The 72089-nt window shown below is 31.1% G+C and overlaps 4 protein-coding genes across 4 annotated transcripts; 2 read left to right on the top strand and 2 right to left on the bottom strand.

Moving 5' to 3' along the window:
- Positions 1-13790: 13790 nt before the first annotated feature.
- LOC137816040 (protein FAR1-RELATED SEQUENCE 6-like) lies at positions 13791-19579 on the bottom strand. Its single transcript, XM_068619142.1, has 9 exons — positions 19525-19579; positions 19304-19370; positions 17572-17744; positions 16417-16582; positions 15179-16269; positions 14692-14835; positions 14192-14418; positions 13925-14116; positions 13791-13844 (listed from the first exon to the last, which is right to left on the bottom strand). Exons 1-9 carry the CDS (start codon positions 19577-19579, stop codon positions 13791-13793), a joined length of 2169 nt encoding a protein of 722 aa, XP_068475243.1.
- A 4744-nt stretch (positions 19580-24323) lies between these two features.
- LOC137814237 (sulfate transporter 3.1) lies at positions 24324-32085 on the top strand. The gene is made up of 12 exons (XM_068616845.2): positions 24324-25290; positions 25820-26027; positions 26884-27055; positions 27731-27796; positions 28630-28743; positions 29310-29426; positions 30094-30220; positions 30526-30812; positions 31007-31197; positions 31288-31373; positions 31462-31538; positions 31633-32085. The coding sequence occupies exons 1-12, from the start codon at positions 24960-24962 to the stop codon at positions 31816-31818; spliced, it is 1962 nt and encodes a 653-aa protein (XP_068472946.1). The 5' UTR covers positions 24324-24959; the 3' UTR covers positions 31819-32085.
- Positions 32086-33938: 1853 nt separating this feature from the next.
- Positions 33939-35887, top strand: LOC137814236 (nuclease). Its single transcript, XM_068616844.2, has 2 exons — positions 33939-34344; positions 34673-35887. The coding sequence occupies exons 1-2, from the start codon at positions 34197-34199 to the stop codon at positions 35716-35718; spliced, it is 1194 nt and encodes a 397-aa protein (XP_068472945.1). The 5' UTR covers positions 33939-34196; the 3' UTR covers positions 35719-35887.
- Positions 35888-40309: 4422 nt separating this feature from the next.
- LOC137814235 (protein NETWORKED 1D) lies at positions 40310-48083 on the bottom strand. Its single transcript, XM_068616843.1, has 5 exons — positions 47439-48083; positions 47121-47189; positions 46749-46987; positions 41777-45987; positions 40310-41697 (listed from the first exon to the last, which is right to left on the bottom strand). The coding sequence occupies exons 3-5, from the start codon at positions 46849-46851 to the stop codon at positions 40513-40515; spliced, it is 5499 nt and encodes a 1832-aa protein (XP_068472944.1). The 5' UTR covers positions 46852-46987; positions 47121-47189; positions 47439-48083; the 3' UTR covers positions 40310-40512.
- Between the last annotated feature and the right edge of the window lie 24006 nt (positions 48084-72089).

Below are 72089 nucleotides of genomic sequence, written 5' to 3'. Positions count from 1 at the left end.
CTCATTTATTAAAAAACCCTATCATTCCATCCTAAACCATTTTTTCACTCATTAAGTAATAATTTAATTGAATTCGTTACCATAATTTTTATGATCATTTAGTTCAATACTCAGAGTATACAATAAATTTTATGGTACCTATTCATCATAAATAGTAAATCATATAACCTTTTTTTTCTAGTAAAAAGTAAATAAGTATATTAAATAGAGAACACAAATGTATGTCCCAAAAAAAATATCAAAAAACTGATTACACTTAAATAGGAATTTTAAAGAGACACGTGTGTTTTTGGATTGGAGAGGAGATTTGAGAGAGTAGATTAATGATTTGAGAATAAATTGAAGTTGTTTAGATTAGAGTAGGTTAGTTTAGATTTGTGAAAAAAGTTTATTAAAGTTTGTAAATAATGTGATGATTGTGTGAAAGTTTGTGAATGACTTGATAGATATAATAATTTTAAAATAATTATAATTTTTTTAAAATTAAAGTAAATTTAAAATTAATAAATAATAATAAAAATACATATTAATAATTAATTTTTTTATTTATTATTTTAATTATTCATTTTATTATAATATAACAATATATATTAAGCATTATATTTATATTAAAACATAACTTTTATATATAATTAATTTTTTAAAAAAATATCTTCACAAATCTCTTCACATCACCAAAGAAATTTTGAAAGAATGGAAATGAATTTTTTTGTGATTTTTTAACATTTTTTTTCTTATTTTTCCAACTTTTCCTTCAATACTTTCATTTATCCATTTCTTCTCCTAGAAACAAACAAACAAACCCTAATGTTTTGTTTGGATTGATGGTGAAAAGATAAGGGTGTGGAAAAGTGAAAGTGTGAAGATTTGATAAGAAAATGTGAAGAAAGTTGAGTGTGTTTGGATTTGAATATGTTAGAGTAAATGTGTGAGAAAAGTTTATTGAAATACGTGAGTGATGTGATATGTATTTTAAATTATTTTTAATAGTGTAAATTGTAAGATTACAATTTTACCTTTGTATATAAAAGAATAGAAAAATGAAATATTAATTAATTTAAAGCACATTTTAGTTAATTAAAATAATTTGTATTATATTATTTATTTTTTATTATATTACGTTATATATATATCAAGTATTTTATTCATATGCGATGATGATTTTTATTATTATTATTATGGGTAAGAAAATTTTTGTGTATGTTTAAAATTTAAGAATATTATGATATAGGAAAGGAATATTAATAATCAGTAACATCAAAATCTGAATATTAAATAACAATTTTAACAATGTTTAACATGAAAAAGGATATAGTATAAAAAATTAAAATGTTTATAACAACAAATATTTATAATTTTTAATTTTGAATCATTAAAATGGATTCTCATTGTTAAAAGATTCATAAAAAGTAATTACATATATATTTTTAATTTAAATCATATCTCAATTCAATAGTGTAATATAAAAAAAAATATAATTATTCTAAATTTTTAATATTAAAATGGATACTCATTAATAAAAAAATTAATAATTACATTAATAAATAAAAATATAGATTATTATAATATATAATTGAATTCTATTATTTATATTTTTAGAATTTAAATATTTAAATGGATTTTCTGTTCTTATTAATAAATCAAAATTTAGATTACTATAATATATAATTAAATTCTGAATAATATAATATGAATAAGATTAATAAAATAATAGTTATAATTTCAAATGTATTTTATTAATTATGATTAGTAAGAAAAAATATTTTTTTCATATTTATAAAAATAAATACAAACAGAATATTAAATTAGAATAAAAACAAAAAAAACACCTAAAAATTCAAAGGAAAAATCATATAAAACAAAAATTGGAAAATCTAGAAAAAAAGATGAACATAACCGATTATGCTTACCTTAAAAAACAACATAATCGATGTTTTTAAGAGCCTAATCGACTATGTCTTCTCTTAAAAAAAGAACCTAATCGATTATGCTGAATATCTGAATAGCATAATCGATTATGTCTATTTTAACACACACTACATAATCGATTATCCTCCTACAAATAGAGGTTAATTGATTATGTTCTATGCTTAATCGATTATCAACTATTTTTTAGGACATAATCGATTAAGTCCTATGTGTTTTTCATGCATAATCGATTAGGCACAGTGAAAAATCTTGAAATGGAATACCGTGTTGTTCTGCATGACATGCGTATATAGTGGTGCTCTTTGTTGAGTGTGAAGTCAGGACCAATTTGGTTGGGCTGACTAGACACCATGTTTTAGTAAGTGAGCTTAATTATTGTGTTCCCTTTATATTCTCTATTTAAGAGATCTTTGTATTTGTAATAAAATTGTAACAAACAGAAACCTAATTAGTTGCTTGTGGACGTAGGTTGCAGATTGGCTACTGAACCACGTTAAATCTTGTGTTGTTTATTTTTTGCAGTTGATTAGTGATTGTATGTTTTGCTTCCGCATGCGTTTTTCCCCATCAACTGGTATCAGAGTTTTGGCTCGTTTACACACCAGAGATCCGATCAGCAGAAACTAACCAGAAAAAGTTACCTGAGTTCTTGAAGAAGAACCGTGTGCAGCAGCAGGAGCCAGACAGAGAGTCGCTGCTGCCGGAGCACCGTCGTCGTTGCCGTGTCGCGCCCCAAGAGTAGAGACGGTTGTTAAACCGTCGTCGTCTGGTTAGGGTCCGTGAGCAGAGACGCCGCACGCCCTCCGTGCCTCAACAACCACCATCGCTCACGCACCAGATCCACACCACCGCCGCACCAGGTCACAAAAATTTGGTAGCAAAAACCTTGGTTGCTAATTAGATACCAATTTATAAACCATTTAACAATAATAGAAACTAATTTAGAAACCAAAAATATTTTTAGTCTCTAACTTAGTCACTATAACAACTAATTATTTTTTGTCTCTAAAATTGGTTTCTAATTCATGATTTTCTTGTAGTGCATGCTAACCACATCCCCTTACTATAACAAAGCTAGAATAGGCCCAAAATTAGAAAGAGACGCCTGAGCCATTCTTGAAAAACTTTAGTTTTGTATCATACATTAAATTGCTTTTTTTTACCGGCAAAAGACTAAATGAATAAAAAAGGGACACTTCAGGAGTGTCCCAACCTGTATATAAGTGTCAAGAAACCTTCACCATCTGTAAGTTTAAACTTATGAAGCATACCTTCCGGGCTTTCAAAACAAACAACACAACACTAACCCATTATAAGCCTTACTTGTTTCAAAGCAAATAACACAACACATACATTAAATTGCTAGATCATTCTCCTTTGTTACATTTCCATGGTTCAATCCTGATACGACCCAAATCTACAAGAAGATGACCAAGGATGCCAACTATGAAGGGTCATTTCAACAATCAAGGGAAGACCTCATCAGTAGGAGGAATGGACAAGGACCAGAGCACCTAAAGTTCTTCCTGCTAGTCTTCTTAAACAATTAGAAAAGGTTGTAAATAAGTTAGGCTCATTTGTAGGGGTCCAAATAGTAGAAATAAGCTAGAATAAAGTGTCTTTAGCATAGTAGGGGGTGTGGGTAACATTTTAGCTTGTTCCTAGCCCATTTGAAGGCATTTGGACCTAATTTCTATAAGGATAAGCCTAGAATACGGGATTGACTTAGTCAAACCCTATGGTTGTCCATTTTTTCCCTTTTCCCATCCTACTCCTGTAGCTTATTCTCCAAGGCTCCTTCACCTATAAATAGGAAGCCTACCTAATGTATTATATATGTTGAATGAAGAGTAAAGTTACTATACACAAATTGTGTTAGAATTGTGGGTGAGAGATTCTCCTCCTAAATTGGTCTTATCTTGTGAGCTCTCAAGTGGCAGCATCTACACTTATCTTGGATTCACCATCCAAGTGGCGTGCTCCTTTCACAATTCCATATCTCCTAAGTTTCCTTTCACTCATCCTTTTCCATTCCATTTCAATTCCAAAATATGTTGTGTTCTTGTTTTTGCTTCCTTTAATTCAATTCGGTCCATGTATTGCTCACCTTGTGTTTTCTTAAATTCCGCACCTATATTTGTCATTCATTCTCGCCATTAATTGTGTTTTTCCTTTGGCCTAATGGAAATGAACCTTCACACTTAACACTTGTTAAGTTAATGTCCAGTGGGAATTTTCCTTAGGCTTCTCACTTATATTTGTCCTAAAATCTAAATCTAAGTAAAGTGTCACTAATCAAATAAACAATCTTAAAATCAACTCACATCAAATCTCCTGTACTTTTTCCTTCACGTTTTGGATGCAAGTTATGATTTGTATCTTTAGATTAACCATCTACCTTTATGTGTATTGGTTTTCCAGCAAAATACCTTACAACAAGTCAATCCAGTACAAGAACATGTATACTAATATTCAGCAATGGATTTGGTTTCCCTATTCCAATTGGTCATGGTTTGTTTACCTCAATAACACCCCAACCACACATATATGTAAGCCATTTCCATTCCCCCAAACATATATACAACACTATGCCATTAGGAAAAGATTTTGTTGACACTTAAAAAGTAAAATACATATACTTGACAAACCATTATAATAATATAATAATGTTTTAAATTAAAAAAATAAGTTATATATAATTAAAATATTAATTTATTTGTTTGTCAAGTGCATGTTTATTATTGTGCAAGGTGTAAATATATCACCACTCATACAATTATTATGGGCAAGGTGTAGATTGCTAATGCTATCGTTGTCTACATCAATTCTCCTCCTAACCAAAGTTACCCCATAACAATGGTACCTCACTAGGTTTTAAGACATACCAAAAGAGGCAAACACCAGTCAAAATAAAAGTATTTAGTTTTAGAATTTTTATTTGTTATCCAACCCCAACACTTAAGTTGTTCAAATGTAAAGTAAATACCTTAATAGAATTTGACACACTATTTTAGAAAAGTATATTTTTTTTATGATTCCACAAGATCCAAATAACAACCATCCACATGTTCTTCGAGATCATCTTCTATTTAACAGATAATTGCACAATATTAAATTGCACAATATTAAATTGATTGACATATTGTTTTGTTTGGGAGTGCATAACAATCACTACAAGAAAATAACTTAATATAACCAAATTTATAGACTAAAAATAATTAGTCACTATATTGACTACATTAGATATTATTTTAGGGATTAAAAAATTATTAGTATCTAAAGTGGTTTATATTATTAATATAAATTTATAAAATGGTTTTTAGATTGGTATATCTAAAGTAGCTACCAAGATTTTAGATACTAATATTTTAGATTCTAAATTAGTCTTTAAAAGACTAATATAGACTGATTTAGAATATATAGTAGTAAGTAGCTAAAATCTTGGTAGCTAAAGGTTACATACCAATTTAGAAACTATTTTATAAATTTTTATTAATAATAGAAATTATTTTAAATACCAATATTTTTGTAGTTTTTAAGATGATATCTAACTATTTATTTGGTTAATTTCTCAATGATATAAATTTCTCCTCCACATAAACTCTAAACCCAAATGTCATTATTTCATTCCCCATCTCACTTACTAAAGTATTAATACTCATCATATTATTGTACAACCTCGGCTAGGTTCTCTTTTTCGGCCCATTTGTCATGCAAAAACTAATTTTGGCTCCATTTACCATTCTAAATTATTCTCAAATTAATCATCCTCACCTTCTTTATTAGCTATTTTTTTTTTATAAATGACTGTAAATATCACTTTATAAACTTATTTTACATTACAAAATTAAATTTAGACTTAAATTTTGTTTTTTTGATAATTACTTATATAAGTATTTTAACTTAACTAATATCAAATTTTGAGTAAAAAAAGATTTTTTATGGGTACAAATTAGTTAAATAATGCTACTTATTTGAATAAAAAAAAATGTAAAGCAACTCACACAAATATTTGTGTTGAAGATACTTTAAAGGATTGTACTATAGAGTTATCACAATGGAGGTCATAGTGTTAGGAGGAATTTTCTTTTTCGAAATATCGAAATGTGATTATTTAAATGTTCTTCCAATACCCCCAATTAACTAATGCATTTGGCACCCATTAGATGTGAGTTTCTAGACACCCACAAATTCCAGCTAAGTAAGCAATAGATCTGTGAATGATGCACTCGATCTGAGAGACTTCGTTCTTGTTACTAATTTTTAAAAAGAAAATTAAGTTTCAGATGTTTTTCTTGTTTTTAAATAGCAATAATATTAAATAATCAACAATTTTTGTTTTCATAGAGACATTGATTTGATTCAACCCTCTTATATTCCTCCCTATCCTTCCCTCTTTGTCGTAATGTTCGTCTTATCCAATACAATTATTTAAATATCCTGAGTGTACCGTAAACGCGTAATATACACTATATTCTAGGCTCCTGATTAATAATTATTAGTTTTTAAATAATGACATGATTCTAAGAAAAAATATATTAATTTTAATGTAGCATATAATTATTGTTTTGTTTGTCATATTAAAGCGTACATAGAATGATGTTTGGATAATGTAAAAAATTACTTTATATAATTTAAGAGAAATACAAAATACTAGATGAAATAATGTGATTAAAAATTAAATATTACAAGAAAAATTATAAGTATAATATTATTTTTAGTTATTTATTTATTTATTGTTGTTCCTTTATTATCAATTCATTTTTTTCATGTTCAATTCCACATATTTTCTTCAAGTCTTTCTACCATTAATGGTTAACCGACCATTCGACTATTCGGATAATTAGCCAGCCTCCCAGTCATTATTCATCAAACACTTGTTAAAGCTAACGACAAATTAGGGATAATTAAACATAGTCAGGAGGTCATTGGACTCACGCTAACCCTCGTGAAGCATAAAGCCCAACAGAATAGTATAAATAGAGGTAGACCCCATGACACATAGGAGAGATTTTTTGGAGGAAGAGAGAGGATTATTGAACACGAAACCCTTAGCAACTAATGTGAGCTTTGGTGTATACGGACAACAAAAGGATCTAGAAGTCAAGAGTCACAAGAGAAAAATACTCGTTAGGAGATATTCAGCCTCTTTATAGAAACAATTCCGAATTATATTTAAAATGAGTGTTTTTGTTTATGCGTCTTTAATCCTCATATATTTTTAATTGCATTCTTTCATTTACATTTTACAAGTAATGCTTCATCCAACCTTTTTATATCTTTTTTATACATAATCCTTCAAATTTTGTGCGCTTACAAATTGTTATCCATTTCACCCTATATTTTCTTTTTCTCTGTTATCTATCTCTATTGTATTTTGAATTTTTGTAATTTTCTTTATCACAAATTTTGGAGTTAGGAAGAAAGATAAAAAAGAATAAAAGAAGTACAGTAATAATTGATTCAATCAAGCAAACTCTATCTGCAAATGGAAATGTTAGGATTCTACCATTCAACATTCAAGTGCATTGATATCTTTTTTATATTTTGATTATATTATCCCTCATCCTCATTCTTCTTAAATTTTCTCTTATTGAAATGCCTCTATATGTTAAAGATATTGACATTTTTTTACAATTCAAAATGGCAGCATATCTATCTAAGAGAATATTATTCACCCCAACCTCCCTTAATTTGCTCTCAAAGATATTAACTTGTAATTTCTAAACATAGAACAAATTCCAACACTATGATATTTTGCAATTTTTCTTCACAAATAAATAAAATATCATCAATGTATAGGAGCATATTTATTTTTAAGAGTTAAATATGTTTTTTCTTTCTTTACTTACACAAAGAATTGATTTTCATTCATAATCAAAACTTTAAACCTCCTCATACTTGTAGTAAGAAAATTATTGAAATGTGTTGTTGTCAATTTTTTTACTTGACAAACAGATTCTCGATGTGAATTAAAATATTAAAATATTTCATGCCGATTCATTGCTAACTGCTAACGTGAATGTTATAATATAATACAGTCAATGCTTAAAATTTGTTTGTTATGATAAAAAATAATAATGATAATGACCCATTTCAATAGTTAATTAATTAAAAAAAATATAAAATTTGGATTAAAAATAAAAATCAACTTCTTTATAGTATAAAGAAAAAGAACATATTTAATCTTTATTTTTATATCTCTTTTCCCTATTTTTACTCCTTCTAATTTTCTGCACAATTAATTACGTATTAAAAATTATTATTTTTTTTATCAGTATGGACTGGTTGATAAGATCTGTAATTCAAGTCACGGGTCCAAGATGTACTGAAGTCAACTTGAAGCTTTAAATTGTCTCTTTTCAACAAGTAAAGATAGATAAATAAATAAAATTAGATCTGTCACCTTGTTAATATAACTTTTAATGTTAGATTATCAAATCTTAAGTAGAATCAATATTTAACATACTGAGATAAATAACTACTCTTGGTTTAGTTAAAAAAAGTGAAATTAAACTACTATTAATTACAATGCTATAGAAATCCGATCATATTGTACGTTACGAGATATAGAAATTTTAATCATAGATAATTAATTATATGTTACTTTTGTACTAGGGGAAAAAAGAGTAGATACTCGTGACATGACATTGTCACAGTGTGAATCACGGAATGTGTTGCGGCACGTATTCACATTGCCAACTCTAATTAAAAAAGTTATCATTATTTCATCAATTATTTTAATACTATTTTTTCAGTTTTTATTTTCCTTCATCGATCCATATAGGACTACGAAACTCAAATCACCAATTCCATCCAAATAACAACTTGTATAATTTTTTTCTCCAACTTGTTATGTTGGTCACGTGATCTTATTGTACTAGTTTTCTGATCAAAACTGGTACTGGAATTGTCTTACAATGCAACTAAATTCAATAGAAAGGAATATAAAGAGTACTTTCAATCCAAATACAAAAATAAACACAACAGTAACTGAAATGTGTATTTAACACACGCAATGGGTTAACAAACTAGTCACAAATAATTGTTTTGTTTAGTTTATATATTTACATAATTTTTATAAATACGGCTTTAAGATAAATATAAAAGGAAAATAATACAAAATAAACAATGTATTATCACAAATTATTATAGGATACGAATCCAAGGAAAGTAAAATAGTATATCACTCTCTTCAATAGATACGTAAAATATATTTATTTTTTTCCCTAATGAAAACTTTTATGAACCAATTGTCTACAAAAAAAAAATCCTGAAAAATATTAGATAGCTACCAATTTTCACATGAAGAAACGTTCTATATTTCTATATTATTATTCTTTTGAAAGTTAAAAAAATTTGGAAGAATATATTTTATTATATTTTTTTAAGATACCTTTATTTTAATTGACTAATACATGCAATATTAACAAATATTTTGTTTGTCAAATATGAGGAATTGACAAATAACTTGTATTGTCAAACTCATTAGATGTAATTTAAAACATGTGAGTAAAACAAGTCCATTTTCATATTACCCTTAAAATAATGAAATATATGTTTTATTGTAGTTCAATGTATCTTGTAGGTGAAGAACTATATATTTAAATCACTTGCACTGACATCTTAAATAAGGACATATAGTATGTCAAAATTACATATAGCAATGACATGTCGAAAAAACAAACAATTATCAATGTCATAATTAGTGTTACTTTGCTTCAAAAGGATTGACTTCTTCCTTTCCACCTAACTAACTTTTTTTTAATCTTATATATAATGGTTCCCAAGCCTAAATTTTCCCATTTCCACTACCGATAAACTAGAATACATGAATGAATGGTATTTTGATTATGCTACGATTAAAGATTTTGACTATCTCATTCAATGTTTGTCTCTATTCCTACTCCCTTTAACCTACTTTCAACAAAGTTAATTTGAAAGCTTGATCTCAGAATCTAAGAATGCTTTTCACCACCATTATGTTTTTTTATGTTGGAATCACATAGGGATAATATCATAGGCCTCATTCATGAGTGATATTAGTTTTTTTTTTTTTCTACCTTCCTTGACTAACCCACCTAAGTCCTTAACCATTACAAGAAATAGAAATGGAGTCAATGGATCCCTTCGCCTAATTCTTTTAAAAGGAAGAAATTCACTTGTTGGAATTTCATTCACTAAAATTGAGATTGATGAAGATTTCAAACATTCTTTAATCTATTTCACCCAGATACTACAAACTCCAAATTTTCTTCAACATATAATATAGAAATTTAATGTGTTGCTTTTTCTTTCTTTCCACTTTCCATTTAGTTTTTAATTATTTAAAAAAAAATTATCTAATAATTTTTTTGTACTGTAATTCCATAACCAAACATATCGATCATTCTGACTAAACTTGTCGCTGAACATATTATTAAGTCCCAAAAACTAACTTAAATATAACATTTTACATATTACAAAAAGAAATGAAGGTAGATGATAGTGCAGCCTTCACCTCAACAACGTAAGCCAAATTAGCTCCAATATCAACCAGTTAGCTCCTGATATCAACCAGTTAAATATGCAAATAATTGATTATTTTCAATTTAAGTCACAAATTACATTACTTCTTCTTAAATATAATTAATTTAAAGTAGAAAATATTGGTCTTGGGAACTACATTTGAATAAAAATTAAAATAATTATTAATTTGACTAAATTAGAGATTATTTTATAAACTAAAATAATTATTAATATCAAAATTTATTATTAATAAAATATATAAAATAAATTTTAAATTAATATCTAATATTTTTATTAATAAGAGAAACTATTTAAATATAAATAGTCACTAAAATAGTATCTAACTTAAATAATATAGAATGACTGATTATTTTTTATTTTTAAATTTAATTGTTACTTAATTCTTTTTAGTGATATCCAAACTAGAGTCATTACACTAAATCCACCTTGCATATGCAAGAATAATGATAAGGAAATTTATTGATAAAAGCGTATAGGACTATTCATATTTTTTTTTAAATTATTTTCTGACGGACTTAAAAGAGTACAATTTAATTTAATTTATTAATAATTTTCAAAACCTAATATTTTCGATTTATTTATGGATATAACTAGTTTAGTATTTTATTCAATATTTTAAATAAAATGGTAATTTCTTCCAAAGCGGTTTTAGAAAACTTAAAAAGGTTAGAAATTGAGATAGTTCAAATTAAAATAAGATCTTTTGAATTAATTATGAATTTTAAAATTTTAATATATCACTACTACAAGAAAATTATTAAATAAAAACTAATTTTAGAGATTAAAATAATTATTTACTATTTTATTAAATTAGACACCATTATATATATATATATAACTATTGGTTATCTAAAGTAGTTTTTATAATTAATAAAAATTTATAAAATTGCTTATAAATTGGTATCTAATCCTTAACTATCAAGTTTAGTTACTTACTACATTATATTCTAAATTAGTTTTTATTATTTTTTTAAAGACTAATTTATAATCTAAAATATTAGTCACTAAAACTTAAGTAGCTAATTTAAATACAAATTTAGAAATCATTTATAATTGTTTATTAATAATAAAATCACTCTAGATATGAATAATTTTTCAGTATTTAAATTAGTATATAATTTAATTAATATAATGACTAATTATTTTTTGTCTCTAAATTTGGTTACTATTTAATGATTTTCTTGTAATGTATTTTAATCAATGACAGTATTTATGTAATTATGAATTTATTTTAGATTAAAATTTAAAATAGTAATTCAGATATGGAAATTATGACATAAATATTTAATTTAAATTATTTAAGTTTTACAAGTGAAATGTAATTAAAAATTCCTTCAAAACATATTTATAAAAGCCTATCAAAATGTTGAACATCAAGTGCAAACCGTTGATAGAAAATTCTAAAAAAACTTATATAGTGATTTTGATGTAAGTTGATTATAAGATGATTATAATCTTAGTTAAGACCTAGTGGAGGGTCCTATGTGTCATTGCAGAGTTGTTGGTAAGGATGATAATGTGGGACGGGTCATGCGGGTCGGTCCATGCGGGTTGACCCATAGTCCATTACCAAAAAGCGTGAGACAGACTTACTAATCTAGTTCTCTAACTCGTTTAAGCGTATATCGCATAACCTATTGCCTGTGCAGGTCAACAGTGAGCGGATTGACCCGTTGACCCGCATAAATAAAAAATAATTATTTAATTTTTTTCTGTAAAAAATAATCATACCCCACTCATCCATTATTGCAGTGTGATTTTTATATTATTTTATTTTAAAAATATTGAACTTAATGTACTAAACAAATAAATATTTTATTTTAATCATCTAAAGAAGTTAATATTAAAAGTGAGAATAGATTTAGTTTTAAATAAAGTCTTATATATTAAATTTGTAAATAAAAAAATAATATAAAGAAATATGATACTCGTTAAAAAATTAATCATCCTCATTAAAATATTTTGTAGTAAAACTTTGATAAGATACTCTGATACATTTACATACATATATAGGGAAAATAGAAAATAGATGCAAAAAAACTTTAATTATTGGCAGATTCTTCTGCACCATATCATTTTAAACTACACCCAATATATATAAAGAAAAAGACTAAAATACCCTTAATGAAATGAAAATTAGGATTTTTTTAAATGTGCTCCCAACCCACATCCAATTCACCCAACCCAACATCATTGCACCATTTTTTCTGTTATCACAACTACAACTAATTTTTGCAAGCAAAATAGTAATGAACAACATAGATTATATCATGTGCTTATCTAATAATCTAAAAGTGATTTGAAAGCTAAAGTAACTAGTATGTATATGTGCGCTGCACCCAGGTTTGCTTCAGCTTCACTAGTGCTTCAGTTCAAAATCCTATATTTGTACATGCTATATACACTTTTGGTTCGACTTTTTTCTTTTCCAGATCTTAAAAAAGTTATCTTCATATGATTTTGTAGGAAACAAGCTCCTCCGAAATTTTTTGAAAGCATGAAAAATAAGCACACATTTTTGTTTAGAAGCAATTTATTCCACATTAAACACTGAAGTCTTAAAAAGGGTTCATTTTATTTGAGATGAAATCTTAGACTAAGTTTTTTATGAAGATGAATGTCTATTTAAGTATGGATATCACAAATCACATTTTTAAGATCAAAACTTAAATTGACAAGTGTTATGCAATCTTTATTTTTTATTGTTAGTTTTATTTTATTTTATTTTGGAATGAAGCTTCTATATTTTAAATATTTGATATATATAAAATAAAATAAAAATAATAATTAATAATATTTGATATATATAAAATAAAATAAATAATAATAATTAATTAATTTAATTTATGTTCATTATTATTATTATTATTTAATTAATATTATTATTTTATAAATTAATTTTAAAGATTATTGTTATTCTAATATTTAAATATTCATATTCATATTATTAATATTAATATATTTTTTATTATAATATATATATATATATATATATTTACAATATTATTAATTTTTTGCCATCCCTAGGCATAATTATGTGTTCCAGGTTTTGCCATCCCTAATGTGTTCCAAATTTTGGCATTTGTAGACACCATTGTGTGTGATGGATTGTGTCATCCGTAATTGTATATGATAGTTCCATAAGCGCGTATATGCAATAGAAATGTAGTGAATACATGTATTAAAAGAAACTAAACATACTAAAACATAAACATTAAATATGTATTACAAATGTTAATATTAGAAATATCGTCTAATGGACATTATTTGTGTATAAACTTGTATCGACTAGTGTAGTATGTTGACCAAGATTGGGCCGTAGGATAACGATGTCATGCCCACAGTATATCTGTTGGTGGAATTGGACAACCATCTTTCAGCTTCACCTATAAAAGTTATAAATATAAGTTACATAACTTTTAAGTTAACACTATGACTTACTTTTTTTTATTCGTTTAGGGTATACCTGAACAAAATGATTTTCGTGGACGTGCCCAATTGCAATTATTCGGTGATGAGTGAAGTTACTTGGTGCTTGGGTTCTTAAAGGAAAAATACTCAATGATTGTATCATGGACAATGAAACGAAAATGACATTATACCGATTAGCAATAACGTATCCCATGTCTAGAATTGTCATCCACTTATCTGCTCCTGCCTGCAAGTACAAATGGCGAAGTGAGTTAAATGAAGAAATGCAAAGTACAAATGAAATGGTGTTAGTGGTTGATACCATAGACATGTGGTCAACTAGAAGTGACTTCTTCAAGTATTCATATCGTTCATCACCACCAAATAGTTCAACATATTCTTGTCTCCATTCACTTAGTTCTTTTAACAAATTCATTCGAACAACAACCCATGACTCCTCTCCCATGCCCAATTTGGCAACAACAACACGGTACTCACAATGGCCATCAACCTTAACGTCGACAACATCAACAATGTATGGATGATATCCTACAGGGAACTAATCAAGCAAAGGAATGGATTGTGCTGGTAGAATTTGTAGTAAGTGTCCTTTAGTAGATTTTTTACTCGAACAACTATCATGTTGTGAGTGTAAGAAATCCACATGTTCAAAATAAAAAGGGATTCGCTTAGTTGATCTCATGAATTTGGTAGGACGAACCATCTTCACAACACCTTTTGTTTTGACCTTATCAGGTGCGTAAATAGATGTCTTCTCTGGAAAGGCAATCTCTTGCAATTTAGTTTTGATGTTAACCTTACCTGCAACGTCCAACTCTTTGAACCGCTTCGCGATCACCTCAAACTCTTTGTCAATTGACAACTCATATGAACATTGTTCTGCTGCAATATCATCAAAGCTTAATCGAGTCCACATGACATGTACTGATTTAAGTGGTATGCTACCTGCACCAAACGAAGCCAATTGACACGCACAAGGAAGACCATGAGTACATGTAAGAGTACATCCACCACATCTATTTTTTATCAAATCCCATAGATTTAACCCTATCAAGTTCTTTAGCAATCAGGTTCAAAGCATATTTAGATACAAAGCCCAACAATTTTTTGTAAGTTGTAACCTTAAACCGATGTTCGACCACATGCAGACTCTTTTGGAATGAAGCTTTGATTGCATTATGTTGTAAAATAATCATCTTGTTGATCGAATCCCAGCAGAAACATAAATCCCCCATGGAATTTTGAAGAACTCTCTTTAGGCTCCAATGTGTCGCCTCAACCCTATTACTTGTCGTGTTTCCTAAGTGCATCACCTTATCTGTCCATGCCTTAACAAATTTTACTTTATGTGGACGTAACCATGTAGCCATCACATAATCAACAAATATAGGCCATGGAGAACACACAACTTGAAATGCATTGACACGATCTTCAAAGGCCTCAACAATATCACAATCCACAATAGATCTCCAAGACTGCATTACTTGATCCCATGCCTCTCTTGGATGCACCAACATTTTACATTTTGCTTTCACATTTTTATCAATGTGAAATCGGCAAAGCTTATAAGCTTCAGGAAAAACGATTTTGATTGCATTCATTAAGGCAATATCTCTATCACATACCACCACCCTAGGATATGAATTAACTCTCAAAAACAACCCTTTAAGTCTGTCAAGGGCCCACAAAAAAATATTTTCCTTTTCTGCTGCTAGTAAACAAAATGCAACGGAAAAAGTCAAACCAGTTGATGTAATCCCAACAACTTCAAGTAACGGCATCCTATACTTGTTCGTTTTGTACGTACTATCCATCAATATGACAATGTTAAACAAGTTCACTAGCTTTACTGAATCTGTGTGTGTCCAAAATATATCTTGCACAACATTCGACACCTCTTCACACCTACACCTATGCACATACATGTCTCGCTCTAGTAACAACATGAATTGTTGCATTTCTTTTTTATGACCTCGTTGTGATCTTCGGTGACCACTCATTGCATTATAAACTTGCTTTATTGTCGTGACATTCTTCTCATTTCTCTCTTTCATGGTTAGTAAAATATTTCTTGGCTTCACTAAATTTTTAATCATATCCTCAACCATAGCCTTTTCCTCAACACTTAACCTTCCGGCATACGGATGACCTACCAATGTCTCTGCCAAATCATGATTGTGATAACCACAAATTAATTCAACCATCCACCCTTGACCACCTTTGACTGGTTTGCCTCGCAATCTGAAAGGACAATCACACTTCCTACTTCCCGTTCGACTGATATCTACGTCTTTTTTATACTTTCTGTATTTACCTCCTCTCTCACAACCTAATAATATGTATGTCATCCTTCCTCGTTGCCTTGTCCATGTATCTGACCTTAATATAACAATAACAAACCCATAATAATAGTCAACACTTCTCGCCCACTCTAACAACTCATCTCAATTACGAAATACCTACAATAATAGATGCCAAAATTTAAAATAATTCATAAACAATAAGGTTCACACGCCTAACATTTACCTTACCTTATTTGTAGTAAACGCCTCATTACACTCATGTGCTCTATGTTCATTATCTAACGCGTTATACGTTATTGACTGCTCCAGATCAACATCATCTAATCCATCCCACACATCAATCTTCCCTGAAATTCCCATGTATGAGTCAGTTGTATCCATTGGCAATGCTGAAAAAAAAACATAAAGTTAGCTTTCAAATATACAAATCCGTAAGTTTCACAATATCCTTCCACAATTTGAAATCTGGAACACATAAAATCATTTTGGATATTCATATCTAGAATACAAAATATACTTATGGATAAGTTTATCCAAAAACTCATATTTGCTTGGTTATATATATATATATATATAATAACAACAAGAATTATTATTATTGTTAAAATAATTAATTATAATAATATAATTTAATTATATAATATAATAATAATAAATAATAATATTGTAAATATATTTATATATATATATATATATATTATAATAATAAAAAATATATTAATATTAATAATATGAATATTTAAATATTAGAATATTAGAATAACAATCATATTTAGAATTAATTTATAAAATAATAATATTAATTAAAAAATAATAATAATAATGAATATAAATTAAATTAATTAATTATTATTATTTATTTTTATAAATATATCAATTATTATTTTTATTATTTTTATTATTAATTATTATTTTTATTTTATTTTATATATATCAAATATTTAATAACATTATTAAAATATAGAAGCTTCATTCCAAAAAAATAAATAAAATAAAAAATAAAGATTGCATAACCCTTATTAATTTACAAGAAGGTTTGATCTTAATATGCATACTTAAATAGACATCCATTTTCATAAAAAAAAAACCCTAGTATGAGATTTCATTTCAAATAAAATGAACCATTTTAAGGCTTCAGTGTTTAATGTAATGTGGAATAAATTGCTTATAAGCAAAAGTGTGTGTTTATTTTTCATGCTTTCATAATTTTCCGGAGCTTGTTTCCTACAAAATCATATGAAAATAATTTTTTAAGATCTGAAACAAAACAAAAAGAGTTGAACCAAAAGTGTATATAGCATGGTGAAGCTGAAGCATGCAAAGTCTCTTTCAAAGATCAGTATCACACATGACTAGTGGTTTTCTCTGATTCATTTACATCTGTATATAACACCCTCCAAAGTGCAAAGATGAAGTTTATCCTTCATAAACTTCGCATCTAGGGCACCAGAAAGACCTGGAAGTTTGATTGAACTTGAATCTAAGACAAAAAAAATTGTTTTACAGCATAACTTCTTGCTCCTACACATCCAAAGCTCCTGAGACTGCATTCTGTTAAGCAAGTGAGGGATATATTACTAAAGCAAATATGGATTGGATGCAGCGCAAAGATACATACTAGTCACAAATCAATTTTACCTTCCAAATCATTTTTAGTTTATTAGATAAGTACAGGATATGATATATGTTATTCATTACTATTTTGCTTGCAAAAACTAGTTGTAGTTGTGATAATGGTTCCAATATTAATTTTACACCACCAATGAAAATTGGGCAAAAGTTGCATATTTATTCATATTGGTTGCAGACTTACCTATATGTCACATAACCTTTTTACCAACTACCTCTGGTGGCTTCAATCCTTCTTCGGCGACTTCAATCCTTCTCCGGTGGCTTCGTCTTCTTCTCCGGCGGCTTCAATCCTTCTCCGACGGCTTCAATGCTTCTCCAGTGACTTCGTCTCCTTCTCGGCGCGCTGCCTCACAATCTTCTCCGTGCGCTGCCTCCTCACAGTGATCATAGAAAAAAAAGGGTGCAATGCTGTTGGGTTGGGTGAATTGGATGTGGGTTGGGTGCACATTTTAAAAAACCCTAATTTTCATTTCATTAAGGGTATTTTAGTCTTTTTCTTTATGTATATTGGGTGTAGTTTAAAATGATCTGGTGCAGGAAGAATTTGCCTTAATTATTTTTAATCAAACCTTCTAACAACCATCATACTTAATTCATATTTTTATTTTAATTGAATGAATTAAAATAATAAAATTTTAATTTTTCAACAATAGAAATAGGTTTTTTATTATTAATGAAATTTTAATTTTTTTCTAAAAAAATATTTTCATTATGCGGGTTACCTCATATGTGAGGTGGACCAATGAAGTGAGTTTGCACTACTTGCGCGAGGCGAGCCAACCCGATCTGCATTTTGCGGGCCAAACACGGGGCTGGCCTGTGCGGGGCGGATCAACCTGCATTGTCATCCCTAATTGTTGGGTTATAACTTGAGCCCTAAGGGTGAAAGATTTTTAATTTTTTTAATTTTTTATGGTTATGAATGAATATATGGTCTTTTTTTTATCAGCAATGAATAAATTAAATTAAAGGGCTACTTCAGGGATAACCCAACCCATATACACAACCACAAGGTTACACCCCCTTGTGGTATAGAGCAAAATCACATGTTCAGAGACTTTAAACGCCAAAACCTACAACTTAATAGACCCCAAACTGGTGTACAAAAATGTAATGAATTTTGCACCAGCTTTACCTAAAACTATTGTCAAAACCACCATCCATAAAAATGTAGCAGTAGCTCAAAACCCGTGTTAAGAGATAAACAACATATGTATTTGGCTACTTCAACATTCTGTGCAGCAAGACTTCCCTTGACAACACCAAATCCCCACACCAGATTACACCAAGAACCGAAAATATGACAGCAATAATGCCTTAGTCCAACTGTGGCTTTAGCACCTCCACAAGCTTGCATCATCCATATGTATTCTTTCAAATTATCCATAGTCAACATATAGGCTTCCTCGTGCTAGTGGTAGTTACCCAAAAAACTGGTTTGCTATCTTCTTTACCTGCTCCTTAGTATTAACACACACCTTCCAGCACAACAAATTACCCTGAGTTTCCATTCTGCACCACTCTGTCCACGCAAATCAGGATACCCTGTTCCAAACAGAAAAGACCTTTCCTAGCATTTAGCTAAGTTATTAGAAATTCTATTTGATAAAAGAAAAAGATGTACAACTCTTAGAACTAGTTCTACACCACACACCACCCGTCTCTCCTACATAACCCCTCGTACCCTGCCAACACTAACCTGTCTCCCTTTCACCTCTATTCAAGTATCGACCACTTCCTTGCACACATTCCATCTAATAGCAGCTTTTAATGCACAAGATAGGATTTAAAAGCCAGTAAGAGAAAGAATAACTAAAAGACTTCATTCTATACCTCAACCATAATCAAGTTTTAAGTTGAGCCATATGAAATATTTCCTCCGTATCAACTCTATCTTGCTTAAAGATGGATCTGTTTCTTTGATCCCAAATACTCGATACTATAGCTGCCCATACACCTTTCCACACAAGATTTTGTTTATAATTTACTTGAACCAAACAGAAGCTCTCGAAATGATCTCTAGGGATCTTATGTTGTACAAACATAATTCCAATCCATCTAAAACACCAGTTCCATACTTGTAGTGCAACCTCACACTCCAAGAACAGGTGCTGAGCAGATTCATACCACTTTTGACAAAGGGCACAAAAAGATGTATTTACCCCTACACCTCTCCTAGAAAGATTTAGCCTTGTCGGTAGCCTATCCAATAAGACCCTCCATGCTGTAATTTGGACATTTGGAAACGCTCTAGACATCCATAGTTGTTCAAAAATTATACTCTTATTACAAGAGTCAATTTTTGTAACACATTCATATGCAGATTTAACAAAGAAGTCTTCACCTTTCCATGTCATACAATCCTTCCTCTCCCTATCTAGCTTAGCACCAGCCAAGGATCTTGACAATTCTTCCTGTAGAGCAACTTCCCATTCAAATCCAGGACGTCTCCATCTTAGTTCCCATTTGAATGAATATATGGTCTTAGATGTAACAAAATTTTCCTCCAGTTCGATAGCTTCTCCTCACTTCATATCAACCATGAAAATTTGGTTTTAACTTTTTAAAATGATCTTAGATAAAGTATAATCTCACATTTTTAAATAATTATACTCATATGTCTCTTTTTCAGTCGTAACACTTCTATTTTTTTTTTCAGCCACTGTGTTTAAAAGAACAGTTTCATCATTTGAACGTGTGAGAGAGAGTTGGCGAGAAGATTTGTTGTATTTGATGTTTATAGTGTGGATGCTTTTTTATAGTTTTTATACTCCATTTTTGCGCCTTGCTAGTTTTTTTAAAGATTTTGTAGCTTTCAAAAAACTAAAAAAATAAGCGGACAAAAATACAACCATCACTAGTAAAAACACTACAAAACTTACATGAACCACCAACGTTTATCATCAACCACTACTTGAAAATAAAGAAGAAGAAATCACACTCTCAACCATACTCAAAAGGGTATTATTGAAATTAAAAATAAATTATGAAGATGCAAATGGAAAGTATGAAGGTGCAGGGAGAATTTGTCTCTATACATTTGTATACATTTATATAAAGTGGTTTATTGCTTTTTATCAGCAAAATAAATAAATAAATATGAACCACTTAAGAGGTGATCCAACCCATATACATTCCAACTTCTCTACACAAAAGAAAGATCCAATAACCTTGTCAAAACCAGGCAACTCAAAACCAATGAAAACATCTAAACATACACACAACCAAAACTAAGCAGAAACAAAATAAGAAATGATCCAAGACCAAACCTTTAATTGAGTCAAAAAAAATATTTCAAAATATCAATCGCTCCGCCCTTAAAAATGTGATTATTCATGTTCCTCCAAATCTCGCTATAAAGTGGTTTATTGCTGATGATTACATATGGTGGTTTTAGAGAGTTACAATTAAGATGGTGAACTTCTAGAAGATTTTTTTTTAAAATTAAATTATTTTTGTAATTATTTAGTAATTATGTTTGTTATAACGTGATTACAAAATCTCACCCAAATGTTTTTTCTTGAAGAGTTAATGAGCCAATGACCATTTATAAGTATAAATATTCTGGTTACTTTAAAATAATTTTTTGAAAAACAATAATTTAAAATATTCTTAATACATATTACATTTAAAATAATTCTTTGTAATTTTTTTAAAAATAAAAACTAAGACTAAAATTTGGAAATACTCTTGTGGATGCAGAGTATATGATTATATATTTTTAGCATATAAGGGGGAGAGTGGGGAGGGTATAAAAATTCTATTTGGAGCTAATTTTTTTTTAATAATAATTTTTATATAAAAAATTATTGAAAAGTATTACATATAATAAAAATATTTTAAAATTATTAAATATCAAATATAATATTTAATAATAGAAATAAGTTAGGTGGAGAGGTTAGGTTTATGTGGGAAGTGGGTTGGATGGTAAAGGCTTGTCTTAAGTCTTCATCGGTGTCCGTGTTAGTAAATGGGAGTCCTACTCAGGAATTCAAGCCAAGGAATGGGTTGAGACAAGGAGATCTTCTAGCACCGTTTCTTATCCTCATTGTGGCAGAAGGTTTAGCTAGGGTTGTAAGGAAGGCGGAAGAGAAAGAATTATTAGAAAGTGTGGAGATCAGAGGCAGATCCATTTATATGCTTCAATAAGCGGATAATACGTTGTTTTTTTTGCAAAGCGAAAGTACAAAGTGTGTTTGTAATTAAGACTATTCTAAATTACTTCGAATTACTTTCCGGTTTAAAGGTTAATTTTCATAAGAGTAGTGTCGAAGGGGTAGGATGCAGCTATCCTTTGTTTCAACATTTTGCGGCTATTTTGAATTGTGAAACGATGAAGACTCCGTTTAAATATTTGGGTATGCCTATAGGTGGTTGTCATAAAAGAAGTAAGTTATGGGAAAAGGTGGTGGAAAGAGTGAGGAAAAGATTAAGCTGATGGAAATGCAAATTTATCTCTATGGCATGTAGACTTTGCTTGATTAAATCGATGTTATCCGCTCTTCCTCTATTTTTCTTGTCTTTTTATAAAATGTCAGCTATGGTGGTGAAGGAAATAGTGAGGTTGTAGAGGAACTTTTTGTGGGGATGCGACTCGGCTGACAGGAAAATTTTGTAGGCTTCGTGGAAAAAGGTTTGTGATCCAAAAGAAGCGAGAGGGCTAGGAATGATTGACATAAGGCGGTTTAATATTGCTTTGTTAGGAAAATGGATATGACGCTTAGGTTACGAAAAATTAGGTTTGTGGAAAGAAGTGTTGGATTCTAAATATGGAGGTTGGAGGGATCTACGGAGTCAAAGAAATAATAGTTTAGATTCTCTTTGGTGGAGGGATTTGAAGGAAGTTTGGTCTCTCGAGGGTTGGAAAGATAAGTTCGAGGATAATTTTTCATGGGAGGTTGGGAATGGAAGGGAGATAAGGTTGTGGGAGGATAAATAGGTGGACAACACGAATCTCAGGGAATTCTTTCTGAGACTTTTCACCATTTGTTTTATACTCTTCTATATGGCATGCAAAGGAGAGGTCAGAAAATTCAGAGTGAACTTGGAAGATCGAATGGAGAAGGAACTTGTTTGAATGGGAACCGAATCAGGAACAACAGCTGATGCAATTTCCGGGGGAGCAAAGGGTAAGGATAGATAAGGAGGACTCTTGGGTTTGGAAAGACAGAGAGACAACATTGTTCATGGTCAAATCTGCATACAAAATTCTTAAAGAATATGCTTAGGGGGCTAAGAGGGATTTGTTTGTGGGTTTTTGTAGGTTAAAGGCACAACCATCTTCACATCTCACAGCATGGAGGGCTATGGAAGACAAAATAGTGTCTAAAGCAAATCTAGTAAGAAGGGGGATATGTATGACTACAAATATTTGTTGTATGTGTGGGGAAGAAGAGGAAACTATATCTCGTCTTTTTTGTACGTGTAGAGTTTTCTGACTTGTGTGATCTAAGTACTATGAGTGGATGCAGATGACATCAACGGATCATAGGGAGCCAAAAAAATATTTTTTAAGTTTTAGGATGAGTGGTTTTAAAGAAAGTGTTAATCAGATTTGAGAATGTGTGTGGATAGCAGTCGTAGGAGAATTGTAAAAACATAGGAATAAGAGGACTTTCAGAAGTGGCAAGATAGATCATATTGAAATCTTTACTTTGGTGTAGTTGAAGGTTTGGTCTTGGATAAAGTCCAAAGCGCTTGACATATGTTTTTCGTATTCGGATTGGTGTCTTGAACCAATGGTTTGCATGATGTTTATCAATTTTTCTAGGAAATCTATATCATGAGTAAAAGGTGTTTGTATCACTTGTAAGGATCAAGGTACTTTAGTTTTTATAAAGAGTTTAGAGGAAAAGAGCTTCAAGTAGATTTTTTATATAAAGGTTGAAGTATCTCTGAAATACCTCTTATTTATTCATTCCTTTTTTTATATATAAAAAACAAAAATTGATATAAAAAAACAACTTATTTATATATTTTTATAAATACTATAATAATTCCCATGCGGAAATCTATTGTTTATAAGAGACGTGGTTTCCTTTCCTTTTAATTTGTAATTGTCTACGTAATATTATGTTTATGTATATTGCGAAACGGTTAAACAGTTTGTTGTATTTTTTTTTATGACCAAAAGAATTTGGAGTGTGTGGTATAAAATACTTTGTTCCGAGTGATATATGTGTGTGTGTGGATGCGACGAAGTTTCACGCTTTAAGCTCTGCCAAGAAAAACTTGAGTATATATTTAACTAAAAAATAATAAGACATGCTTTGATCTTTATCATCAGCAAAAAGCAACAAAATGTAGGGTAGCTGAAGCTATAAGAAGTAAAAAAGAAAAAAAAGATAATGATATTGGTAACACGATCCTCGTCACAAGGAAAAAGTTGGAATCAATATCTTAGTGTCGAGAGTATCTGAAGGTGAGATAGGGAGTGAAGTCATAAGTCATTACACATTGCCATAACCTTATTAAGAAGAAGATGCGTCTCAGTTTTCTGCCTTTCTCCTCTAATATGTGTCGGGCAAAAACCACTACCCTAGGTGGTCAGCTTCAGACTCACATAACATTAATTAATATTTTTATCACACCTTAATTCAACACCCTCAAACCTTAAAAAAAGACAGAAAATGTTACATTAAATTACCGTGGAGAGAGTTAACTAGATAGAGAGGATCTGCAGAGAAAAATGGCAATCAGAAGATTTTTTCTTTTTTTCTTTTATAACACACCAGTAGAGTTAACTACTGTACTATAGATTTTCCTATGTAGTAACATAAGATTAAGATCTGTGGTAGAGATAGCTGTGATTAGAAAAAAGAAGAAAAAGTATAAACATTAGAAGTGAAAGAACAATCATACCACGTACACCTCAGCATTCCATCCTCCGACCACACACATGACCAACATAACTGACCTTAACTCACTTTATATAAACCCATATCATTTACAACACCCTCCTCACTTCTACCACCAAACCTCACCCTTACGTCTTCTTCCTGCATATCCTTCATTCTTATCCCCTCCTCAACAACTTTCTAGTGTTAGCATATATAGTCCTAGCTAGCTAAATCAGTTCAAGTTAAGTTACTCTAGCTTAATACCATCACATAACTATTTGGTGTTGTGTTAGAGATGGGTAACGCAGACTATGAATACCCGAACGCTGACTGCGTGCACCGAGTGGCAATTCCACCCCCTCAACCCTTCTTCAAGTCTCTCAAGTACTCCTTGAAAGAAACCTTTTTCCCAGATGACCCGTTTAGGAAGTTCAAGAACCAAACACCCTCTATCAAGTTCGTCCTTGGACTTCAGTACTTCTTCCCCATCTTTGAGTGGGCACCCAAATACACCCTCCAATTCTTGAAATCAGACCTCATCTCTGGCATCACCATTGCCAGTTTGGCCATTCCTCAAGGCATCAGCTACGCCAAGCTCGCCAACCTCCCTCCAATTCTTGGACTTTGTCAGTAATTGTTTCACTCCCTCCTTCATCATCCACTTCATCTCCTCATTTTATTATTTTTTGTTGTGTTCACAAAATCTTTGCAATACATTAACACTCAAAGTTAGACATGTGTAGTCAGTAGAACATGTCTTTGTAAGCAGAAAAAGATACCAACCTTTTTCTATAACACGCTATTCTTACCAAATATTAACTGGTATCAGATATACCATGCTTTCTATAGATGATTAATATCAATCAAATAACTTCACTGCAGTCTTTCCTATTAATCACGTTTTTCATTTCACAGGTGATGTATAAACTTTTTTAATATACATCAGTGTTTCATAAAATTGGCCCTCAATTCTGGTGAGCAATACCGAGTTCACCCAAAAATATACTCAAGTTTAGACCTACTTAAAAACATGAAATCAAAAGTGTTTAGACTGTAGCAGTTGAGCCATATATACATTTGTTCAGTTTGGTAGATTTATTCCATGGTATCTTGTTTTGTTATAATGAGGGGACACATATAAATGAATGAGTGCAGATTCCAGCTTTATACCGCCTTTGATTTATGCTATGATGGGAAGCTCAAGGGACTTGGCAGTGGGAACTGTGGCTGTTGGATCACTTCTGATGGCTTCCATGTTGGGTCGAGTGGTGAATTACATCGAGAATCCAAACCTTTATCTCCACCTAGCTTTCACTGCTACATTCTTTGCTGGAGTTTTGCAGGCATCTCTGGGCCTCTTCAGGTAATTCATTATACTACAGTTCTACTTGTCCTATGTTTGAAAACATGCTGAAAAAATCATGTTTGAAAAGTAAAACACATATTATGGTGTAATTAACATAATAGTCCAGTAGTAGCCGTAATAATTTATTTATTAAATAAATACTTTAAGCTAGATGTAAGATGAAAAGAAAAGAAAATGAAAGTGTTCCCAGCATGTTCTTGTCACTTGTCAGTGAGTAAGTAGTAGTATCTTTTATCTTTAAAAATCTTAATATAGAAGTAGAAAACTTGCAGTATTCAAAAGGAAAAATCGAATGAAAATATTGTGGGGACTGTTTATGGGCTGGAGTTTTTTGTCTTTTGGCCATGATTTGTCTCGTGAAACTATTTGTATTTTGCAATTATGAGATTCAACACCCACCCCAATTCCCTAAAGCATATACATATACATATTATTATATATTATAATAAAATGTTGAATTCTGGAATCAGCTTGGGCAGTGCGATTGGCCTATTGGCTACTGCATTCCCTTTCATGAATACTCATTTGTATTGGATGGAGCATTTCTGCATCCATAATGTAAACTTTTTTTATTCATTTTTATACTTAATATACCACCCATGCTTATAAATTCTTATCATATAAAATTGTAACCAAGTACCCATTGGATTTGAATAATTGTACTATTCCAAACTACAATTTTCATTTCTTAAAATAATAATAATAGAAATCTGAGTTGATACACATGATTTGTTCTGTAATTTAAGGTGAGGACAACTGATTGATTATACAAGAACTGGATTTTTGCCTTAAAATATTATTATTTGTGGATTTTGTTGTTGTTGTAAGCAAGTGGAATGGTTGAGGAGTGCAGGTTAGGGTTTATCGTGGATTTTCTGTCACATGCAACCATAGTAGGGTTCATGGGGGGAGCAGCAACAGTGGTTTGTCTGCAACAGCTAAAATCAATTCTTGGCCTTGAACATTTTACTCACGAGGCTGATCTAGTCTCAGTGATGCGTTCTGTTTTCAGTCAAACTCATGAGGTAACTAGTACAACTTCAACTCTTTCTCTTCTTTTCTTCTATTTTCATATCTCTTTTTATATCTCTTGATTTTTTTTTGAAAAATGATAGTGTGACAACTATGTGATAGGTTTAGAAATAAATATATATAGTAAAGGATAAATTTATAATTAAATAATATAAAAAAGTTTTAAAATAATAGTATTGAGAGTTGTAATGTAGTTGTATAAAAAAAATGAGGTTGTCCATATATATTTCTGTTTTTTTATCCACCTTCTATTTTCACATCTCTTGCTTATTTTTTTTATCCACCGACAACACTAGCACACCATGTATACACCTCCATAACTATTTATTCTCAAAACAAGTACTACATAATGTTACCATTGCTCCATTTTTTTTTTTATTTAATTAAATCCAAATCCAAATTTTACTTAAAAATGTGCTTTTCAATTGTTCAAATATAAGTTATTTATCTAATAAATAGTCCACATATTTTTTGTTAGGCATAACTCGAGTGATTATTAGCGAAATTTACCAGTTTAGAAATATAGTAGACCAACACTACCAAAGCTGTTCGTGGAAGATTGTCTGAAATTAAAAAAGAAAAAAAGAATCTTCTCTTTCTCCCTTGAAGTTATTATTGGTTGATGTTAGCTTATTTTGTTTTTTTCTTATTTGTTTATGTATATGCAGTGGAGGTGGGAAAGCGCTGTGTTGGGTTGTTGCTTTATTTTCTTCCTCCTTGTCACAAGATACTTTGTAAGTGATACCTAACCCTTACCTTAATTATTCTTCACATATGCTACATTCCACGTTTCACATATTGTGTTGCATTATTTGGTAGGTAATGTTACATTTAATCCTTCATTTTCTTTTGTTTTTTTATTCCTCAAGTAAGGTTGTAAAGTAACCAAACAAAGAAAAACAAAAAATACCCACATGTTATTATACTAAGAGCCATGACTTTAACTGTGAAGTGTCAAAGGAAGACATAATATCCCTGCTCTTTTTTTTCTAGGATTGGGATTCTAAAATGATCAACTTATTCTTTCGATAAACAATATTTTCAATCCTAACCTACCTCCCCTTTGATCCCTTATTGAAAGTAGATAACAAGTTTTTCAGAGGCAATTGACTTATAATCATTTTTTTATTTGTATTTCTAACTACAGCATGGTCGACTTACATATTATACCATAGACAATAGTAAATAATATTCGTTTTTCTATTAAGCTTTTAGTTTTATAACACTACTGTAGTCAAAAAATTGTTTCCATTCGATTCCCTTTTCTCAGCTAATATTCCATGGTCCTGAAGGAAAAGGACATCAATTTCCTTCATCATTCTATTCTAATATATGATACAATGTTTAAGGATAATGCACAGTAAACATTTGGGCGTGTTTGTTTTATTTACCTTTAATAACTACATGTTTAGATATCACTGGAGAAAGTTTGAAAGTACTTTTACCTTTAAAACAATAAACTATTCTTTCTTTATTTTGTACTTCAGAATTTGGAAATATGTATTGAAATTCCGAAAAACACGTTATCAACTTTTATCCAAACATAACCTTTGGATCATGATGACAGAGCAAACGACAACCAAAGTTCTTCTGGGTGTCAGCAATGGCACCATTGGCGTCCGTCATACTGGGAAGTCTGCTGGTTTATCTCACACACGCTGAGAAGCATGGTGTTCAAGTGGTGAGTTTTTTTATCTCCAAGTGACGGATATTTAGAAATTTTATAGATATGATTTTTTTGGAAATACCAAATATATAAAATATAATGAAATTTTAAAAAATATTATTAATTTATATATATATATGTAAAAAAATTGGAGTACTAAGACTACCCTCACACACCACTAAGCCACTGTCTCCAAGTTCCATACAACAATAACACTCCATTTTGTGACGCACTAGTATTGACCTTGGCACTCAACCAAACACGGCACTAGTAGGTGCCTGATAGGAATAGGACAGACACTGAGGCTCACATGTATTAAGGCCTTTTGGGTTCTTATCAATGGCCCAATCCCAAATTATTGTCCTACCCTACCACACAACCACCACTTGTAGGACCCTCTAGCAGACCTTCACTATGGGGCCCCATTCACTTTAAACATTGGCCTGTTTAGTGAATAGGGGTTTCTTGTTACTACACGATCATTATTCAAATTATCTGATTAAGAAAATTGGGAGCTATATGTGATGTGAAGTGATAGTAATGGAAGTTGTTATTTAATATTTATTGAAATGTTGTTTCAGATAGGAAAATTGAAGAAGGGGCTGAATCCACCTTCCGTGACGAATTTGGTGTTGGTGTCACCTTACATGGGCACTGCCATAAAAACTGGACTTGTCACTGGCATTATAGCACTTGCGGTTAAGTATCTCTCACTCTCTTTTCCTTTGCCAGAGGGTAACCTTGAAGAGGGTCCATCACTTAATGCCTGATTTGACAAATCTCAACTCTAATAAATCACAGCCTAACTAATAAATGTTATGAAAAAATTGTTTTGGCTTCTGCCAAGAAAAACTTGTATCATGTTTCCTTGAGCATGTATAAATAGAGATAGTTTAGTTAAATATTTGTTCAATGAATTTTATGAAATGAAAAAAAAAAGCAAGCAATCAATCACATTGTCCTTGTTTCCTAATTTGATGAAACCATGTTTGGTCTTTGAAAAGCACTGTTCTTGGCCAAGCACAATAATATACAGTCACATCAGATCACTTTCTTCTTTTCTTGCTGTCTATCTTTGGTCTCTGCTTTCATCGATTGTCCTGATTTCTATGATCATGTTCCAGATGCCTTTTTTACTAAAATAATGTACTTCAACTAGGGTGCTTCAAGCAGGTGTTTTAATTTATTTTTTAATGGTACTATATAGCATATAGCATTTGGCAAATAGATTAAAACTGGACAGAACATAACATTTGAGATCTGTTTCATTAGGTTTATTTTGAAAGCAAACGAACAACATAATTGAACAAACAATTTTAGTCCAGTTTATTAATGGTCTTGAGAATATGATTGATGATTGTGCAGGAAGGAATAGCAGTAGGTAGAAGCTTTTCAATGTTCAAAAATTATCATATTGATGGGAACAAAGAGATGATAGCTATTGGAACCATGAATATTTTTGGTTCCTTCACCTCTTGCTATCTCACCACAGGTAATTGTTCCATTCCACTATTAAAAGTTAGTCTAAAATGCCTACAGTGTGTTTCAATAAACATTAGTAATTTATTCTCCAATAAACTTTCTAAAATTTATTAGAAATCATAAAAAATGTGCAAGTTTACTTTTTCATGTAATGTTCATTTTATAGGTTAGTATAATTTTGTGTTATATTATTATTATGCTCGTGTGGTTGTGTGGGGTCTATTAAAACTCTTCATCCAGCAGAAAAACCACAGACTAGTGAAACAATTTTCTGCATATTGCTAACAACATGGTATAAAACGAATGTTGTTTCAGGACCTTTTTCACGTTCAGCTGTGAACTATAACGCGGGGTGCAAGACTGCTGCATCGAACATTGTGATGGCAATAGCAGTGATGTTAACATTGTTATTCTTAACACCTTTGTTCCATTTCACCCCCCTGGTGGTGTTATCGGCCATAATTGTGTCAGCAATGCTCGGGCTCATTGATTATCAGGCAGCCATTCATTTGTGGAAAATCGACAAATTTGATTTCTTAGTGTGCTTCAGTGCTTATGTTGGTGTAGTCTTTGGCAGTGTTGAAATTGGCCTAGTCATAGCAGTATGTATCATCCAGCTCCTAACTATTATTGTTTGGACAAAATTTCCCAGAAAAGAAAATAAGATAACATGAAATTTGTCATTGTTTTCTTCTCTTGTAAATGCTTAAGAAGGTTTTTCCAAACAAGATCTTAACCATTGTTGAGTGATGAAATAAGGGCCAAGGAAGTTAATGAGTTTTCTGTGAATATTCAGGTTGCAGTATCTCTACTTCGAGTACTTCTATTTATTGCAAGGCCAAGAACATTTCTCTTAGGCAACATTCCAAATTCTGCAGTATACAGAAATGTGGAACAGTATCCAAATGCAAATCATGTTCCTGGAATCCTGATTCTAGAAATTGATGCTCCCATTTACTTTGCCAATGCAAGCTATTTAAGAGAAAGGTAAGCCACCAGTGAGTTTGTTCTTATTTGAATGGAAAAAAATACTACCTCCAATGAAATTGTAAATTCACCACAAAATTTGATTCTTAGGATCACAAGGTGGATGGATGAAGAGGAAGATAGGATAAAAGCTTCAGGGCAAACCAGTTTACAGTATGTTATAATGAATATGACTAGTAAGTATTTGATTTAAGAAATGAAGTAAATTTGACAATGGGATTAAAAAGATCATTAATCTAACTTGCAATGTGATTCTATTGGCAGCTGTTGCAAACATTGATACTAGCGGAATAAGCATGCTTGAAGAATGCAAGAAAAGTGTTGACAGAAGAGGGTTACAAGTAATTATTTCTTTCTCCTCTTTGTATGTCTTATTTCTACCTAGCCCACTCTTTATATGTATATATTTTTAATCATTGATTTGTATGTGTTTAGCTTGTTTTGGTAAATCCTGGAAGCGAGGTGATGAAGAAGCTGAACAAATCCAAGTTCCTTGATGAACTAGGGCATAAATGGGTGTATCTGACAGTTGAAGAAGCTGTTAGTGCATGCAATTTCATGCTCAACTCATACAAACCAAACCCCATGAAGGATGATTCAGAAGGTTGGAACAATGCCTAATAAAAGCAATGTTTAGATTAATCTTACATTATGTGGCATGAGAATCACGCTGCACAAGATTTAGAGTGAGTCATAGTTGCATGGCTACTTAAATTTCTCAGCAAAATTAGTTGGAAGAAAATTTCCAACATAGGCTGTTCAATCTTTGTATGCTTAATTAATCATCTATCAAATAGAAAGTGGCTACAATGGAATTGAGGTTCCTTGGAAATGTTATAGAGCTTATCAGTGACCACTACAAATTATAAATAAATTTTTAATTTCGTTCTATCTCTATCATTTACATATTTTATTCTAATTTTATACGTTGATATGGTTGAAATTAATTTTTATTATTTTATGCTCATAAACCCAATCAATTATTGTCTCTCTTTAGATTAAAAAAAATATAAATGAAAATAGAAAGTCCCATATACTATTTCATGAAATATATCTAAAAATCATGCAAAATTCAATCAACAAAATAATCAGTTAAATTTTTTATGATGTTGAATACCAAATTTTTATTATTTTATTATTTTAAAATCTCAATTGAATACTAAAACGATTTTGTTATCTCTAATTTTTCTTAATAGTTTTAATTAAATAACAACAAGATTGTTTATGATGTTTAGAAAATTTGAATACCATAAGACTTTTATTTTAAAAAAGCCTTTAAAAAAATTTAAAATCCTAATTGAATATACCCGAATTAATAATGAAGAAAACAATCCATACCAAGAAACGCTCTCTATTTTTGGCGACACAAATTTTACACTCCAATGTGTGACTAAAAGAGAGGGATACAACATTGTTCATCACTTTTTCCCTATATTCTTCTACATACAACTTTGCTATATAAAATTTCTACACGTGTCCATAACATTGAAGTCCTTGTAATTGTCCTAGTTTTGTTAATTTGTATTGACACTAATAATAGGATTTTAAATAAACAAAATACATAGTAACATTCACAATAAAGATTTAACAAAATTCAATAGTGTGTCTATGTCCTCTAGAGCATAACAATTACCTTCTATTATTGAGTAGAAATAATGTTACATTCAATATTTATATAGTATAATATCACTATTGTGTTTGTAACACATTGGAGTTGTTTATTTCTTCCCACACCTTATTAAAATTCTGCATGCATCTTATCAATTTTTGAAAAGATGGTTTTGTGTTTTTTTTTAAATGACTTCTGGATTTTTTTTATATGATTGATGTCATTCGATTTTTATTTTTTAATATCTTTTAAATTGAACAAATAAAGAATTATTGTTTTATAACTTTTTAATTACAATATCTAAATAGTAATAAAGCTTCAGATAGAGTGGAATGACCTCATGGTCCCTTTGGGCCTTGAGCCCACTTGTTTGTTACATTACGGCAAAAATGGATTGGGAATTGCACCCCATCAAAGTTTTTCCGCCACCCATCAAACATAGCAAATGTGAAATGATGGAAATATTTTATTTTATTCGCTTTTATTCTAAAAATACCTTTTCAGAATACATTTTGAAAAAGTTATTCTGAAAAAAAAAAAACATTACAGAACATATTATATATGTTTCAGAAAGTTTATGCCAAAAATATTTTCTGAAAATTTTGTTTATTTTCTAGAATACAAACAAATGTTATGATACATATAATTCTTGAAAACTTCAACCTTATAAGCCGGTTTTATGGGGTTGAGTTAGACTTAAAGTTTCTCTTAGTAATAATCTATATAATTCTTGAAAGACATGACTCTAACATTTTTTACACCAATTTTATTTTGTTTTTCATTTATATCAGACTCGATCTAATTTTGTTGTGATAAGATCCAAAAACAAATTATGTTTGGTACCCTCACTTGTTACTAAAGATCTTGTCATTTATTTTGTATCTAGTGGTTTATCGGTCAACAAACATGAATTCCTTCTATGTGTTTGAGAAAATAATTCTTTATATTATGATTAGTCAGAATATCCCCTTTTTTTTTGGATTCCTTTATAAACTAAGTAAAAAAAAGCTTTTTTTTACTATAAAAATACCTTGGTCATGGGCATGGTTAAAACTTAGTATGACAAGTGTGTATTATTTTTTATTCATAGAAAAAGTATGAAATGTGCTTGTTCGTAATGGAAAGGAAATTTAGAAAGAAGTTTTCTAATTAATTTGCTCAAATTTTAAAAGGGTTTTTTGTTCTGGGTAGACTAGAGAAGCCCAAAGTTTGGATTTTGGAGAAATATAAAATCCTGAAATTGGACAAGAGAAAGGAGCGAAGAGAAAGATGGCGTGTTCGGACTTCCGAGTAACTTTCAGTTTCACTTCACTCTCTGTGCTCTTCACTTCTAAGTAAGGTCCTCCTGTCACTTAAAACAGTGAATTATTGGTCCTGTTGTTAATGTTCAATGGCACCCTTCCAGAAAAAATCCAAGACCAAAAAGAAGACTAAGAAGTTCAAAAAACACAAACAGGTGAGTCTGGTCCCTGTTGAGCCCAGAACCAGCGAGACCGATTGGTGGGACTCTTTCTGGCACAAGAATTCTACTACCCCAGGTATCTTCTCCGTTTTCTTAATTTCATTCCCCTTCAAAGTTTCGAACTTTAATGATTTACCATTGGTGCTGTTCTGGAATGAAACCCTGCAGTCATGCTTATGTTTCTCCAGTGTTATCACTGGATCAATTGTCAACAATTTTGTTGTTTATGTGTTGTTGGTAAAGAAATAAGGGGGTTTCCACTCGTGGGTTTTTTTCCCACATCCCATTTTTTTGAGGCGGTTATATCATTCAAACTATTTAGCTATTTTGGGTGGTGTTATGGATATGTTTGATTTGATTTGAAAATTATGATTTGAATGGGTATGATTGATGCAAACCTGCAGGATACTCTGTACCGGGTGATGAGGCAGAAGGGTTTAAGTATTTCTTCAGGGTGTCAAAGACTTCTTTTGAATACATATGTTCCCTTGTGAGGGAGGATCTCATATCAAGGCCTCCATCAGGGCTCATCAACATAGAGGGAAGGCTTCTTAGTGTTGAGAAGCAGGTTGCAATTGCCCTTAGAAGGTTGGCATCTGGTGAGTCTCAAGTCTCAGTTGGAGCTGCCTTTGGGGTTGGGCAGTCAACAGTGTCTCAGGTGACTTGGAGATTCATAGAGGCACTGGAGGAACGTGCTAAACACCATCTCAATTGGCCAGATTTCAATAGAATACATGAAATCAAGCGTGGTTTTGAAGCATCCTATGGGTTGCCTAATTGCTGTGGAGCCATCGATGCAACACACATCATGATGACACTTCCAGCTGTCCAAACCTCAGATGACTGGTGTGATCAAGAAAAGAACTACAGCATGTTGTTGCAGGGAATTGTGGATCATGAAATGAGATTTATTGACATTATGACAGGCTTGCCTGGTGGCATGTCATTTTCCAGATTGTTGAAGTGTTCAGCATTTTTCAAGCTATCAGAGAATGGTGAGCGTTTGAACGGAAGTGTGAAAGCTTTAGCTGGAGGTTTTGTAAGAGAATACGTGGTTGGTGGGTGCAGTTATCCTCTTCTTCAATGGCTTATGACTCCTTATGAAACTAATGGAGCTAATGCCATATCAGTTTCACAGTCTACATTCAATCAGAAACATGGAGCTGGAAAGCTACTTGCTGTGAGGGCATTCTCATTGTTAAAGGGAAGTTGGAGAATCCTGAGTAAGGTTATGTGGAGACCTGATAAGAGGAAATTGCCCAGCATTATCTTGACATGCTGTTTGCTCCATAACATAATCATTGACTGTGGAGACTCTTTTCAACCAGATGTTGCCTTGTCTGGTCATCATGATTCTGGATATCAAGAACAATATTGCAAGCAAGTTGATCCTTTGGGAAGGACCATGCGAGATAATGTGGCCAAGCATTTACAACAGGGATGTACTTAAATGTTCATGATAGTTCTGATGTTACCTTTGTACATCTGATCTAGAATTTGACTTTTGTCTGCGGCATTCTGTCTTACTGAGTTTTCTCCCCCTTTTGGTTGAGAATTGTGATTTATCCGCATGATTTTGGTTAATGTTAATTATTAAATGTTACTGAATAGTTAGGTAATTAGCCTTAGTCTTGTAGGATATATCCATGAGCAACTAGTAATGAGTCTTGTTCTGGTGTAACAACCGATGTTTCACACCACAATGAAAGTTGATGAACATACTTTTACTCACACTTAATAACTTTATTTATAGATTTTTGGACTGTAATCATCAATAAATTTACTGTTTTAAATAAGATTCATCTAACTGAGTTTATCTTGATCATAATTTTTGTATATGCTAATTTGGTGTTTTAATCGCAGCAGATGGTCTAATATTTTTTAGAGTAGATGGTTTGTCTAGATAGTATGGTAGAAACGTTTAACTAGACGGTATGATAGAAATGTCTAATTAGACGGTCTGAATGAAGTGTCTATCATTGTGAGTGAGTTGAGTTATGTGAAAGAAGTTGCTTCTCTAAATCAAAACGAGAAGCAAAATCTTAATAGAAGAATTATATAATAAAACTTACAATATCTTAAAAAACATAATTGAAAACAAATTATTTAAAAAAATACGAAGAAAAGAATCACGATAAAATTGAAAATAAAGTTTAAAAATTTTAGAAACTTTGAAACTCAAAAATTGTGAACAATATTTGAGGAACAATATATTTACAAGATCCTTAAAGTAGCAAAATCTATAAAATGAAACAAGATTTAGGAAAAAAGGATGAAGCTTCACAACAATGCTTTTTCTTTATTTTCTTATTTTCTTCTTTGTTTTCTTATTTTCTTTATAATTCTTTTTTTTTGGTCTCCGCATGGAAGGCTAAACTCTTTTGAATTGATTCTCTTGTAATTTCACAATGAATTCCGAGGTTTCTGTTTAATAAGGTTTTATCCTTAAATTCTCTGTAGTAGTTTATGTTATACGATTTGATCTTTTTGAATTTTGGTTTTTGTTAAGAAATTGTTTTTGAATGTTTGTTGAGAATTCAATTCTATTCTTTAATTAGAGTTCTTATTTAATTCGCTTAGTTTTAATCAATCTTTTGTTCGCTCAGTTCATGGGGTAAAAGATAAACATCTTACTAGTAGATATTTGGAGACAAGTGATATACTAAATATGTTAGTAGATGCTTGATTTGTTGATAAGATGTTGTTGAATTTAATTGATGCTTATTTGGTTAAGTTCAACTCTGTGTGAGAATTGAAAGAGTGAAAATTTTAAGATAATCAGTGACAAATTGACTATTGAATGAACTTGAGAATTAACATGCTTTTTTTATTATTTTACATTGTCTATTTTAATTTTTTGCATAAGAATCTCAATGCCCCTTTTATCTTATTGTTATTTCTAACCCTTATCGCTTGCAGATAAGTTTTGAACACTGATTGACTAAATTTATTATTGAACTCGATGGGAGAAAACTTGGGATCATTTGACCTTATCTATATTATCACCTCTTTGGTGTTAAATGGTTTCCACTAAAATTCTTTTAATTTTACTCTAAAGTCAGTTATCAAATTTGGCATTGTTGTCGAGAAATCCAATTTGAATTTGGTTATCAACTATCTTCTTTATCTACATATTTTTTTCTACATTTTCTTATGTATTTGCATAATTTTTTATTTATTTTGTATATCTAACTTTGTTTTTTCATTCTATTTGTATGGTTTTCAATTTTTAAACTGATCACATTATTACATAAGAAAAACATATTTTAGAATAGACGATCTAATGATAGAACGTCTCATTATTTTTCACCTTTTGCTTTTAATTTTGATTATGAAATTGATGTGGATTTAGCTTTTATGTTAAACCAACTTCAACATGATCAACAAAATTATATGCATTATGAGTCTTACTTTCAGTAATATTGTCACTCTTATGAGTCGTATTTCAAATAATCTTATGATCCATACTTTCAACAACCTTGTGAGTCATTTCAGTTCTTTTACATTGAGGATAATATGTGATTTAAGTGTAGAGGTGGAGAATCATAGTGTATGATTTATCTTTTGATGATTTGTTTGATTTGTTGAATTTTTTTTCCTTCTCTTAAAATAAAAATAAATATAAATCAGTTTTTTAGGATTGTCTAGTAGGTGGTAGTTTCATTATTTTTAAAAATCTGAGTTTCTAAATTTGTGTTGTGCGGATTTCCTTAAAAAATTGATAAATAAGTTGATTGTGAAAAATTATGGCTTAAATATTTTGTGATAGATTGTCTCTGGTGATTTTTTTAGCCTTGTTGAAAGACTGTCTAACGAACTATCTAATGGTTTGTCTAACGAAGTTGTATAATGATCTTTTTTAGGTGTTTCCACTCATGTTTTCTTATATATTCTAGAACGTAGTTTGATTTTTTGTTTTGTAATTGTGTTTTATGTGCATGAACTAATATGATTGAAGCATTTTTTTTTTAATTTACACCACTAGCCATATTAGTCTAGCTTTCATGATAATCCACTTGTTAGCTCTTTTGATTATATATCATTTTTCTTGGTTTTAACCCTCATTATAATCCTTAAAATAGAAAAGACATGACTATCCCTACCTTAAAAGATAAAGGAGATTTGAAATTAGTTTGAGAGTAAATTCTTTAATAAGTTTAGGAGTGTCACTGCCCGTAAGCTTACCTCTTTGGTATTGTAAAAAATAGAAAAATAAAGAAAGAAAGGAATATAACAAAAAAAAGAATAAAACAAAAAAAAAGAAAAAAAAAACACAAGTGTAGACCATCTGCTACATGAAAAAGCAATAAAAATAATGATGTCTTGACATAAAAAAAGGAGTTGAATAGTAAAGCTATTTACATTAGTTTTTGGATTCATTTTCCTATGTTCCTTTATTTTTCTATGGTTTTAAGTCTCTTTTCTTCCATTTTACCTACCTTTACATTGACCCCATTAAAACCTTATGAAGTCCTCTTTGTCTTTACATCCACGTTTTTTCAATTATTGTAAATATTATAGTCTTGCTAAGTCTGTGGTAATGTTTGCTTGCTTAAATGCTTTAAGCAAAAATACAAACTTAAGCACTTCAGAGTTGAAGAGCGTCTAGTGAAAGTTCTCTCATTTTTTATTTACCCTTTTGAATTCATTTACTTGTTTGTGTGTTAAAACATAGGAATTTCCATTATCTTGATTCTTATATTTCTTGAAATTGTATCATGTTAGCCATTATGCATTCTTAAGATATGTTGTCAATTTTGTCATTCGCTTATATTTTGTTCCTTTAAGTTGTTGTGAATCTATAGACTATTTTGCCCACGAGTGAAAAAAGATAAGTGTGGGGGTATTTGATGAGCATAATTTTACTCATACTTAATAACCCTAATCATAGATTCTTGGAATGTAATCATGACTCATCTAATTGAGTTTATATGAGTCTTATTTGTTATTTATGTTAATATGGTGTTTTAGTCATAATAGACGGTCTAATATTTCTCATAGTAGATCTGATTAGACAATATAAAATAAGTGTTTGTTGAACAGTCTGAATGAAACATTAACTACTGAGTGAGTCGAATCATACAAAAGTTCACCTTGCTTCTTTGAATCAATACGAGACACAAAATTTGAGTAGAAGAATTAAAGAATAAAATCTATAATATCTTAAAAACAGAATTGGAAGCAAATCATCTAAAAAAATATGAAGAAACATAATTGTGATAAAGTTGGAAACAAAATTAGAAAATTCTACGAAAGTTTTAAACCGAGATGTTTTGAACAATATCTAAGACACAATATATTTTTTATATCCTTGGAGTAGAAAAACCTATAAAAAGATACAAGTTTCAAGGAGAAAGGATGAAGCTTAACACTGACATTTGAAAAATAATAGAGTTTTAGCGTTTTCTTATTTTCTTTTTTATAATTCTTTCATTTTGTCTCCACATGGAAGACTAAACTTTTTGAGTTGATTCTCTTGTGATTTTGCAATGAATTCTAAGGATTTTTGTTCAATAAAGTTTTATTCTTAGATTCTCTACAACATTTTTTGTTAGACGATCTGATCTTTTTTATTTCTGGTTTTTGTTAAGGGATTTTTTTTGAACATTTGTTGAGAATTCAATTTTCTTCTTTAATTAGAATTCTTATTTAGTTTGTTTAATTCTAATTAATTTCTTGTCCACTTAGCTCAAGGGGTAAAAAATAAACATCTCACAATAAGACGTTACGTCTCACAAGGAGGGAGATGAGTAAGATATTGAATATGTCGGTAGATTGTTCTGTTAATAAGATTATGTTGAATTTGATTGATATTTGTTTTGTTAAGTTCAACTCTGTATGAGAATTGAAAAAGTGAAAATCTTAAGATAATTAATAACGAATCTAACCTCATCTCTATCATGTTTTGGTGTTAGACAATTTGTGTGGTCTCTATTGAAATTATTTTAATTTAATTATTAAACCTATACCATGAGTAATAGTGAAAGTAATAGCTAGTAAAGAATGGCATGTCTAACCAAGAAGGAAATAAGACTGAGGAATTATTCAGAAAATAAAATGGCGAAAATTCCATCCTAGCTTCTTGTGAGAGAACATTACATAAAATGTACAGCAGGATCTCTACGCTACAAGAACCGTAGATCCTCTATATTGGAAAACAAGTACGGTCTTGAACCATTTCTAGATTATAAAGAAAGAAGTAAACGTCTAATGTAATTTAAACTACGTTAAAAATCCTGCCGACTTAATCTCCCTTAGTGGGAGGCTGCATGCATGCACAAAAGTGTGCTTTCTTCTTCTTTTTCTGGTAGTTTCTTCTCGTCCCATCATAGAGATAATCTCGCAGAAGAACTTTTGAATTTCGTTCATCTATCATTGCCTTTCCTTTGCCTTCTTTTTCATCATTCAACTTTAGAAGTAAAAATTGCAGTCTTTGCACCTCCAACTGCAGCCGTCCTATCTTTTCAGACCCTCTCCGAGCCTGTTCTGAAACTCTCCTGCTACCACTTCCACTCTCATTTGATTCTGCTGTATACTTCCCTGCAAAGGATGAAGTACCCTCTTCTACATTCTTCTTCAACTTGTTGTTAGCATCAAACAACTTTGTGATGGCTTCCTGAGTAGCTTCAAGCTGCCCTTTCACCGTATCGAACTCAATACCTTTTCCCTTTGTGCTCTCAGTAATTTCTACCCTGCTCATCAAATCTTGCACGGTAATTTCAAGGTTTGTCAACTTTTGAGCATCAGAATCAAGTCTTTCTAAAATCTTCCTCCTGTTGCCTTCTTCATGTGAATGTGACTGTGTCAATCTTCTTGAGATCTCTAATTTGTCCACACTCAACTCCTTCTCAATCAAGGACTCTACTGACGGATATTTGTTTCTGAGCTCCCTGGTTGCTCTCTTTTGATGGTATCCAGTAGGCACAATGGCTGTCTTCTGTGCCTTTCCAACTGTGAGCCCAATTACGCCATCTTTATTAGCAGTTTCCCACAATTCGAGCATCTGATCATCAGTCTCAAGAGTTCCTCTCCTACCTATCCCATATGAACATTCAGACGTTTGATCAAGCATGATGTCTTTTGGCAGAACTTCAATTTCTGCTACAGGGACATCTGACACTGATCTTTTTGACTTCAGTTCATCAGAAGCTCCACCTCGATGCCCCCTCGATTCATGCATTTCAGTAACATACTTACTTGCTTGAATATTTCCTTGGCGCCGGCTGAATCCAGATTTTAACACTTGAATCTCTCTCATTTCATCCTTAGTTTTGAAACTTTCATTCATCTGTTTAACAGCCGTTTCAATTGCATTGACTCTTTTCTGCATGCCTTGGAAATCTGGAAGTGCATCTATTGCCGCAGCATTCTGATCTTCACCTGTTTGTGGACCACCTTCATTGTATTTGTGATATGCGAAATCTTTAACCTGGAAACAATTTTTAAAAACATCGTTTTGTCAATGTAACCAACGCAATAGTAACTGGTTCCCAGTTTATGTAAATTACCTTTGATGCTTTGTCATCATGTGGTTTTGCATGCCCAAGTGTTTGCATCTCCAAGGATGTTATGCAGTCATTCAAAGCACTGGCAGCCGGGACATAAGCAGCCAACTGAACCCGAAGCTTCCCGTTGTCACCTTCCAACTTGCAAACTCTTTCTTTCAGCATTTCACTTTCCATGTCTTTAAAGTTGCTTCTGCGTTCAAGATCTTCACATGCATCAGCTAGCTCACGGACCTTCTCTTCATATAATGTCTCATTGACGGCAGAAGTTTGCAGTCTGGTATAGAGTGTGGCAGCCTGAGTTTCCCATTGTTTAATCTCATTTGTTCCCTTAAGTAGTTCATGACTTAGCTTCTCTTCCCTCAGTTTAATTTCTCCAATTTCTTGGTGCAGGTGCCTCATTTCCTCCTCCAACTTCTGATTCACTTCACCGAGGCATCCAAGCTCATTATTTTGTTGATCCTTTTCGGAGGACAATTTTAAAATTTGACTAGCTTGGTCTTCAAGTATCACCTTGGCTTCATCATACTTGCTCTTCAGAACCTCCACCAATCTTTGCAATTCTGTTTTCTTATCATGTAAAGCGCTAAACATCTCTGCTGCTTCCAAAATCTCATTTTCCTTTTGAGACAACAATTGCTTTCCATTCCTAATCTGACAATTTAATTGATCATTGACGGATTGAATTAATTTTAGTTCGATGCTTGACACTGCAAAGGACTCTTTAAGATCGGAATTTTCCATTTGCACATCTTCTATTTTGCCCATGAGTATTTTTAGTTTCTCCTCAAGGTCGGTATTTACTGAACAAAGTCTATCGAAATCGTTGCTTAGCCCTTTAAGTGCCAGGAGTTTTTCGAATACAATGTTCTGGTAGACCAGCGAGAGATTAGATTGTGTTATTGTCTCATCAATCATAATGCAGATTTCATCTTCCAACTTACTTTTCTCTTCACCCAGGTCCAGAAATCTTCCCATCAAGGAATTTTTCTCTTCAAAAGTTTTGCAATTTTCTTCCTTTATGTTTTGGAGATCCTCTTTCAAGTCTAACAGCTGTTTGCATAAATTCTCTACTTCAGTAGCCATTAGTTCCATTTTATCTTCTCCTTTCCTTATTGTCGACTTCAATTCCTGATTCTTCTCCAATATCTTTTGTACCTCTGCCTGCAATGCCAAAAACTGTGTAGACTGGGTTCTCAACTCCTTATCTAGGGAATTTCTTTCCGTCAAAAGATTTTCAGCCTTTAATTTCAACTGGTCAAGGAATGTAACAAGAACTGAATTCTCAATGGCCACTTGCTGGCTTTCGTTGAAAATTGTGACAAAAGAACTTTGTGTCTCCTGAAGTTTACCATGTATATGGTTCAAAAGCTCCTGGTCCATTTCAATCATATTTTCACACCAAGGCTCGCTGTTAATATCAAGAGTCTTCAACACCTGAAGCAGTCCGATCCTGAGTATTTTAATTTTCTCAGACAATGAGTTAACATCAACTTGCTTCTGAGTGTTGTCATTCTCCAATTTAGATATCAATCTATCAGACAGTTTAGAAGCCTCCAAGAGTCTCTGACACTCAACTAGAAGGGAGAAGTTCTTTTGCTCCAAATCCTGGATACTTCTCTGCAAAATGAAAATGTCCATTTGAGCATGTACAGATCTGTCCATTTCCTCTTCATATTCCTTTTTCTGGTAATCTGCATCTTCTTGGAGAACAAAAATTTGCAATTCCTTCTCAGCCAAGTGACATTCATTCAATTGCACAATTCTGGAATGTTCTTCCCTCTCAGCATATAAGGAAACAAGTAGCTCTTCCAACTTATGAAATGCAGATTCCCTTTCTGCTTTCAGTTCAGAATGCTTCAGTTCCAATTCACTGTGTTGTTTCTCAAGATCTTTCAGAGTTTGATGAGTGATGTTGAATTGTGAAACTAAGGTTTCTTTCTCAGAGTTGATACTGGACCTCTCGTGGTCTAGCAACAGACAAGAGTCTTCTAAGATCTTTGACTTTATCCTTAATCCTTCAAGCTCAGCATTCACATCACATAGTGAACTTTCTAAAAGGTTGTTTTTCTCTGAGAGCTTCTCCAGCTGCTTAGCTGTGGTTTGTAACTGAGAAAACAAGGTCGCTTTTTCATCAGCGAGAGTGGATTTCTCCCGAAGAAAAGATTCGCAAGTTTCTTCCAATACATTTACCTTTCCTCTGGCCTTCTCGAGCTCAACAGTCAAATCTGAAAGAGACCTCTCTAAAACAGCATTCTTCTCCAAAAGCTTCTCCAAGATCTCCACTTTTTCCTTTAGAGCTGCTTTCTCATCTTTGTAGGTTTCACATCTTTCCTTCAGCTTTGAATTCTCATCTTGCAAGTTCTTCACAGAAAAAGCAAAGCACTGTGGATCTAAGTCAGTTGATCTGACATCCTCCATCATGGATTCATGTCTTTTATTCACATCATTAAGCTCCTCTTTAAGATAGTAAATTTCTTGCTGGAGAGCATTTCTTTCATCTACCTGCAGTCCAACCTCCAGTTCAAGTTTCTTTATTATCTCCCTCAGATTTAATATCTCATCCTTCATTTTTTTTATAGACAAAGATGAAGATAATTTGAGCTCATTTAGAGTTTTGTTTTCTTCTTTGGCCTTGTGTGCTTCTTCCTCTAAAGCCTGCTTATGGAATTCCATATTCTCCAGAATTTCAGCCTTACCATGAAGCTCGGTGGCAAGAGATTTTAGTTCTTCTTGAGATTGAGAATGCAAATTCTGAAGAGTTTGGAAAGCAGCTTCAGCCTCGATGAATCGCAGTCTCTCCTCTTGTATACAAGTCCAGAGTCTACCCATTTCTTTCTGCTTCTCACTAAGTTCTTCACTCTGAAATCCCAACTTCTGTGCCAAAGACTGCAATTCAGATTGCAAAGTCTGATTAGATGTTTCCAGGAGAAAACACTTCTGTTCAGAACTATGTAACTTTTCAACCCCATCATTTATCTTGCAATTTAGCTTATGCACCTCCTCTTGGGCACAAGAGAGTTTATGCTCCAAACTGGAAATTATCTCTAAGCATTGTTGATAACAGTGAGCTGCATCTTCCTTCTCTTCAGTAAGTTTAGCAATTTCTAACTTCATGCTCTCAATTTCAGTGTTTGCATCATTAGCTTGTTCTTTAATTCTTGTTGCGTTCTCTTCAGCTTGTACGAGCCTCTCCTCTACTTTTGACAACAACTCCAAGGACTGGTTATATTGAGCAAGGGCAGCTTCCTTTTGAGCTTCTACTCTAGCAAGGTCTTCCTTTAAGGATTCAGCTTTAATTTCAGCTCTAGTAGCTCGTTCATTGACTTCTCCTACATCCTTTTGAGCAGAGCAAATATTTTTCTCCAGATTATATATTTTCTCCAAGCATTGCTGGTACTGATGAAGACTAACTTCTCTTTCAGCCTGTAAATCATCAATGGCTTCCTTCAAGGTTTGAACTTCAGCTTCAGCTTTGTTTGCTCGTTCATTAAGTCCGTGAGAATTCTCTCTTGCACGAGACATTTCTGATTCCAGATTAGACAATCTCTCCAAACTCTGCTGATACTGAAGCAAGCCAGCCTCCTTTTCACTTTCTAAGTTAGACAGGGCTTTCTTTAAGGCCAAAATTTCAGTCTCAGCTTTGGTTATCCGTTCAGACTCTGATAATACTTCAGTCCTACTATCTTGGCTTCCATTGTCTTGCCCATTAATCTCTTCTACGTCAAGAAAATTGAGCCCCCGTCGAACACGCCCACTTACTGGATCTCCTGACATAAATAGATCATTGAGCTGTTTCAGACCCTTTCTGCTTATACCACAATCAGTTTCATCAGTATAAGATCCATTTCTTTTGATGGTATGGAAATGAGTTGAAGCATTCTTTTGCAATTCATCTGAATCAAGAAATGAACGGGAGAAGCCGAGTGTCTCTGGTGTATGTGGCTCAGTCTCCAAGTAAGAAACACCGGATGAATCATCTGCTGCAGGAGGCACTTGATTAGGAAATGCTTCAGCCATGGTACGATGGGCCTGACGAATCACTCCAGTTGCATGATCATATCTCTCAGCCAATGCCCGGTATGCACGATAAAACTCTTCAACTAATTTCATAAGCTCTGGCCGTTTCTTATAATACATTTCTGCCCTCCTAGCAAAGGAATCTGCATCTTCTTCAATAACCTTGATCATTTGCTTCACCTTGGAATCCATATCTGTTCATGAGAATGTATAGATGAGATAAATTAATGTGTTTCAGGGTATTTACAAGAAAGCTAACAGCAAAATTTCAGTTTTCAAGTAAGGAAATAGAAGTGTGAGTGAAAGGAAATGTAATACAGAAACTAGATATGGCTTATTATCATACACAGACTTCCATATAATTACCTGTAACATCTATTTCCATACAAGACAGAACTGGTACTTCTGAGTTTTAGATAGAAATGTAATTTTAATTTTAATGAAGACACCAACAAAGAAGATTCTGAAAGATATATCAAAATACAATACAGTAGTTTCATTAAATGCTTCCTCGCATTGCAAAGTTTCCACTAGAGTGCATCATGACTGTAAGTAAATTTGGAAGTAAAACCGGAAACTGGTTTAAACCAGAATAAATCTTTTTGCCATACATTCCCAAAGGATGAATATACATTGACAATTACAAATGATAAACCAGAGCATTTTGTAACCAGTCCAATAATTTGAAAGCCCAAATTTTACAAGGTCTTACATCAGCATCAGCAATTATCTGTTACCAAACAAATAATATAACTAGAATTAAAAAGAAAGAAGAAGAAGAAGAAGAATCGTGTTCAATTAAATTTTGTTTCAAGTTTAACAGAAGCATTCCTTTCTCCTACACATGAGAGAACAAGAGATGGGTGCAATTTAATCTCTAACCATCAAGGTGTCAGGTAATGAATAGCAACTATGTTAACATCTCAAACAGAATGGCTTCCAAAACCAGACTTACCTGTCAGATTCTCTTGGAGCCATTTCGAGTTCTTGGGGCTAATGTGACTGTCCCACCACCATGAATACATTCTTCTAGAATCAGCATGGGACAGAGCCGCCATCACTCCAGCCAAGTAAACCAACACCAACACTGTGTCTTTTGGTGTTGAAAAAACTTAATCCACAAATGTTCAATGAAGTGTAACCAGGACCACGCTAACACTGATTACAGTCTCTCTTGCTGCTACCATATAGTCACTGGAATAAACAAAAAAAAACAAAGTAATGCAAATGTTTCAGTTTCAGAAAAACCATAGACACGCCTTTTTTCTCATCAAAGCAAAAGTAAATGTTCAGAAACAGCACTAAAAAAAAAGGAAAAAGAAAATACCAGTTCAGTTAAACTCTGAAGTTCCAAGAGTGAATGAATCAATAAGCATCTGAAAGACCAGAACTAGTCCTGATCAAACACAAAATTTCAATTAGAACCACAGGGAAAAAAAGGTAACAGAATTTGGCTTGTAAACAGAAACATAAATTATGTCAGAAAATACAAAAAAATTTCTCCATGAAAATCATTCATGAACATGAGATTTCTACACCATGTAATTCAAAACAAGACCGGTCAAGAAGGTTGCACTCATAGTTAAGAGATCAAGGCTCAAAACCTGCAACATAAAGCTCATAATTCAGGTAACAAGTTACTCACCAAAACAAAAAACAAAATTCATACGTAGGACATTCGGTTTCAATTAACAGCAACGGCAATGAACAACTTCAACTGCTTTTCTTCACTTTTTCTTTTTTATTCCATTTTTCAGAGTCACCCCATGTTGCTTAGATCTCTATTTTTGCGGACAATGTTGTTTGTGTTCTATGCTTGTTTTTCTCTCTCTCTCTCTCACTTTCTTTCTCAGCTTTGCTTTTTATGCAGTATAGGTTGGTGGTACTGTCTCCCAGGGTCTCAGAACTGTTAAAGTGGAAAAGAAAACAAAATCATAACAAGTTGGCAAAGAAAGAAAAAAAAAAAGGAAACATGGGTATTAAGAAAGAAAACAAAACAAAAGTTAGCATAATCAAATTACATTTATGAGTACTAATTTAGAACCTGAAGCTGACATTGATTACATTAATTTGGAATATTGAAAATGAAAACAAACAGGAGATTGTGGGATAAGTAACCGCAATTGAATTTGATTCCGTTACTAACAATAATCATATGATCATACTAAAATAAAAATAGAAAATATGCAATTATTTGTTATATTAAAACATTAAAAAAAGTATCTAAGTACTCCTTAAGCACTCATGTGTCAAAATTCTGATAAAAGTAGTATGAAACTTAGTTGCGTGTATTTTACGAGGAGATGTATAATTTGTTTTTGTTAGCGTTACAAAAAATTTCAAATATGTCAGCGGACATTAGGGTGAATTTATTCCTATTATATATAATGTAATGTAATAATAGCATTTTGTTGCCGTTGCAGAATGGTGCATCACTGTGTCAACTATGAAAATGTGGAAAAAGTAACACTATTATTATTATGATTACTACTGTGTGCCAAAAAGTAATGGTTGTACCAAACCAAAGTCATACGCTCCCACATTTAAAATCCAAAAAAAAAAAAAACGTAGTTACTTGCTTTTTCTCTTTTTATTTCCTGAATCCCATAAATATTTTTTATATTAATCAAAATTATTCATTATGCAAGAGATCTAGAATAATCAATAATCCTCTACTTGTCTTCATGAAGATATGGTCATGAGTAACTGCGAAGAGAATTTTTCATACTCTGATTGGTGTCTTGAATTTATTGTTTGTATGAGGTCAATTAAAGCTAATATAAGTTAGGTGCATGTGTAGTTTTTAGTGGTAGCTCGGTTCTACACGGCTTCTCAGCTTTGTGGTAGTGTTAATTGAGTTCGTTTGTTGGTAGTTTGTTTGTGTTTTTGCGGTGAGGGTGGAGGTGTCTTCTAGCCTCTTGTATAAGGGCTGAGATATTCCTCAAATATTTTTATTAATTATTCTTTTCTTGCTGATAATTATTTTTTATTAATTAATATTTATCATTTTAAATTATATAATTGTGAATGAGACAAGACAAATATAGATATATTAGTTCGCCTCTCATTAGTTTTTGGTAACTTAATTTTTAAATTCATATAATTATAATTTCTTCGTTATTATTAAGAATTGATTTAAAGATATGCTTTTTCATTTTTAGTATTAAAATAATATTGTTTTTCTTTTACTTTGCTTTTTTTTATTTTTGTAAAAGAAATTATTTAATAAATTTTGTTGTAGCTATTGACGCAGAATATGTCCATTATTCATCTAAATAAAAATAAGACACAAATTTTATAATTTTTAAAAATGATAAAAATGAGTAAAAAAATTACTTTAAATAATCAAACTCTATCTCCAGTGCTATGTACTTAAATTCAAGAAGATAATAAACTCCTACAACTTAAAAGATATTCTGTCACCAAGAAAATTGAAACATATAGTTCTACATGTGCCTTATTTCGATTTAGATTATATCTCGTATTCACTTATTAAAACACAACTTTATGCCTAATTTGAATATGTATTCTGCTATAGAAACATGTTTCATTTTGTTTTTGGTAGAAACATCTTATAACACAACACAACTTTCCCTAATTTCAATATGTAGTCGATGGATTGTAGAAATTGTAAAATCCACTAACGTAAACATAATTAATTACACAAGTTAAATATCATTTTGCAAACAATCAGACCACGCATATTATTGTGATTAAAAAATATTTTACATTTCTACTAGGATTAATTTTAATGGAAATTTAAATTAAACTTAAAACACAAATTATGATTAACAAATATGTCACGTTACTACTTAGATAAATTATAAGAAAAAATTCAATTAAATTTACACTTTAAATTTAAAAATTAGGTTTATGCCTAATTTAATCTAGTGTGAGATGGATTGAATATTATAATTTGATATTTGATGTAGACTCTCTAACATATATCATTAAACTGAATAATGAACATCTCAAATATTTAATTAGATATTTATGAGTAGTTTAATATAAGTATGATAACAATGACATAATCTTAAAAAACATACTTTTTAGGATAGATTAAATGAATTCATTACCATCTTAATAAGTGAGTTTATCTTGTAAAATAAGGATTGCATTTCATTTATATATTATTAATTTAAAACATTCATTAAAATTAAGTTACTAGTTGTTAATTTTATTAATGCAATTTTCTTTTTCCTTTCAAATAAAAAATAAAGTTAAATTGCCAATATATGTTTCAGTAGTATGGACACAAAAGCTTTTTATTAAAATACAAATAAAACTACTGTAAAAATGTGTGTGGTCCCAAATTACCTTAAATCAATTATATAATATAAGATTATAAAAGTATAGTTTGTATATATCTACACAAGTTTCATCTACTTTTTAATATTTGCTTATTTTACACTATTTTTGAATAAAAATAATTCTATATATTTAATTTTTTATTATATTCCTATTTTACTTGTGTATATAGTACGGATACACAAACTAGCAATAAATATAAATATATATATATATATATATATATATTTTGATTTTTAAAACTTTGATTACTAATTAGATACTAATTTAGAAACTATTTAACAATAATAGAAACTAATTTAGAACCAATTTTTTTTAGTTTCTAAAATGGTCTATAATTTAGTTACTATTGCAACTAATTATTTTTGTCTTTAAAAATTGGTTTCTATTTCATGATTTTCTTATAGTGAATATGTTCAATGAACTTTAGAACCAAATTAACTTAAAAGAATGTGTATAAATAAACATATTTTATTGATAGTTAAAACTTTGGTAGCTAATTACATAGTAATTTAGAAATCATTTAACAATAATAGAAACTGATTTAGAAACTACAATTTTTTTTAGTTTTTAAAATAATCTTCAATTTAGTTATAACTAGTAACTAATTATTTTTTTTTCTAAAAAATTGATTTTTATTTCATGATTTTTTTGACTTTTTTTTTTTGACATTTTTTCTCATTAGTAAATAGACATTGCTGCTGGTGTAATTTAACAATAAATTATTATTTATCATAAATTGGTTTATTTTTATAATAATTATTTGAAAATTATATCTGCCCTGATTTTTTGATAGATTGAGAAGGTAAAAAATCCTTTGTATAAATGCACAAAAGTTAAACTTCTTTAATATTCCTTTCATTTTTTTTAAATTGTGGTTTATATTTTCCTCCAACTTTTTAACATTTGTTCAAAAATAAATAATTTAATTTATTAAAATAAATAGATTTCTTATTTTATTTCGTCATTATCAAAATAAAAATATTGACATTCTTTAAAAAATAGTATAATATTTCCATATAATTTTTCTTAATTGTATTCTTAATATTCATGCACTAAAATAGAAATAAATTTTGTAAATTTGATTGAACATTTAAATCATTATATTTTTCTACGAACAGGGGATATTTATTTTCAAAATTTTCAAATAAGTGTAGTTTTAAATAATAAATTAATTTTAAAATTATGAAATTAAATTGTAGTTTTTCACACTCTAAAAAAAATTGTATACCACATGCAATTTATATAAGTAAAAGAAAAAAAAAGTTGTAACCTAATAATGGTAAGTATATAAACATAGAATAATAAGATAAGTAGAAGGTGTTAAGGGAGAAAGTGACAAGTGTGAATAAGTTAAAAAAACAATTAACATTTGGCAACATCACTCTTGTCACACGCTGCCCCAGCAAATTCCTTTGTCCCATTAGGAAAACCACACGAGTTTCTCGTGTGAGAAAATAATATACTTTTAACATTATTGTTATATATAGAGATTAAATTATATTTAACTCACTAATAATTAATATACTTAAATATTATTTGAATAAAAATATATATTAATTTTTCTTGTAATTAATTGTTGTTGCATTAAAAAAATTCAAACACTACGAGAATCGAATATATTATATGGATCATTCTTAACTTTTATTATCATTCGATATTACATTTGACTAAGGACTTGTTTGTAGCGTACGTGAGAATTAAATTATTTAATTATTTTATTAAGTTAAAATTAAATTTTGAATACATTTTTAAAAGGTGATTCCAAATTATTAATTGTGGTATAAAAAACTCCACTTTAACAGAAAAAAAAACATGTGTAAAGTTGAAAAGGAAAAAAGTTGTTAAAATTAATGATAAATTAAAAAATTTCATTAGAAAAAATCAGTTATACATTTTAGTTATTATTCCAAATATACTGTTTATTTTCAAAAACTTTTTAAATACAATATGATATAATGAGATATGAATAAAATATTAAATTATAATCAATATTATATTGTGTTAGAAAATATTAAATATTTTTATTGTACATTTATTATAATTATAATGTGAAATTGATTTTTGTTTTTAATATAAATTTTAGATCTAGTGAATATTTATAGTATAGAAACTATTCGAAAGAATCTTTATCATTTTCTTTACGTAATAAAAGAATTTTCAACCTGAATTATATTTTCTCATGTAATTTTTTTTAATAATAACTCATTTTAATAATTTTGTTTTACTATAAGTATATAAGTATCCAGTACTAAAAATTTTAAAGTTTTTTTTTATGTATTTAACCTTTAAAAGAATTATTTGAAGAGTGGATTCATTTAAATGTGTATTTTGAATGAGTTGATAGGTTTGAAATGTTATTTATGCAAGCTGATCTACTGAGTTAAATTTGCTTTATTTTTTCTAAAATATTTTAATTTTATATTATAACTTGTAAGATGAATTTTAAAATATTTAATATTAATTTTATATATCTCACTTTTTTTTTTATAAAGTTTTCGTGTTAGGCATCACTATGCAACTTGACATCTCAGCTAAACTGACACCTCAAATAACAACAATCATTTGCCATCACATGAAAAAAAATATTATTAAAAAAAGAAAAAAGAAAGAATCCTCTAATTCTTTATATATCTCACTTATATATTACATACCTATTCAAATTCGTGAATCCTCTAATTCATAGAGTTAATGATAAAACAATTATAATTGGTAGAGAAATTACAACGGAACAATTACTGATAGATTATTTATAATTTAAAAACTAAAATATTTATATGAAATCAGATTATTTAAAAAATTCCTTTATGATTAATTTTTTAATGATTTTGTTGTTTGAATAATAAAATTTATCATCATGTCAATTAATCTCAATTATTTTGTTCTAAAATATATATGTTTTATTACTTTGGTTTCAGAAATACTCATTTTCACTTTTAAAAACTCTAAAATACTTATCTGATCTTACTTGCTAATAATCTATATTATTTGTGTACTCGTCATAAATAATCAGCTTCCTTAGCTTTGAAATCATAATTTATGTCAGTCAAAATTGGGGTGTGAGATTGGTTTGGTTTAATTACGCGTTACTCAAAGAAAAATAAATTATATACTTAAATAGTTTTTCTCTCTTTCCCCGTGTATATTTTTTAAAATATCATGCAATTAATTATTTTCCCCGTGTATAAACTAAAAGAAAAGAAGTATCAACAGCAATTAATTATTAACAATTTATTCTGTCTATAAATGAATAAAGTTTTGTGATTCCAATACAATTTATTAATTTATAAAGGTTTTGCTTTATATGGTATGAGATGAAGTGCGCATGTGTGCTTGTGAGCTCAATGGCACGCGTAGATCATATAATAATCATACTCTTCAAACTTTTGTTCTTGTTGTTTGAAAATAATCTTCTAACTTCACCTTAACGTTTGTACCATGATTCTGCGTTGTGTAGGATACAAGGTTTTCACTGTTTCAAGTTATAACTACCATAAGTACATGTATGGTTCGCTCTTAAAACCCACCTAAAACCTAAAAGTAAACTTGCTTCCATGAAGAGGCCAAACAAACAGGGTGTAGCCTTATAAGTTTAGGGTCATTTTGTACACTTTTTAAGCAATATTACTAACTAAAGTAAGTACCAACTAGGAGGTGTTTGACCTTATCACACAATCACATGACCAATACATGCACCTATTTAAAGTTTAGGCATCTCCTTATTATTAAATTAAATTTAAACAAATAAATTCCACAGTTGGCTTATCTTGAAAGTAGGCTAAAAATGATGACCCATGTGACTTGTGAATAAAATGAGTTGTCTCATAAAATAAACTTTCACCTTTTGTTATAATCTAAAACATTGAATTAATAGTGAAGGTTTAGGCTGCAATATTTGAAAGAATGAAGGGCCAAAACATGGTTGTTGAATCTAATCAGTTTAAGTAAATGCAAGTAAACCAAACCTTCCCAAATGTAAGAAAAACACTGTTTGGCTCCACACCTCCACAATCAATGCTCCAAAAATTATTATGGATGTTAGAAAATCTTTTTTTTCACTTTTCGTGATGATTGAATCACATTTGATTTATCTGTGAATATTTATAACTTCTGATGTAGTTTAAGCAATTGTAACTCATTGTAGTATTTTTTTTTCTGTTTAATTTTTATGCATTTAGAGTGGATAAACTTTTACACTCATAATCATAATATTGCCTATATACTTTACCCCTTTTTTTCTTTTGCAAGTTTAACAACTATGCTTTATAAAAATAAAATAAAACCTTTACATTATTAGTTAATAAAAAGTTATTGATAATATGCATGATTAATTAGATAATTATTAGAATCAATTTATTATATATGATTACGAAACTACGTAAAGTTACTTTACACTATAATATAATCTATTTTATTTTCTTAAGAAAAGAAAGAGATACTTTATTTCAATAATGTAAGTGTGAGCATTTATTAGAAAAAGAACTTGCAAAAATCAAGACTATTCAATATGTCAATAATTTTGTTTTGAAATATATAAACATAACAAATTAATTTGAATTTGTGAGTATTTGATAAATCTTGACTATGACAATTTAATTTGAACTTGTGAGTATTTGATAAATCTTGATCTAGTTTTTTGCGGAAAAATAAATTTTATGTTAATTTTATTATTATTATTATTATAAAATAAATATTCATATTTTGTTTTATACTTTTTAGTTCAATAAAAGTGATTTCTTGTTTGCACGTATTTTCAGGTACAATAGACAATCAGAATTATGTAAGTTACGTGTGTATTGAAAAAAATTAAATTTTTATTATTTATTAAATATTAAGATATTTGAACCCTAAGTACTCATATATCTTAATATATAAAATTAAAAAGAGTATATCAGTAAAAAAATGTATTTAATTATTACAATACATACATACATGTTATACAGAACTCTATACAAATTTAAATTTTTTTCAAAATATTCTTAATACATAATTAAGATTTATATAAATACAAATAAATACAATTCAAAATTCAAAATAAAATCATAAACTTATGCACATATATATATATTAGTATTTGCTGGAGTACCATGATTATAAAGTTTAAAAAAAAATAAGTTAATAGAAATATTTTTATAAATATTAATTTAAAAATTATTTATTAATAATATAAATTAGTTTAAATATTAATAATTTTATGGACAAATACTGTTTGGAAAACAACTTTACTCTTGTTGGTCTTGCTTGTTGTTTCTTTTGGTTGTCAAAGTTTTTGCCTCCATATGCATGGTTGATGCACGAGAGAAAGGAAAAGTTGTGTAAGTTTTTTTTTTTTTTTTTTTCTGATGCTTTCTTTAACTGAGAACAGATCCAGAACGAATGCAAGAAATGAAAAGATATTAGAAATAGAGTTATTTGAAGTGAAAAGACAAGACACTGAACAAAAAATAAGTTAAAAAAATAGTGGAAAATTAAAAGAAAATTAATTGAATAAAAAAAATTTAGTTGATTTGATTAATATAAAAAAAATAACAAAATAATATATAAATTATAAAATAATATAGAAAAATGAAAATAGGACTGATTTATTATGAAATAATTATTCTATAAATTAAAAATAATAATAGGAATTATTTAATTTAAAATTTAATTTATTTAATAATTAATTACAAAAAATTTATTATATTTCTTCACAAATTAATTTAAAAAGTAAAAATATAATAAAATTAAATCACGAGTTAATTAATTAAATTTAAAATTTTTCATAAAATTAATTACTTATTATTAAAATAATTATATTAAAAAATACCATAATTTAAATTAATTAATTAATTATAACAATACATAAATATAATTATTTGTTTTTTAACGTCATCCCTCATATGTAAATATAATAAAATATTTATTACATAATAAATTATTTAATATAGTTGATTATGCTTATTTTTTTCGATTAACTTTACAGATTTCCGTGTAGAATTATATCTTTTTTTATATTTTAAAAGTCTATTTTTCTATTTTTCTTTGTATTTTTTCGTTTTTCCTGTTTCCATTGTTGGAATGAAAGAGTGCAAAAGAAAAAAAAGAAGTTATTAATGTGCTCATAGGTCGACTATTTGACTTACGTAAGAAGTTGAGCAGTTGTGTGGTCATGAGCCGACTCTAAAGTTTATTGTGTAGTCATGGGCTGACCCTGAAGCTTCTTATGTGGTCATGGGCCGACCCTAAAGTCTCTTTGGCTTACGCCAGAGGTTGAGGGAGGGGCCGATCCAGTTATTTATCTTAGTGATTGGTGCTGAAGAGATTACTGTTACAGAATTTGAGTAATGAATAGTTAAGTAATAAAAAAAGTTAGAAAGAAAAAGAAGAGACGAGAAGAGTGAAGATCAAAGAAAGCTATAAAAAGAAAGGGAGACCAACTAAGAAAGGGAGAAGAAAAACATAAAAAATTTAGAATGATAAAAAATTAGAATGTTAAAAAATCTTGATGTTCTAAAATAAAGGGTTATTTATCTTATGTAGAAAAGATGTGTAAATATGAAAAATGAAATAAAAATGACCAATTGTCTTCCCTTCTTCCCTTTTTAATCACTTCAAAATAGTGTTTTTTTTTCAAACTGAAGTGACAATTGCCTGTCTATCAGTATTGTCCTATGCTCAGCCAAGTTTACCCACTTCTTGCAATTTCTATCTTTCTTTATTTGACGTTTCAACAGTAAAAAATAAATTTTCTATTATTTTTAAAATAAAATATTATAATAAAATAATAATTTTTAGGTGTCAAATTATTAAAATGAAACTGGTACGAAGTATATTTCTCTTCTTTTTTTTTCTCCCTCATTTTCCTATACAAACAGTCTAAATCTCTAACTTGAACCTATTCAACTATCTTTTTAATTGATAAATATAGATGGATGGTGTTGGTGACAGTGAGATGTGAATGGTGTAGCGAAAGAGGAAAGAGATTCCCAACTTTATAAAAGCAGATCCAACAACAACTCTTTTTTCTGCTTCTTTTGTAAGACTTACAGTAACAAACTACACCACAGTTACACAAACTTCTATATTTTTACATTCGTCATTTAACTGATTTTTTTTCTATAAAATATTATCATTCAATCAACACTCCCCTTTTTAAAAATTGCATCACTTAAGCAAAAATAAATTGAAATTAAAAGTGTTTTATAGAGAAAAATTGAAGACCTAAATCCAAAACATTCAAAGTAGTTAAGAATAAGTGTGTTCTTAACCTAATTTGTGATCCTCTTCCAGCAACATATTACATAATATATATGGATGCATTCCTAACTTTCATACCTTACCGTTATGATTATATCTTAACTGAGTATTTAAGACTAATTATTCTGAATCTCAAATTCCATGTCATAACGTCCGTCTATTATCATGATCCGTGGCCGACCTTGATACACCTAAAATCGGGTCAGATCCATATCCTTACAAAAAAAGCAGCAAAGAAAACATATAATTTGAGTTGAGTTTAGAAAAACATAAACAGAGTTTTATGTATGTATTTGATAAAAATAACATAATTAAATTTTGAGAGTGAGGAGTGGGAAGATGAGGCGCTAATGACGGTAAAGTAATATTAGTGTAAAATTTTGTTCGTGGTTGGGGCATTTCATCATAAACCTTTTAACGTCAATTCGCAGATCTAAGTGTCTCTTTTTATTCGTTATGATTGTCAACTACAATGCTTTTCTTTAGATTAAAGATGAATCAGAAATATAATAAAAATGTAATTTGAGATAAATAAAAAAGAAATAGATCTGATTGAGATCTACCCTCAAACTTATACTTTGGTAAAACTCCATTTAGCGTATGAAAATCATATGACTTTAATTATTAAGAAATAGAATTAAATTTAATCCAAATTTATAAAATTAACTTATAAAATAAAATTACCTTATAAAACTACTCTCATTATCATAATCTTAAAGAAAAGGTTTCCACTGAGAGGATTTTCGGAGAAAATGTTGCTGTAAAAAAAGACGGATAGACTTCCACTATGTAAAAAATAAGGTCGGTTATAAACTAGTTATTGGTGGATTTTGTTGATTATGGGTTGACTATATATCAAGTTACGCATCTTTAATAATTCTTCAAGAAATTTTTAGATGATGTCGATTCTATAAAGGCCATAAAATAAATTTAAGAAAATAATCTAAAATAATATTATAAGTTAGGAAAATTTGAGTCACTCTAACTTCTTAAAAGAAACAAGTATGAAAATCATCACTCATTAATTATTGCTAATTGAGACGTTACACACTTAAGATATTTTTTTTAAAAAAACTTTACTTGGATTAAAACTAGATAAAGAGAATAAGAATATTACACTGACTCACCAAAACTAGACAAAGAGAAGAAATATATTACATTATTTACTTGAATATAATAACCTAAGATAAGAATTCTTTATAAAAATCTTCATTATGGTTAAAGTTTCATTATAATCAAAATAATACATAAACTCTCTTTTTAAAAAGAGTGTGGTAAGAAGGAATTGGAAAGAAAAAAAAAAAACTTGCCTTCTTAAGCTTTATTTCCAAACAAAGCATACAATAGATTAGTATTAGAGATTAGAGACAAGTAGTTCTTCTCTTTTCCCCAAAATCTCAAGTGACATTCAAAAAACGAAAATGAGTATATTTTTATTCATTTTTAGGATCACATAAAAAAGCGCAAGAGATATTGCACAACGAAACATAAAAATCTCGTCTACATTTGGAAGAAGATACGATGGTGTAAGACCAGCTCAACACATAAATAAAGAGCTACAACAAACCCTCACAAACTAGATGATAAAAAAAAAGACCAAAGATCGAGCATACATAAACAATTCTCACAAGCACGGATGAATAATCAACCATTCCACCACATTACATGATGGTTCATAGGAAACATTGATCATATAGAGCTAATTTACTATAATAAAAGCAGTTCCACTCTCCCTTTCTCTCTTCTCTCTCTTCGTCTTTCCCAATCTCCGCGACTCCTCAACAATCTTTATCTTCAGCCGTGCGAGCAGGAAGATGAATAGAGGGGGTACTCCTTTCTTCTTCTCTAACTTTCCCTTTGATCTCAAAGAAACAGATTTGTGGAAGATTTTTAGAAGATGGGGGAGGGTGAGCGATGTTTTTATATCTAGAAGATTGAACATCAAGAAGCAAAGGTTTGGTTTTGTTAGATTCTAGGGAGTACAAAATATTAGAGAATTGGAGAACCAGTTGAACACAATATGGATTGGAAGTTGGAAACTATATGCTAATAGACCAAAATATAACAAGTCAGCAGAAACAAGAAAGGAATGGAATGAAAAGCTGAAAGAAAAGGAAATTGAGTTAGAGAAAGTGATTAAAAAAGAATGGAGGGTAAAAGGAACAAATTCCTACGCAAATGTGGTAAAAAATGGAGACAGAAACAAAGCAAAATCACTGAATAGGGCAAACATAAATGCTATACACTTTAAAGTGGAAGAAACACCAAGAGAATGGTTAAAACAATGCTATATTGGTAGGGTTTCGGATCTAAGCAAAGTATCAGGTTTGAATGAAAGCTTTATTTTGGGAGGCCTCAGTTACATAAAGGTTAAATTTATAGGCGGTTTTCATGTCTTATTCATGGGCGAAAATGAAACGAAGGTTAAAGAAGCTATAGAGGAAAACAAAGAATGGTTCGAAGATTTGTTTGACACCATTATCCCATGGGAAGATCAATTTGTAGTGATGGATAAATTGGTTTGGGTGAGATGTAGGGGACTACCGTTGAAACTATGGAATATTGAGTGCTTCAAACACATTTTTGCGTTACTAGGAACACTGGTTGAGGTAGATGAAGCAACAATGACATTGGACGAATTAGAATATGCAAGGTTTAAAGTTAGAGTATCAGTGAGTTGTGAGGCAAAGATAACTAGTTATATGAGAATCAATGAAGTCCTGTATCAGATATCAGTGGAGGAAGAATGCACAGTTCCTGAATACAACCTTTGTCAATGTCATGAGGGCGAAACATCTGACGGAGATGATTTTGAAGTAGATTCAATGGAGTCGCATGCATCAGGGCGTTCGGAGAATGGGGTTTTCGAAGATACAAGAAAGATTGAAGCGAAGGAAAAAATGGTGGAAACGAGCAAGACAAAGCCACCGCTTCAACAGGACCGCCGGTGATCTGAACCATTATCACCACTACACTGTTGCGACCCATTTTCGGCAAAACCCCTAGGGGCTACATCTGCACCTAATCTCTGCCTACTCACAAAAAAGGAAAACATAGGGCCTGCAACATCAACGGCTATAAGCAGGGCTGACAAGGCAAAGAAAAATGGGCTTTTAGAAATGGCCCAATGTGTTTCAAATTAGACACAATTAGCGGATGCGAAAAGGAGGTGCAAATTAAAAAATCACTTTGAATCAGATTCTAATTCAAGCCCAATTAATGGAAGGATGGAGGATTCAGTCTGGATTGGGTCGCTGGGAAGCCCACTTAACATGGCAAGGATTAACGATCTGGAAGAGGTTGAACAGATTGGGAAACCTTGGAATGAAAACACCGTCGCACTCCGTGCTCACGGTCGACCCCAGAAAGACATTGCATTGGCACACCACGTTCAAAACGTAGCAGCCATCACACTCCAACCACACACAGTAGAGGAAACGAAGGAGAAAAAGAATCAACTACCGCACACCTTGAATTTGGCAGTGCAAAAGGAAAGGTTTTTATCCAACCATGCCCAGTCGTCGATGGGAGAAGAGACAGTGAGGGAGGCGGTTTCAATGCTGTCAATCTCGAAGGTGGAGGATTCTCTTTGTACGACGCCCTTGGGGGTGGAAGGGCGTTCTCCTTTTCACTATGCTCCAGCCTCCGCGGAGCAAAATCACACACAAAACCTTCTCCATTCAGGGTTGAGATCGTGCAGAATAAACGACAGATATCTACCGTTCAATGAGCAAAGTAAAAAAGAGTCTTATCGGGTATTGGATGGAACAGGAAAACAAAAGAAGGAAAGCAATGAATTGAGGTCCTTTAATTCTATCGACACAAATGAAAGAAGAGTTTTTTGGATGGGTGAATCAAGCAAAAATAGCAAACGGAAAGATCGCAAGCATATAAGGTCAGTCTTATCTCAAATTAGTAATTCTGTTTCTGACATGGCTATAAATAATTGCAATCGTTTATTTTGGCAAAAACGTGGAAGTTTAGAAACAATTAGATTATGGGAATTGGGTAAACAGTTAGGTGCTACATGTGGGGATGAAGGAAATATTATGTTAAGTTAGGAAGAACTTGAAAAAAGGGATATAATGTTAAAATCTCAAAGGGAAGTGGGGGAAAATATGGGTTATCAATGAGAATTCTATCTTTAAATGTGAGAGGTTTGGGGAGTCCTGTAAAGTGGAGATATATTAAGGATATAATTAGGAAGGAAGGGGTCAAAATGGTATGCATGCAAGAAGTGAAATTGGCAAATTTCAGTTTAAATAATTGTTGTCAGTTATGGGGGGATAATGATATAGATTATTTTTACAGTGAACCAATTAATGGAGCAGGTGGTATTCTTACAATTTGGCACAAAATTTTTTTCCAATGCTCTAATCATATTATTAATAGATGGTTCATAGTTTTTATCGGGATCTTTAGGGAGAGTAATATTCCTGTTGTTATTACAAATGTGTATTCTTCATGTAATTTACAATTGAAAATGCAAATATGGGAGGAACTAAAAGGAATCAGACAAAGGGAACCTTGTAACTCATGGTGCATTTTGGGAGATTTCAATGCAATAAGAAATGAAGAGGAAAGGAGGGGAATAAGTCAAGCTAGAGGAAACAAGAGAGAAATGCAAGGCTTTAATAATTTCATTGATAGCATGGAGATGGTTGATATACCTTGCATTGGAAGAAAATATACATGGTATATACCTAATGGAAAGGTTAAGAGTAGACTTGACAAATTTTTAACTACATTTTGAATGGCTGCAACATTGGTCAGGCAACAAACAATATGTCTTAGATAGACAAGTATCTGATCACTGTGCCTTTGTGCTAAAAGTAAATATAGCAGATTGGGGACCAAAACCATTCAGATTTCTAGACATTTGGCAGGAACATAAAGAGTTTGACAAATTTGTTAAAGATAAATGGGGAAATTGCTTGGTTCAGGGAAATGAAATTATGGTGTTAAAAGAGAAACTGAAAATGCTAAAGAGCGATTTGAAAGGGTGGAATAAAGATGTTTTCGGTTATACAAATAAGCTCAAAATGGATATCTTGAATAAGATACAAGAGCTTGATAGGAGAGATGATGAAGACGAGTTAGATGAAGACAAGATCAGGGAACGAAGAGAGCTCTTGAGCCAGTTACAAGATATTAATATGAGGAATGAATCCTTATTACAACAAAAATCAAGAGCATTATGGTTTAAGAAAGGGGACTCCAATTCTAAGTACTATCATGCTTCAATTAAATGGAGGAGGATGAGGAATGAGATCAAAGGGAATACATTGTTATAACTCTGATAAATGGGTGGAAAAACCAAGTATGGTGAAGGAGTTGGTTAAAGAATTCTACAAGAAAAAGATGTCGGCTGTCAAGGATATTGGTGTTAGGTTGGATAATGTTGAATTTAAAGAATTAACAGATTCTGACAACAAGTTTTTGACTGAACCTTTTGAGGACAATGAAATTAAGGAGGCTATATGGAATTGTGACAGTAGTAAAAGCCCTGGCCCAGACGGAGTAACATTCAGTTTTATTAAAAAGTATTGGGGCTTGTTAGAAAAGGACGTGATGGGTGCAGTAAAACACTTCCACAGTGAGGGGAAGATCCCAAAGGGATGTAATGCTTCTTTCATAACATTGATCCCAAAGTCTGAGAATCCTCAATCTCTTGAAGAGTATAGACCCATCTCACTTGTAGGATGTTTGTACAAGATTCTGACAAAAGTGTTATCTAGAAGGATTAAAAAAGTTATTGAGAAGGTGATAGATGGGTCACAATCAGCTTTTTTATCTAATAGAGGATTATTAGATAGTGTCCTTGTTGTGAATGAAGTCATGGATGATTTGAAAAGAAGGAGGAAAAGTGGGGTGGTTGTAAAACTTGACTTCGAAAAGGCTTACGATTCAGTGAGTTGGGAGTTCCTACTGTACATGATGAGTAGATTAGGTTTTTGCGAAAAATGGATACAGTGGATTAGAGCATGCCTTGAATCAACTACTATATCGGTATTGGTAAATGGTAGCCCAACAAAAGAATTCAAACCGTCTAGAGGCTTTAGACAAGGGGATCCGATGGCACCATTTTTGTTTTTGATTGTTGCACAAGGTTTGGCTGGACTAGTAAAACAAGCGACAAGAAAAAACTTGTTCTCAGGTTTAAAAGTCGGGGATAAAAAAGTGGAGGTGAATCTACTACAATTTGCTTATGACACTCTCTTTGTGTGCGAATCAAATGTACAAAATATTTTGAGCATCAAGGCTATGTTAAGATGTTTTGAATTAAGTTCTGGTCTCAAAGTAAACTTCCACAAAAGTAAAATAGGAGCAATTGGAGTAGACAAGTATGAGGTAAAAATGTACTCGGAGATACTTCATTGCAGCCTAATGGATATACCATTCACATACTTAGGCCTACCTATTGGTGGTAATCAGGCTAGGTGCTCCTTTTGGGATCCGGTATTATCGAAGATAAGAAAGAAACTCTCGGTATGGAAAGGGAGGAATCTCTCCTTCGCGGGAAGAGTTTGCCTTATAAAATCTGTCATCAATGCCATACCACTATTTTTTCTATCTTTTTTAAAGTCCCGGTTGGAGTATGCAAGGAGATCACAAAATTACAAAGGAAGTTCCTATGGGGATGGGGAGCAGAAGGGAGGAAAATTGCATGGACTAGTTGGGAGAACATATGCAAAGTGAAAGAGGAGAGAGGGTTAGGTATTAAAAGTATTGATTTATTCAATAAGGCACTCTTGGCAAAATGATTTTGGAGAATGGGTTCCACTGAGAAGGGTCTCTGGAAGGATGTTCTTGAATCAAAGTATGGATTGTGGAGTATGACAAGCTCATTTACACCGAATCGAAATAGGTATAATTCTAGAGGGTGGAATGATTTATTCAAGGTTAGCCTTTCAGATCAAGGGGACAATTGGGTCAATTCAAATATGGTTTGGCAACTTGGATCTGGGGACAAGATAAAATTCTGGGAAGATGAGTGGCTAGCCAATGGTCAACTCAAAGGTAGGTATGAAAGAATATATAATAATTCTGATCTTAAAGACAAAACTATTGGTAACTTCAGAAGTTGGTTTACACAGGGGTGGGAATGGAAATTTAGCTGGAGAAGAGAATGGTTTGAGTGGGAAAGAACGATGATAGAGGAGTTTATGGAAAACTTATCACACGTGTCACTATATCCAAACAAAGAGGACTTACGACTATGGAATGATCCTCCATCATACACGTTTTCGGTTAAATCTGCTTACAATAAATTAATTAAGCAGGCATCTGGGGGGGTATCAGGGGTATTCGAGTATCTTTGGAATTTAAAGGTTATGCCATCAGCTCAGTTTTATGTGTGGAGGGCCCTATCGAATAGGATAGCAACTAAGATGAATTTGCATAAAAGGAGAGTTTTATTGGGGGATACAATATGTGTTTTATGTGGAAGGGAGGAGGATTCAACCTCACACATTCTTGTTACTTGTGATGTATCAACCAAGGTTTGGAATATTTGCTTTAACTGGACAGGAATTAGTTCAGTAGATCATAATGATTTGATTCATCATTTCGAACAATTTTCTTGTATGTGTTTTAACCAAGAAGGCGACAAACTATGGAAAAGTCTATGAGTCTCAGTGGTTTGGTGCATTTTGAAGCATAGAAACAAGGTTATTTTTAACCAAACAAAGATAGATGCAGAGGAAATCTTTACTATGGCACAAGTACAAACATGGGTGTGGATGAAACATAAAGAAAGAAAAGTTAAGTTCTCCTTCTCTGATTGGATCTTATCGCCTTTAACATGCATTAATATGGCAACAAAATAAAAAGAGATAAGCATAATTACTGTTTTCTCAATTAAGTACATGGTTTGCTGGTTTTGTTATAAATCTGTCAATGATTTATTCTATGATCACTGTTATGGGTATGTATTATTTTTTGAACTAGCTGAAAGGTTTGGAAGGTAGTGTTAAGTGGTGCAGGTTAAAGTGTTAGAAGAACACATGTCAAAGGCTGGTATTCTTGGCTTGATTATGCTGTTGGCAGGGGGCAGATTGACGAAGCTAATGTTGGCAAGGTATAAGACATCCCATCTTGTGAAAATTTGAAGGAAAAGCTTAGTTGTAAAGGAATGAAGTCTTGTTACAGTCTCCCCACTAGAGTGGCACAACGCTCTTGGTACATATACAAACTTTAAATTTTGTTGAAGTCATCTTTTTGGGGAGTTAAATGTACCAGAGATGAACTATGAAGTTTGATTAGAATAGTTATTGGTCAGGGAATAGCTTTGTGCTTCTTAAATCGTACAACAACGTGATTGTGGTTTTCTATAGCTAAGCACTTAGATTATCTGTTTTTTTCTCTGTTTTAGTGTTTTAAATTGACCATACAGGAACATCTTTCTTTTTTAATGTGCCCAATCGTCTTGGGTTTGTTCTTGGTTTTAGGATGTAAGGGTTATCTTGTGGTTTTTTTTGTTTTTTTTAGGAATCTTCTGTATAAGGGTTGGAACACCCCTAAAGTGTTCTCTTTATTTATTTAATTAATTTTTTGCTGAAAAAAAAAACATGATGGTTCATAGAGTTAATCTATTTCCAAACAAAACATTCAATAGACTAATATTAAAGATAAATAAGTTATTCAATTTTCTAAACAACTTAAGTTATTTTAAAACAAGAAAAATTATTCAATTTTCTAAACAACTTAAGTTCTTTTAAAACAAGAAAAATGACTGTTTTTTTATTAGATTGAGGATGAATTTTCCAGAGCCATTTAACATGATGCGTATATATTTTAACATAAATTTGAAAAAAAGACAAAAAAAAAGTTATGTTAAAATAATTTGAATAATGTAATCAATAACAAAAAGTTATATGAAAATTCATAAAATTTGTCGAGTGTCAACTCACATAATTGTAATATTCGTCGTTGTTGAACACCCAAAAAAAACGGAAAAGAAGAAGAAACGGGAAAAAGAAAATATTGTTGATAAGTGCCAATGTGTAGTTTTTATGATTGAGAAAATTGAACACTTTGGAACTTAATTGTTGCTTAATGTAAGAAAATTACCCTAATCTGAGAATTATTGAATCTGATTATATATTTTTTGAACCAAGAAACAAATGAAGAAATTTAATCTCAATTTTTGTGTAAATTGCAGATGAATATGAAGCATTGAAGGAATGTATTCAAGTTGGCATTGAAAGAAAAAGAAGTAAAAACTGAATTGGATCACAAGAAGATTTAGCTCAAGCTAAAATTGTCCAGAATTGATTAAATGTGTAGTAGAATTCTAGCCCAGGCTAGAATTGCTAGCTCAAGCTAAAACTGTCCAAAGTTGATTAAAGGTGCAGTACTGATCTAGCTCAGGCTAGAATCGCTAGCTCAAGCTAAAAATGCACCGAAAGATCTAGCTCAAGCTAAAACGGGCTAGCTTGAGCTAAAGTTGATTATATAAATTCTGAAACATAACTCAAAACCGGCGGTGGAAAACATATTAGGTTTTTTTAGAGAGAGACTAGTGAGAGAAAGAGAAGAAACCTCTATTCTTAGGAGAAGAACTTGCTCAGATCAACCCTTCTTATGCAATCCAAATCAAGAATGAAGATTGTAGGAGCTGTCATGAGTGGCTAAGTTCTTTCTAACTTGGGATTGAATGTAATTTATCTTGATCAAATGTATTCTTGGTGATATATATATAAAATTTTCTTTTCTACTTGTTCTTGGTATTTTCGTTTTATGCTTATTGCTTGATTCTGTCTGATCAATAGAGTCTTGATTTTGATCCTTAAATTTAACTGGAAAGTACCTTTAAGGATCTGAAATAAACGAAAAATACTTGATAACTTGTAATGCTGATAACTTGTAATGCTAGGAATAGATTCCAGGTTATTGATTGCATTATAATTCTGTTCCTAAAGCTGGATGATTTGTTAAATATCTGAGGAATCAGTGTTTAAGAAATTATCTTATGAATTTCATCTGTGAGGAATCAAGATGAATGACTTTAAATTAAGCATCAAGAATAAGTAATTTTGAGTATTATATATTGTATTATTCAAAATACAGATGATTGAGATAAACGCAATTCAATCCCAAGTATCTTTCTCTATATTTGATAAGTTGGTTTTGTTACGCCCTGAATCAAACCCTAACTCTCCGACTTATTTGTGAAATCTTTAATTTGGTTATGAACAAAGTCTCAAAATTATTTTCTATACTCAATAAGTTTTATAACAGAACATCTTAATTAGAATTGTTCTTTGTGGGTTCGACATTCCTACTTTAAAGAGTACTATATTACAGTTGATTCGGTACACTTGCCGAGAAAGATCAACAATTGTACTAGAGTACTCCAATTAAAATGTACTTATTTTACAAAAGTTGCCACCAATTTTTTGAGAAAAGATTGGAAGTATTTTGCTTGTAATTGATCTAATTAAAAACTAGCTTCAGTCACAAATTAAAGTACTAAAAAAGGATCATGCAAAATAAAATTTACACAACATACTAGAGGGTGAGATTTAACTCTTAATAGAACACACTAAATAAAAATGATTAATTGTAGAATTCAAAAAAATGATTAATTGTAGAATTCATTTGACTGCTTGGTGATGAAGTTTTGATGGAGCTTGGACGAATTGACTAAGAATTGTATTGAAAAACTAATATATGATCTTATCTTCCAATGATTTTTCGATATGAAGATGCATCTTATATTGGCATATTCTAATAAAAAATTTGTCATTCTTTTTAATTATGGGTGTGATTGTTGGTTTTGCTCTCAACATACATGCATCAGCTAAAACATCGAGAGCATATTTTCTGTATTTCTTCTTTAGTTTTGAAAATTTCCATTCTCAGAAAGTATTTCAAATGGCCTAAAGCTTTTATTTTAAAAGTATTGTTTAAGAAATTTTTAACTATTTCAATATCTCTTATGTTGTCTCCAACAAGTAATATATCATCTACATATAAAAAGGGGGGAGATTAAAGATGTTTCGGTTCTTCTAATAAAAGATAATTATCTGCCTTCGATTGAGTAAGTTTAATTGTGAAGAAAAATTGTAAGCTTCTCGTATCATTGTTTGCTTGCCTATTTATAACAATTTGGTTAGAGGAAACCTGATTACTCTTTGCAATAGTGATGCCTAAGGGCACATCCATGCACACTTCTTCTTGTAAATCGTCATGCAAGAATGCATTGTCTACATCAAGTTGCTAAAGGTGTCAGTCTCTGATGGAAACTACCGTTAAAATGGTGTGTATGGTAATGAGTATGTCACAAGTGAATATGTATGTAGTAAATGTTTTCACGTTGTCTGAAGCCTTTACTACAACTCTAGATTTATATTTATTAATCTTCCCATCTGTCATACATTTGATCTTATACACTTATTTGTATCCAATAGGTGTTTTGTTGTGAGGAAGATCCATTATTTCCTAAGTATTGTTAGTTTCAAGAGCTTTAACTTCAACCGTCATTGTTTCTACCCATTCAGGATGTTGCTTAGTTTCCTCATAACATTGTGGCTCAGTTTGAGACGAAACAGAAAAAAAAGTATAATTTAGTTGTTTTCTTAACAATTTACTATAAGACGTCATTGAGTCAAAATGATAATGTAACTTGCTATTTTATTTCAAATCTTTGTTGAATGGAGACAACATGAGTTTATGTTGATAGTCTTCTAGAAATGTTGATGTTTTTTTCATTCTGCTGGATCTTTCTAGGCCTTATTCTTCAACAATATTTTCATCATTCCTTTGAGCATACTCGTAATTCTCATTATGAATGTTATCAAAAAAAAATTTGTGTATTTTTCATCTTCTTATGTATCATTTTGATCAGTCTTATCATGTATAGGTTAGAAAAAAAATATTCATAGAAAATAACATTTCTAGATATAAAATTTTATCTTGAATGAATGTCTATAATAATGTAACATTTTGTTCCTTCTTTAAAATCAAGAAATATGCATTTATGTGCCATGGGATCAAGTTTGTTTCTATTTTCTTCAAGTGTTGAAGAAAAACACATACATACAAAAACTCTTAAATTAGAAAAACTGAGGATGCAATTATATAGGATTTCATAAGGACATTTATTATGAATCACAGAAGAAGGCAACCAATTTATCAAATAAACAAAATGTACAATGGCATAAGACCAAAACATATTGGGCAGTTTAGATTGAAACATACGGCACCGAGTAAGTTGAGTATGTGTTGATGTTTGCTTTTCACAATGTAGTTTTGTGTTGGTGTTTCTATGCAAGTGGTTTGATGAATTATACCATGTTTATCATAAAAATATTTCCAACAAAATTCATGCCCACTGTCTGTCCTAATAATTTGTAAAAGATTTCTAGCTTCTTCATCAAATGAATCCAAGTGTACCTAATGAATTCATCTACGAAGATTAAGAAATATTTATTTTTGTGTATTAAATGTTAAGAAGTTGGCTTTAAGCCTAACTCAACCTCATAAAACCGATCTTGGTGCCCTGACAGCCTCTCCATTTTTATCCCCTAAATAAAAAATAATGTCTGGCAAAGAAGGCATCAGTAACGAGTCCGATAGAAACCTCATACAAGGCTTCAGTGCCGAGCAAATTCAGCAATTGGCAAAGACTATTTACTCGCTCAAGAATAACGGTAAAAGTGACATGTTTGTTAGCTCTGCAGGTCTGTTTGCTCATAACTCCTCTTCTAATTCTGCTTTTACGAAATCATGGATTTTGGATAGCGAAGCAACCAATCACATTGCATCGAATTCACAATTTTTCACACACACTTCATCATCATTATTTCAAATGTTAATCTACCCACAAGCTCAACTGCGCCTATCTCATCTACGGGCACAATTAAATTCAATGACAAAATCACTCTCAAAGATGTTCTTTGTGTTCCTTCTTTTAATTTAAATCTCATGTCCGTTAGTAAGATAACCAATTCACTAAATTGTTGTGTCGTTTTTACTCCACATGGTTGCGTTTTGCAGGACTTGACTACAGGGAGGATGATTGGCTCGGGTAAACAACACGCAGGCTTATACTACATGTCCCCTCTTCCAAACCAAGCCCACACATCTCAAATATCGACTCTGATTTATGGCACAAGCGCCTCAAACATCCTTCTCCAGCGTGTCTACAACTTGTATCTCCCTTACTACCTATCCCTATTAGTAAAAATCTCATTCCCATTCATAATAATTGTAGTATTTGTCCCAAAGCTAAACAGAACAAGGTTACACTTTTCTTTAAGCACAATAAAATCTCATTCTCCATTTAATCTATTCCATTGTGACATTTGGGGTCCTCATAAAACCCCAACTCATTTTGGAAAACGTTTTTTTCTCACTATAGTCGATGACTATACTAGATGTACTTGGCTATTTCTTATGAATCACAAATCTGAAACCCAACATCTCTTAGAGTCATTCATTACATTTGCACAAAATCAATTTCAGACATCTATTAAAACCGTCCGCGTTGACAACGGACTGAAACTTATTTCAATGTATGATTTTTTTTCTCAAAAAAGGTATTGAATGTCAACGTACTTGCGTCTACACTCCTCAACAAAATGGAGTAGTAGAACGCAAACATAGACACGTTTTAAACACAGCACAAGCCCTCCTATTTCAGTCCAATTTACCATTAGAATTTTGGGGAGAATGCGTTTTAACCGCCACATATATCATTAATCGCTTGCCACCACCTTTACTAAAAAATAAATCACCTTTTGAGCTACTATATAATCAAACCAACCTTCTTCTCCTACTTGTCACAATACGCTTGAACCTCCATCAAACCAATCCTCTTCTCCTACTCGTCACAATGCACCTGAACCTCCATCAAACCAACCTTCGTCTCCTACTCGTCATAATACACCTGAACCTCCAGTAGACCAGCCTTCTTCTCCCATGCCAAAAAGTCTAACATCCATTACCAAACCTTCTCCAACCGACCTTCCTGTTCGACCATCCAGTCGCACATCAACCCTACCTTCTTTGCTTCAAGACTACGTAACGGGATCCCAAGTCAATCATTCGACCACTGCCAAAGACCGAACGAATGGAACCAGGTATCCTATGCATCATTTTCTTTCTAATTCACAATTTTCTTCTACACATAGTGCATATCTTGCTAACATCACAACCACCAAAGAACCTCACACTTATGCTCAAGCTATCCTTGATCCAAATTGGCAAAAAGCAATGGACGAAGAGCTTTGCGCCTTGCAACTAAATCAAACATGGACCTTGAGACTGTTACCCGCTGGGCAGAAACCCATCAGATGCAAATGGGTCTATAAAATAAAGTACAACTCAGATGGTAGCGTCGACAGATATAAGGCGCGCCTTGTCGCAAAGGGGTACACTCAGATTGAAGGTGTCGACTATTCTGAAACTTTTTCACCAACAGCAAATACAGGCGACTGTGGGACGACTGATATACCTTACGGTTACTCGGCCTAACATAGCATTTTCGGTTCGGACCCTAAGTCAATATATACAGGATCCACGGAAACCTCATTGGGATGCCGCAATTCGAGTCCTAAAGTACATCAAAGGATCACCAGGACAATGATTGCTATTGTCATCCGAAAACAATATGACATTGACAGCTTATTGCGACTCAGACTGGGGAGGTTGTCAGACAACTCGGAGATCAGTATCTGGGTATTTTTCATGGTTCTTCTATTATCTCATGTAAGTCAAAAAATAGACAAACGTATCAAGATCATCA

This window comes from Phaseolus vulgaris, chromosome 1 (assembly GCF_051622355.1).
Source record: "Phaseolus vulgaris cultivar YP4 chromosome 1, ASM5162235v1, whole genome shotgun sequence".
Taxonomy (NCBI): domain Eukaryota; kingdom Viridiplantae; phylum Streptophyta; class Magnoliopsida; order Fabales; family Fabaceae; genus Phaseolus; species Phaseolus vulgaris.
This window is presented reverse-complemented; position numbering and strand designations above follow the sequence as displayed.

Excerpts from the sequence above, each read along its gene's own strand:
- LOC137816040 (XM_068619142.1), bottom strand. The coding sequence starts at position 19,579 with ATGGAATGTGTGCAAGGAAGTGGTCGATACTTGAATAGAGGTGAAAGG. Across the intron at positions 19,371-19,524 it reads TAGAGGTGAAAGGGAGACAG|GGTATCCTGATTTGCGTGGA; the intron begins GTTAGTGTTGGC and ends TGTTTGGAACAG. Across the intron at positions 14,419-14,691 it reads CAAAGAGTTGGACGTTGCAG|GATATCATCCATACATTGTT; the intron begins GTAAGGTTAACA and ends AGTTCCCTGTAG.
- LOC137814237 (XM_068616845.2), top strand. The coding sequence starts at position 24,960 with ATGGGTAACGCAGACTATGAATACCCGAACGCTGACTGCGTGCACCGA. Across the intron at positions 26,028-26,883 it reads GCATCTCTGGGCCTCTTCAG|GTTAGGGTTTATCGTGGATT; the intron begins GTAATTCATTAT and ends TGAGGAGTGCAG. Across the intron at positions 28,744-29,309 it reads AGAAGCATGGTGTTCAAGTG|ATAGGAAAATTGAAGAAGGG; the intron begins GTGAGTTTTTTT and ends ATGTTGTTTCAG.
- LOC137814236 (XM_068616844.2), top strand. The coding sequence starts at position 34,197 with ATGGCACCCTTCCAGAAAAAATCCAAGACCAAAAAGAAGACTAAGAAG. Across the intron at positions 34,345-34,672 it reads CAAGAATTCTACTACCCCAG|GATACTCTGTACCGGGTGAT; the intron begins GTATCTTCTCCG and ends GCAAACCTGCAG.
- LOC137814235 (XM_068616843.1), bottom strand. The coding sequence starts at position 46,851 with ATGGCGGCTCTGTCCCATGCTGATTCTAGAAGAATGTATTCATGGTGG. Across the intron at positions 45,988-46,748 it reads GCTCCAAGAGAATCTGACAG|ATATGGATTCCAAGGTGAAG; the intron begins GTAAGTCTGGTT and ends TCTCATGAACAG. Across the intron at positions 41,698-41,776 it reads ATGATGACAAAGCATCAAAG|GTTAAAGATTTCGCATATCA; the intron begins GTAATTTACATA and ends AATTGTTTCCAG.